This window comes from Scardinius erythrophthalmus (assembly GCF_964197995.2).
Source record: "Scardinius erythrophthalmus genome assembly, chromosome: 6".
Taxonomy (NCBI): Eukaryota; Metazoa; Chordata; class Actinopteri; order Cypriniformes; family Leuciscidae; genus Scardinius; species Scardinius erythrophthalmus.
Window position 1 is genome coordinate 37,645,608 of NC_138226.1, and position 71,556 is coordinate 37,717,163.

The 71,556-nt window shown below is 42.7% G+C and overlaps 3 protein-coding genes and 1 long non-coding RNA gene across 10 annotated transcripts; 1 reads left to right on the forward strand and 3 right to left on the reverse strand.

Moving 5' to 3' along the window:
- The first annotated feature begins 4,077 nt into the window (after positions 1-4,077).
- Positions 4,078-7,292, forward strand: LOC308691929. Of its 2 annotated transcripts, none has more exons than XR_014030280.1 (6): positions 4,078-4,211; positions 4,393-4,457; positions 4,729-4,784; positions 5,137-5,217; positions 5,654-5,764; positions 6,312-7,292. It is a non-coding gene; the product is annotated as an uncharacterized lncRNA (long non-coding RNA). The 2 variants fall into 2 exon arrangements; XR_014030281.1 differs by having other exon boundaries at positions 5,177-5,217.
- Positions 7,293-26,817: 19,525 nt separating this feature from the next.
- LOC308692380 (uncharacterized protein) lies at positions 26,818-29,924 on the reverse strand. Of its 3 annotated transcripts, none has more exons than XM_081368330.1 (4): positions 29,446-29,924; positions 28,511-28,642; positions 28,102-28,239; positions 26,818-27,845 (listed from the first exon to the last, which is right to left on the reverse strand). In XM_081368330.1, the coding sequence occupies exons 1-4, from the start codon at positions 29,528-29,530 to the stop codon at positions 26,914-26,916; spliced, it is 1,287 nt and encodes a 428-aa protein (XP_081224456.1). In that variant the 5' UTR covers positions 29,531-29,924; the 3' UTR covers positions 26,818-26,913. The 3 variants fall into 3 exon arrangements, with proteins under 3 accessions (XP_081224456.1, XP_081224458.1, XP_081224457.1); XM_081368332.1 differs by having other exon boundaries at positions 26,818-27,755; positions 29,446-29,771; XM_081368331.1 differs by having other exon boundaries at positions 26,818-27,812; positions 29,446-29,771.
- Positions 29,925-40,312: 10,388 nt separating this feature from the next.
- Positions 40,313-50,927, reverse strand: LOC308692270 (uncharacterized protein). Its single transcript, XM_081368111.1, has 4 exons — positions 50,616-50,927; positions 41,946-42,077; positions 41,542-41,679; positions 40,313-41,285 (listed from the first exon to the last, which is right to left on the reverse strand). Exons 1-4 carry the CDS (start codon positions 50,698-50,700, stop codon positions 40,408-40,410), a joined length of 1,233 nt encoding a protein of 410 aa, XP_081224237.1. The 5' UTR covers positions 50,701-50,927; the 3' UTR covers positions 40,313-40,407.
- A 12,332-nt stretch (positions 50,928-63,259) lies between these two features.
- On the reverse strand, positions 63,260-66,481 carry LOC308692087 (uncharacterized protein). 4 transcript variants are annotated; one of them, XM_081367821.1, is made up of 4 exons: positions 66,108-66,481; positions 65,173-65,304; positions 64,766-64,903; positions 63,260-64,509 (listed from the first exon to the last, which is right to left on the reverse strand). In XM_081367821.1, the coding sequence occupies exons 1-4, from the start codon at positions 66,190-66,192 to the stop codon at positions 63,389-63,391; spliced, it is 1,476 nt and encodes a 491-aa protein (XP_081223947.1). In that variant the 5' UTR covers positions 66,193-66,481; the 3' UTR covers positions 63,260-63,388. The 4 variants fall into 4 exon arrangements, with proteins under 4 accessions (XP_081223947.1, XP_081223949.1, XP_081223948.1 ...); XM_081367823.1 differs by having other exon boundaries at positions 63,291-64,443; positions 66,108-66,433; XM_081367822.1 differs by having other exon boundaries at positions 63,291-64,476; positions 66,108-66,433.
- Positions 66,482-71,556: the final 5,075 nt, after the last annotated feature.

A 71,556-nucleotide genomic window follows, 5' to 3' on the forward strand; every position in this document is an offset into this window, starting at 1 on the left:
AGTGACATCATCACTTTGCGGAATGATATCTATATCGGTTGGATCGGTTACATGTGATATAATTAAATCGAGTGTATGATTAAAACGATGAGTTGGTCCGGTAACGTTTTGCTTAACCCCAAAGGAGTTTAATAAGTCTATAAACGCAGCCCCTAACGTATCATTTTGATTATCTACGTGTATGTTAAAATCTCCAACAATTAATACTTTATCGACATTGACCAATAGATCTGAGAGAAAATTTGCAAATTCTTTTAGGAAATCAGCGTAAGGCCCTGGTGGTCTATATACGGTAGCCAAGGCTAAAGATAATAGGGATGTTTTTCTATCATCTAAGAGCGTAACATTTAGTACAAGTACTTCAAATGAAATAAACTTATAACCCGTTTTCTGAGTAACATTGAGAATATCTCTATAGATAGTTGCAATACCGCCGCCACGACCAATCAGACGGGGCTCGTGCTTATAGGAGTATCCTGATGGAGTAGACTCATTTAGACCGAAATAATCATTTGGTTTAAGCCAAGTTTCAGTAAGGCAAAGTACATCGATGCTATTATCTGTAACTATTTCATTTACAATAACTGCCTTAGGTGTGTGATCTAATATTTAAAAGACCTAGCTTTAGAAATTGTTTTTGTTTACTAATAGCAACATTTTCTGTTTTAATAACAATTAGATTTTTCCTAGATCCTGCAGTAGATTTATTATTTGATCGCACTAAACGAGGAATAGACACAGTTTCTATGCAATGTTCTACACTAGTATTTATATCAGTTAATTTGGTGCAGCAGAGACTATGATTTGGACTTCTGGTTACTAGTCAAAAGGTATTTAACATTTTGGAGATGTTATCTGACAGAAGATCCGATCCGAATCTGTTTGGGTGTAAGCCATCAGCACGGAAAAGCCTAGGACGCTCCCAAAACAGATTCCAATTATTTACAAAGAGCAGTTTCTGCTCATTACACCATGACATTAACCATTCATTTAGCGCGAATAATCTACTAAACTTGTCATGCCCTGTGCACCTTATTTTTACCTGATGTAGCATGGATGTGCCGAACAATGGAATCGCCGATGATCACAGCATCGCGTTCTATTTCGCGAAGAGGGGAGAAGCGGTTTTGTGTGGATAACTCGAAAACCGGGAGGGTCGGAGAGGGTCTTGGTCTAGACCTGACTCGCGTCTTCCGCTGCGGAAATATCCAGGCTTCGTGGTGGCGTGTTGGAGCCGGAGTGAACGAGACCATGGCTGATCGCGACCTTGGCGCTTGGGACCGATGCCGAGTAACGCACGGAGTAGACGAGGTCGGAGTCAGCGGGTTAGTAACATTAATCTCTGATTTGTGAGCATCGGCGCGTGATGTTTCAAGAGCCAAACGCCGGTCTCTCAGCTCGGCCTGTCTCACTAAAAGGTCGTGGATCTGTTTCTCAACAGCTTCCAGCTCAGACTGCACAGCGTGCAGCTCAAATGTGTCCTCACCTGCACCAAAAGGTAGACTACATACATCTGATATATTCGCCATTTTAACAGATGGACAGTAAGTTAGCAACGAAACTATCAGTGATGCTATCAATTAATACTAATTTCTGACAAACGTCTTAGATATAATCCGTCTTTTTAGTGGTACGGGTGTAGAGTAGACGCACGATAGGTAAAAATGTTTGTAAGTGAGTGTTGAGAAGACGCGTTCAGCCGTGATCCCCGGGAGTAACCTATAAGAGTATCCAGCGTTGGATCACTAACAGGCTTGAGACACGTCTGCTCAACAGTCCGTGTTGTAACTATGAGGTTTGAGCAGTAGTGCTTCTCAGTGAGGAAAAGTAGAAAATGTTTGTTGTAAGTAAGTTTAAAGAGTAAAATCAAGAATTATAAATCAAATCGATGGAGCTCCAAAGACAACAACGCGTTCAGACGCGACGCATGCGCATGCTAGTGGTAGTTTGTTCATTTAAATGTTTTTTTTTTTTTTTGTCTGTTTGGCAATCATTATACTCCAATATTCAGCCTATGGGCATTGTGCAATATCTCCTTTGGGGATAGTGTCTATTTTGCAATGTTCACTAGTGTGAAGTGTGAAATGCTGTGTTAGTGTATGTCCTGTAACTCATTTACTATGAGACTTCTTCGCTGTGATTTATTTATTTTAGAATTTTTCACTGTTACCTATAGTGTTGTTTTTGGCAGCCTGTTTTAATTTTAGTTTTAGTCTAGTCTTTGTGTCAAGCTGTCGTTTTAGTTTATTAGTTTTAGTCACGTTCATACTCTTTTTAGTCTAGTCAAGTTTTAGTCAACGAAAACTGATGACATTTTAGTCTAGTTTTAGTCAATGAAAATTGTATTTTAGTCTCTTTTTAGTAATGCAATTCTATTTAACCCAGTCAATATAGAATTTCAAAACAAGGTTATCTTATTATAGCCTATTTAGTATATTTAGGGCAGTGACGGTGGCAGTTTTTTTTACTACCGGCGGTGGTTGGGGGGTTATTTAAAAAAATAAAAACTCGTTTTATATTTCCACACAAAGACGCCTGATATAGCAGAATAGCCAACCACTCTGAGCTCTGAGGGACACGAGCAGAAAAGAGACCATCGATCTCTTTATGATATCTAATCTTCGTGTTTTCTACTTGATGTAAATTGGTCTGAATAGCGAATTTTATCCTCCACATGGGCAAAATATTTAGGCTATGTTTGAGATTGCGCTGCCAGAGAAAGTGAAACTAAAAATCACCCGCGCGTGTGAAATGCGCTTTACAACTAAACTTGACGCGCCCTATGTCTAATATAGGAAACACAAACTGTGTTAAAAAGAATTTGACATGCAAGTACAAATGTATGCTATACAGCAAACACAGAACGTTCCCCTAACGTTCCCGTTTGGTTCCCATTTGGTTATTTTTTTGGGAACCAAACAAGAACGTTCTGGGAACGTTCCCTGTAGGTTATTTTTAGGATCTTTGTTTATAACATTAAGGGAACGTTCCCAGAACGTTCCCTGTAGGTTATTTTTAGGTTTAAATTTATAACCTAAAGAGAACGTTCTGGGAACATTCCCTGTAGGTTATTTTTTGGATATATTTTTATAACTTTAAGGGAACGTTCCCAGAACGTTCCCTGTAGGTTATTTTTAGGTTTAAATTTATAACCTAAAGAGAACGTTCTGGGAACATTCCCTGTAGGTTATTTTTTGGATATATTTTTATAACTTTAAGGGAACGTTCCCAGAACGTTCCCTGTAGGTTATTTTTAGGTTTAAATTTATAACCTAAAGAGAACGTTCTGGGAACGTTCCCTGCAGGTTGTTATTTAATAACCTAAAGAGAACCTTCCCAGAACGTTCCCTGCAGGTTATTTTTAGGTTTAATTTTTATAACCTAAAGAGAACCTTCCCAGAACGTTTCCTTGCAGGTTTTAGGTTTTATTTGTATAACCTAAAGAGAACGTTCTGGGAACGTTCTCTGCAGGTTATTATTTTAATATCACTTAGCCTACTATTAACAGGCAGATTACCAACTGACAACGTCGTCAGTACGGTCCCCTAAGGTTATAAGATAACCAACAACGTTCAGATCTATTCGCAATAACTTTTTATTAATGATATTTTAAATTATGTTATATTTTAATTCTATATGTTTATTTAAATGCTGCATGACTTTGAAGTGTTTTAATGCGCATGCGCGTGATCAAACACTGGAGCACGTGCGCTGCTCGAGAGCAGATGGAAACGTCATCGACAACTGACAAACAACAAAACTCCCGTCTCTCGCTGTTGGTTTCACTGCTTTCAGGTAAGTTTAGACAACAAAATCTCACAAATAATACACACAAACGCCCCTGACACATTTCTTACGTGTAATTGACACGCTTCTGTTAAATATTTATTTTAAAGAAATGATTTTATGTCTTTGAAAAAGTCCGTTAGCATCTACGCTAGCTAACCGGTTTCAAAAGACAACGTTAGGCCTAAGTTACGTTAAGTTGAGGTCTTATTTATGAAAGTTTGGGTTTTTAAACACATATTTAGTGTAGATAACAGTTTTTGATAGTTTTGCTGGTAATTTGTCAATGGGAAGTAAGCTAATTTATTTAGGCTAACCAAAAAGAATGCACTGTATTGTTAACTTAATCAGTGACGTTACTTACCAATATTGCTAAAATGTGATTTCAGAATAGCGAGAGAAAAAATAAAACTCTACAACAAGGGGTGAGTTATTGTTTAATCATGATGATAATTCCATATGCATTTATTTCACAATATATTATCTTAAGATTTGTATATATTTATCTTTTCTGCATTTCACCTCTGTTCTAGCTTGGTTCCTTGTAATAAACCTATCACATGTAATATTTTTGGCTCTGTGACAAACAGCATGTTATGTTCCTAGATCATCATGCTGTGATGGCCTGCTGCACTCCCTGTCCAAGAAAATCTCTATGAACCATATGACTAGTAAGCAAAACCACCTCAAACATGCAGTGCACTGCTGTCCAAAGGTTTGGGGTCTGTAAGATTTATGCTTTTGAAATAAGTCTCACATTTTAAAATCATTAACCCCAAGTTTTTTCAGTGAGATTGTCCTTGAGAAGCCTGTAAGCTAAATAATCAGCTAAATAATAGGCGACTAATACAATATTATAATGGTCATAGTTATAATAATTCATTTAACTATTATGATAACATGATATCCTGATGATTACTATATTTTATTTTATTTCTTTAGGTCTGTTTTGAATTATGTTGGCCAATGAGACTGACAACATACTGTCCAACTCAAAGGTATTTATGTATTTTTTTATTTTTTTTTATTGATCAATACTGAAATTCTTTGTACTTTTAAATGCGGTTCAGGGGGTCGACAACTTTAGGCAGTTATTTTTCACAGATTTATTTATTTAATGTTTATTTGACAGGGACAAATGCATAGAACATTGCTTTATAAAAAATACAAAGTAGATGCCATGCATACAGGTTTATAGCCATGACTAATTTGCAACCCCTAGATATCTTGGGCAGCTGTGGCTCATACTCTTAGCCTTTAAAAATGTTTGAATTGATATCCCCAATGCAATATCAGGGGGTAAATATATCATTAGAGTTCTTAAAGTTATGGCTTTGCTCTTGTTACCAGATGAGATAAAATCCCTATTGTTTGGCCCTGTATTCTTCAGGACAAGACCTTGATGCCATCCACAGTCAGTAGATGAAGAAGGTGAGTTTAGCCGAATTCAGTTCTCTTTCACTTTTTTTTTTTAGCTTAAACAGACACGTGCACGCAAAATGAAGTCAAAATGGCGAGTTTCCTCTTGTCTTGTGTTTTAAACAGAAAGAAAACGGATGCGTGTCATTTATATTAGTTCTGCGCATTCGTCTTAAAGGGACAGCAGCCTAACGTACCCGCAGCTGCTTGTGTCGCCAATGGTGATCAAACATCAAAAGAGAGAATGACTTGTAGCTTTAGCAAAGATACATTAATTTTATAGTTATTTTATTTTTACACTGAAGACTTATTTTACATTTTGATAAATCAATTTCTGTACCTGATAAGTTAGATTTAACTGAAAAACATAATGCACTGCTTATTTCAACTGTGTTTTTCTTCTATTGTATTTATCTATGCTTGTTATCTATTGTAATTTTCTATGCAGGTTCACTCCTCTACAAAATCCCCCCAATAGAGGTTATGCGGAGCGCCCAGCGGTTGAACCGGAAAGAGGTCTAAGCATTTCCGCTTTTCACTTCCGTACACATCTGCAGCGGTAGGTGATCTCTGAGTTTACTGTTAATTTTTGCTTATTACACTAAAATTCTTACTTCTGTTTTAATTAAAATGTCACGAAGGCTAAAATATCAGAAAAGGGAACATCCGAACAGCAGTTTTTGTTGTGTGCCGGTCTGCTCTATGTCGGGGAAAATGAGTAGTACAAATAGGTTCTGTACTCATAAAGTGACGTCAACATCAGCAGTAGCATTCGCCGTCAGGCAAGTGTTATTTAAATAAACTCCTGATGTACTTACAAACTTTCCAATGCCTCGTTTAATGAGTACAGAACCTATTTGTACTACTGTAGTAGTTTGGTACCATTCTGGGCATTATTAGTGGGGTAATTTACCAGATACAAACCTGGAGCCGTTAGCGCATGCACTAAACCATACGGCTGATATCTCTAAATAAACTCTAAATTTTTCAATATTGTGCAGCACTAATATTGAGCATATCTTAAAGTGAACCTGGAATGATAATTTGTGATACCAGATGAGATGTATGTATGATAGATTTTGAACTGTACTATTTTTTTATTTCAGGTTTTCTGGGATCCCAGCGGAAGGCATCAAGGCATCAGATGTTGGCCTGGACAGATGCACCTGTAAACTACACCGACCTTTGCTTTTGCATGGATGGCTGATTATTACCATGTTCTGTGAGGGTTTCATTATAGCAAAACTGAGCACCTGTGACAGTGGAATTTGTAGGTGTAAAGTCACAGAGATTAAAAAAAAAAAATTGATAGCAGTTTCAAACTTTTTTTCACTTTCTTTCTCATAAACAACACAGCAGTTACAGGTTTTCAAATTCTTCATTGGAGGTGAGACTTATACATAAAAGGTAGAGCGAATTCGCAGGTCAGAGTTCACTAGACTTAAATATTATTTTCTCTGTTTTTTATTTGACTTCAGAGAGAGAGGCTTAATATGGGTATCCTTACCCCTATATAAAACATTCCTTTTTTGATTTGTAGTCTGAAATAATAAATAGTGCAATATAAATAAATGCAATGTATTGTTTTGAAATATATAAATTTTTCTATACACATTGATGCTGAAATATCTGAATAAATACATGATACCAGCAGCGCTCGTGCTCATATCTCCTACAGCTTGTGATCCCAATTGTGATCCACAATCCCACCTCACTCTTTTCATTTGCTCCAGATGAATATTAATGCCATTACAGGGCTTGAATTTTGGCATGGGATTGTGTGTCCATGTAACGCGTTGTCTTTTTATTTTCTTGTTAAATTTGCAGATGGTGTTGGGAGTTTAAATGTTTTGAGCGGAGTGAAGATTGGCACATTCATGTATATTGTATATAAATGAATACTTTTTCAACTTTATAGCCAAAGTTATAGGCTACAGTTTGCAAAAAGATCGTTTTAATTAAAATGTTTGTGCAGTTTTATTTGAAATATTTTCATGTTTGAAATATTAAATGTAAATTACTGTTCCTGAATACATTTTGCTAACGCTGTTTTTAATGACTTATTTTAGGTTGATAATTAAACAATGAATAAACAAAAACATGGATTGTGTGCTGATTTATTTATTTAATACAAACTGATTGATTTACTTATTAGTGATAGTTTCTGTAAATTCAATTTATTGTAATAATATATTCATAGGATTCTTAAGTGTTTGAACAATAAACAATGTAGAATATGTTGTTTGTAGACCTACAATTTGTGTACAGGCATATCAGGATGTGTAGACGTTAGGAGAACGTTCCGGGAACGTTCTGGGAACCTTTCGGCAACGTTCCGGGAACGTTCCCCTAACCTTCCGGGAACGTTACGAGAACCTTGCGGGAACCTTTCGGGAACGTTCTGGGAACCTTTCGGGAACGTTCCGGGAACGTTCCCCTAACCTATAGGGAACGTTCTATTAACGTAAAGAAAACTTTCCTGGCTAACCAATAGGGAACGTTCTTGGGAACGTTCTGGGAACGTTCTGGGAACCAAAAACTAACGTTCCCAGAACGTTCCCAGAACGTTAAATTGTTAGCTGGGACTTTACCACAGTAAAGAATACGAATATAATAGGCCTAATTAAAAGCGAACCAATGAAGAAACGTGTATAATCCCTTTAGAAAATGGGTGAGACGTGAGTGAAGATTTGGGAAAAGAAACAAGAGATTCCAGGGATGAGTCACGATTTTTGTATATTCGATTAGTTTATTTAATTATAGAATATCGATTTAATTAATTATTTTAATATAATTATCGATATATATCGATATTTAATTATTCTCTAAAATAAAATCTCCATGTTCTGGTGCTGATGCGATGACGCGTTCATGTAACCAGAGACGCTGCCATAATGCACATAACAGCTGTCACAAAGAACCGGCAAAAGTAATGATTATGAATGTGTCAAATATATCAATGATACATTTTAATAGAAAAACTAATGGAATAATATTGTTAAATTCGCTGATAATCTGGTGACCAGATCGCAAAACAGAATTTAAAGCCGACAAAGCTATGGGTTCACGCACAACTCTCTCATTCGTCGTGACGTTATAACATTTCGTCTCATCTCGTTTTGGTCAACGAAAATGAGGAGACATTTTAGCATAGTTTTTATTTTGTAAGCCACATTTAGTCTCGTTTTTATTCGTCAACGATAATGCATCATACATGTATTTTAGTCATCGTCACATGACCATGCATTTACGTCTCGTCTCGTCTCGTTTTCGTCAGGTGAAAACGGTTCGTTGACGACAATATTTCGTCATAATTTTCGTTGACGAAAGCAACACTAGTTACCTATGGGGAACATTTGTCTTCTCCGATTGCCAATCAGTATATTATTGTGTCTAGTGTTTAATAAAATTATATTGGAGTACATCAGTCCCATTTCTGTTCCTTCATTGGATACAACCTGCCTAAATAGTTTAAAGGGGAGCGCTGTTTGGGTTTTCTAGTTTAGATATTCAAATTGTGTGCGTTGGAGCACCCCCTAGGGGTCACTAATATCCAAGATTCTCAATAAAATATAATGCGGCGACTCTTGAGCTGCACAACGTGAAGGCTGTGAAGTTGTCGGGGGATGCCAAAGCCATTGCACCGACAGCCTGAATAGAATGGCCAAAATCACATCTGGGCCTTTTGAAACGATGCCCACTTCAGGCTTGAAAAGAGCCCAATTTCCATGTTAAAAAAAAAGCAGCTCATACAAAGATCCTGGATATCACAACCCCTGTCGCAATCAGACAAAGTGACAAGGAGCCACGTAGTCAGCAGGGTTCGAACCTGCACGGGGAGACCCCAATGGTTTTCAAGTCCATCGCCTTAACCTCTCGGTCACGACTACTCTTGAAAGTGAGTCAGTTATAGTGGTAGTGAATCACATGCTATTTTCCTTTCTGGAAGTGAGCAGCAGAGGACACCAGGGCCAATCATCAATGTGGATGTGAGCAGCAGAGGATGTACTCAGCTAACATATTATGTTGGCAAAAAGGAGTTCAACGATGTCTTCACCTACACAAAAACCTGCTCACGTCAGGCTTGAAAAGAGATGTGGGTTGCCCAGTTTTCCATGTTAGAGAAAAAAAAAATGCAGCTCGTACAAAGCTACTGGATGTCACAATTCCTGTTGCAAACAGACAAAGAGCTACGTAGTCGGCTGGGTTCAAACCTGCGCGGGGAGACCCCAATGGATTTCAAGTCCATCGCCTTAACCTGTCGGCCACGACTACTCCTGCGACTTCTTGCGTGGGTTTGGTTGTGAAACGCAGTTTGCAGACCAGACAGCTGTCAGCAATTCTTTCTTTTGTCAAGTCATGCAGTGTGAAACCTCCTGTCGTCGGTGCATCGTGTCGTCGGCTGCAGGCTTTCCTGGAGGTTCGGCTGCAGGCTTTCCGGGAGGCTTTGGTGGTTCGGCTGCAGGCTTTCCTGGATGGATCCAGATAGTCAACTTTAGTCAGTCTGTTTAGAGGCATTCAGTCTCAGATACAGCACAAAACCCAAATACCAAATTTTTTACTCCTCTTAATTATTAACCCTCTGAGGTCGGCAAACGCGCAGGCGCGTTTTGCTGGATTTTCTCCACATTGTAGCACTATAAACTTAAATTACTCCGTCATTTATGGTCATATAGAAAAAAGAAATATAAAAAAAGAATCTGTGATATTTCTCCTTTTGTATGTGTCCACTTAAAATCAAATCAAAACATTGTGCTTTTGTAAAATAAAGAAAATAAACAGGGTGTGCGCTCTGCCTCTCCGTCGCGGTGAACTTTTTTCTTGAGCACGTCTGTAAACTGAAACTAAACTCAGCGAATACTTGTCACACATTTATGAGCCATATACCTTTATAAACATTTAAGTGTGTACTTTTAAATGATCGGATTCAAAACAAAAATAAATATTCTCTGTTTAAGTAATTTGTATAAAACCAACAAGATGTTGGCCACGCCCACTCGTGCAAAAGATATTCACATGCAAATCTCCACATGGAACGCGACAACCTGGTTGAACGCGAACTCGCTCATTACCTCAACAAGAAAACACTTCACTTTTCGCCGAGTTTGAAAGACGTGCCTGAGCTTACATTGGATTTAGGCTACCTCAAAAGAAGAAGAACGCGATTTGAAGACAAGAAAGATGTAAGGTAAGAAATTCTTACATATTAGTTTGTTATTGTTGCATAAATGTCACGTTGCAGTTGAACTGTTGCTAGATATATGGGGAATATTATAATATTTAGACCCAGGGCTCTCAAGTTTTACCAGTAGCAACTCAATGCAGTACACAAGATCCGAGGGGAGGAGTCGGATCTTATATAAGGGGTGGAGATTGGTAGGTTTAGGGGTGGAGATGGGTAGGTTTAGGGGTGGGTTTAGGGATCAGGGGGTGGAGACGGGTAGGTTTAGGCATATGTAAGGTGGGAGGAGTTGGATTTTATCCAACTCCTCCCCCTGGATTTTATGCTCTGCATTGAGGACCATCTCAGTTTTACCAAAAGCTTGGAGTGAGATCACATGCGGTTAGGGGAGGAGCCCTAATGGAGCCCTGCCCCCATATTTCCCCGCCCCCCAATTTTACCCATTGTTCAGAATTAACCAGCCCAAATTGAAATTATAACAATTGGTAAATCTGATAAATGACAGAGCAATTCATCACATCAAATATACTCTTTAATGTTATATTTCAAAATTACAAATAAGTTATACAAAAATTACAAAAATATAACAAATTGATCCAAACAGTTTGTAAAAACAAATCTTTTTGCATTTTGAATGTGTCTAGTCAAAATGGTATAATTATTTATTGTGTAGTGCATGGGACATTGTGAACAAATGACATATTAGAGTATTTTTAAGGTGTGTGTGTGTGTGTGTACACAAGAGTACACACTCCAGCTTATGAAATGTGTTAATGTGTTTGAAAAATACAAATGCAATGGCAATGATTAATGTTTTGACAGGATATAAAATATTACCCAGAGCACTCTGCTTTAATACATGTAGGCCTTAATGTAACTAGAAAGACTATTAATACAGTATAATATAATTTAAAATAAAATAAACAAATTTAAATGTTTTTAAAATAAAATGAAGAAATACATCTTAATTCCTTCCCATATAGCCTACCCACTAATGCCTCGTTTCCACTGAGCGGTACGGTACGGTACGGTACGGAACGGTACGCGTTTATTTGCGTTTCCACTATCAAAAGTTGTGAATGGTACCAAAATGCCGAACCGTACCGTACCACTTTTTAGGTACCCTTCCATTGGGGTACCTAGCACAGTGGAACGGTACTAAAAGGTGGAGCTAGACTCACTGCAGGACGTTGATTGGTTGACAGAGAATCGTCACTTGCGCGTGCTACAAGAGGAATGACAACATAAGAAGCGCCATTTTTTAATATACAGTTTAATATAATACTACTGTTACTGTATCACGAAATGTAATTTTAAGAGTTTTTCAGGCGAGAATGTAGTTGTTTAAAGCTCAAATCTGTGGTTTATTTATAAAGATGATTTTTTTTTCCCCGGTTGTGAGATCCATGCGTTCAGCGGGCGCTCGGCGCTCATGTTTCCCGGCTGGATGAGCCTTGCCTCGGCGTTCGTCGCAGACTCCGACGGTAGTGGTTAAACATAAGATATAATTCGTTTTGTGTAGACCTAACGGGCGATCTTTGGTCTCGTGAGTATATAATGAGTTCCCTGTCAATCGTTTTGGCTGAGGGCTAAGTTTAGTTTTATATTAATGTTATTTGTGTTTAACTACTTGTAATGTTAGAGCGCTGCATTTGGATATTTGACTGAATTGTTTGCTTTATTTCTTATTGTATAGCTTCTTGTACTTTACTTAAACTTTTATATAGGCTATTATTGATAAAACTGAAATTTTACAAAAAGAAATATGGTTTCTTGTCATTTTTTATTACAAGATTATCACTGATGTTTATTGCAACATTTGTACAAATGCATATATTGCCTGGAATATGTTTATTTTATTTATTTTTTAAACGAAAAGAGGTAACGTTAGGGTTGTGTTTATATTTCGTTTCGTTATAACGTATAACGTGCAGTGAATAATCAATATGCGTTGCGCATGAACCACATTTGTGTCCCTATAATGTTTAATTTATTTAAATGAAAACGAAAAGAGGCAGAGTGGTGTTTTATAACATATTTCGTTTTATTGTTGCTTAAAATGTACAGACAGAGTAACCGAGATAACCGGTGTATCAGCGACGCTTTTAAGAACGCGCTGTACCATTTGCATGTAGGAGTCGCACATGGCAAGTACAAACTTTGCGTACTTGATATTGAGAAAAGCCTAATGTCGGCGCTTGTCTTCTTGTGACAAACATGTCGAGGAGCAAGAACAAGATCTGCTGCATGTCATCCATTGTAGTTTACTATGTTCTTCTTCGCGCGAAAATGACGTCGATCGAAACACCACGCCTATCAAGTAAGGGTACTGTTGGCAGTGGAAACGCTAGCCAGATCATGGTTAACAGACCCGAACCGTACCGTACTGTCCCGTACCGTACCGTACTGCTCAGTGGAAACGAGGCATAACATTCCCTTAGTTTAAGAAAACGTAAGCTAGCCAAACTGAGCCAAAGCTTCTGGCCTGGTTGCAAAGTAGTTGTAGAGTTTTTGACTGCATCAATAATAATGTATACGATGGGCTATATATTAAATGTTCTAGCCTAATAATGTTAGATGAGCTTTCTTCCAACTTACCTTCTCCATCACGAGTCACGACGTGTGTTCACGCGATGTTGTTGGTTACCTGGTAACGAGCGTACGGTGGCCGAGAATGTTCCGTCAACTTCCGTGTGTTCGCGCATCTGTGTTGCCTTGTAACGAACGCAATCTGGCCGAGATACGTGCTGGCGGCAGGAAACTTCACTTTGTGTGCCTGCGCCTCGTATACAACGTTAAATATAAAGCTCGCAGGACAACTTGGTTGGCATTGCCCAATGCGTGAGACTTGAGAGCCCTGTTTAGACCCGTGTTTACTGTTACTTTGTTTGTGGATATCTGCTCAAACGTAGATATGTATATGGTAACCATAATGTTTTATATTTGAGCGCAATTGCGTTTGAATGTATCATATTTTGGATAGCGATCGCATTTGAATGTATCATATTTTGCAGCGCGATCGCGTTTGAATGTAGGCTATCATATTTTGCAGCGCGATCGCGTTTGGATGTATCATTTTGGATGAAAGCAAAACGCAACAAACGGCTTCATGTTTTTATTATTATCTCATTTCATATCATCATAACGGATGGAAACATTTGAAGTAACATGATAATCAATACATTTTTCTCTAGCTTAGTTGTTACTGAAATCTTTTGGAAGATTTATACTGCTATAGGTTATTTATTGTTATTATTTTATCTGGCACTGCGCATATACCTTATGCCTACAAGGTACAACAAACCTGCTGTTCATTATATTATATATTGTTGGAAACATTTGTGTGTGTGTGTGTGTGTGTGTGTGTGTGTGTGTGTGTGTGTGTGTATTCTGTGAATTTTAAAAAGGAATATTAAAAAGCAATTTTAACCAGAAAAATCTAATATTTATTTCCAAAATTGTGCATGCCTTTCTCTTGATTTCAGTATGTTCACTTTTTTTTTCAGGGCCCAGATGCCACTGAGGACTTCAACATTCACATGAGTCTCTGTACGTGAACATGGTAAAGTGAAAATCTTGGAAATGAAAGGTATGTACAATGTTTTTATGAATGGCACAAAGGTCTCTGTCTTTGAAGTGCTTTTTTGGCATTTGTTGTGTATCTTTGGATTATGTTGTGTTGTAAATAAATCCAAACAATTTAAAAGCCATTCTTTTTTAAATCTCCTCATTTACAGTTTTGTGCAAGGTTGCTCAGAATGACAGGGCTATTAGGAGCTAGGATAGCTCCTAATAGGGCCGTTAGGGAGGTTCTTTGTCTTTCTCAGGTGAGAAAAACTTACATATTAATGAGGTGATCACACCTTCCGCATAAGGCTTTCTAACACAAAACACGTCGTAAAATTTTTAAATCAATATATTGTCTTCTCTGAATGAGCCGTCAGGGTGATTTTCACATAGTGTTGCAGCAAATATTCTAGGCTACGTCATACAATTTTCAAAAGTCTTGTGAAGAAATAATCAGTATGGGTTTCATGGCCTTATTTCACTGAGGATTTTTATTTTTTTTGTATTTTCACAAACCATGCATAAATGTCATTATCTCAAAACTACAAACTTTTACATACATGCTGCTGATATATTATTCTAGCAGAGTTTGTGCTGAATACAGTGTAATTATAGCCTGACTTCGTCATACTCATATTCTAGTCAGAATGTGAGTCTGATACCACTCCATAGAGATTTGATTATGGGGCGTTTCTCAACCGAACTAGGAAAAAAAAAACCTCTGCACTCAATTGGATAGACCTACAACCAAACAGAGCAACGGAGTAAATGACACATGTCCTTCATTCAGAATCAGAATCAGAATCAGAATCAGAATGAGCTTTATTCGCCAAGTGTGCACAAACACACAAGGAATTTTTTGTGGTTTTTACAGGAGCTCTTGGTACATACATACATATATGACATTAGAACAGGTATTTAAATGAGAACATAAATAAATAGAATAAACAATAATAATAGTTATAGTATACATCTGAAACAGTTATGTACAGATTTGTGCATTGTGTGTACAGCTCTATAAATAAAATTTGTATATGTATTTACACAAAAAAACCTCTTGCTTCTCTCTCAAGTACTGAATGAATTATACAGCAGGTGTTAATTGCTGTTTTAGCTGTTTAAGCTTGAGATAGCATGGGGGAAAAAACTGTTTTTGTGCCTAGATGTTCTAGTGCGCAGAGATCTGTAACGTCTGCCTGACGGCAGAAGTGCAAACAGGTTTTGGCCGGGGTGGGAGGGGTCTGTGATGATGTTCCCTGCCCGTTTCTTCACTCTGGCATTGTACAAGTCCTGAAGGTTGGGGAGGTGTACACCAATGATCCTTTCAGCTGTCCTAACAGTCCGTTGTAGTCTTCTTATATCTGATTTGCTGGCTGACCCAAACCAGACAGTTATAGAAGTGCACAGAACCGACTCAATAACAGCTGAGTAAAACTGAGTCATCTGCGCTTGTGGTAGGTTGAACTTTTTCAGTTGACGAAGGAAGTACAACCTCTGTTGGGCCTTTTTGACAATGGAGTCAATGTGATTGTCCCACTTCAGGTCCTGAGAGATGGTAGTGCCCAGGAACCTGAATGACTCCACTGCTGTCACAGTGCTGTCCATGATGGTGAGAGGGGGGAGTGCAGGGGGGTTTCTCCTAAAGTCCACTATCATCTCCACAGTTTTGAGCGTGTTCAGCTCCAGGTTGTTATGACTGCACCAGACAGCCAGCTGTTCAACCTCTTGTCTGTAAGCAGACTCGTCACCGTCCTGGATGAGGCCAATGACTGTGGTGTCGTCTGCAAACTTCAGGAGCTTGACGGAGGAGTCTTTGGAGGTACAGTCATTTGTGTAGAGGGAGAAAAGCAGTGGGGAGAGAACGCACCCTTGGGGGGCACCAGTGCTGATGGTAAGGGTCCGAGATGTGACTTTTCCCAGCCTCACTAGCTGCTGCCGGCCTGTCAGGAAGCTGATGATCCACTGACAGATGGAGGAGGGCACAGAGAGCTGGGTTAGTTTATTCAGGAGGGTATCCGGGACGATGGTGTTGAAAGCGGAGCTGAAGTCCACAAACAGGATCCTTGCATAAGTCCCTGGTTTGTCCAGATGTTGGAGGATGTAGTGCAGTCCCATGTTGACTGCATCATCCACAGACCTGTTTGCTCGATAAGCAAACTGCAGGGGGTCCAGCAAGGGTCCAGTGAGGTCCTTCAGGTAGGCCAGCACCAGTCTCTCAAATGACTTCATGACCACAGATGTCAAAGCAACAGGTCTGTAATCGTTAAGTCCAGAGATTTTAGGTTTCTTGGGTACCGGGATGATGGTGGAGTGTTTGAAGCAGGAGGGGACTTCACACAGCTCCAGTGATCTGTTGAAAATCAGTGTGAAGATGGATGACAGCTGGACAGCGCAGGCTTTGAGACAGGCTGGTGAGACACCGTCTGGGCCTTTGGCTTTCCTTATCTTCTGTTTCCTGAAGACTCTGCATACATCCTCCTCACTGATCTGAGGTGCAGGCTGAGAAGCAGTATGGGGGAGGGAGGGGGGTGTTGATGGTTGTGTGTAGAGACGGTCAGAGCGGGTGTGGGGTGTGAGAGCAGGCTTTTCAAATCTACTGTAAAATACATTGAGATCGTCGGCCAGTCGTTGATTCTCAACAGTGTTGGGGGATGGTGTTTTGTAGCTGGTGATGGCTTTCAGGCCTTTCCACACTGATGCAGGGTCGTTAGCTGAAAACTGGCTTTTCAGCTTTTCAGAGAAGCTCCTCTTAGCTTCTCTGATCTCCTTTGTCAGTGTGTATTTGGCCTGTTTGTACAAGGCTCTGTCCCCACTCCTGTAGGCATCCTCTTTGGCCTGACGAAGATGTTTTAGTTTTGCAGTGAACCATGGCTTATCGTTGTTATATGTTAAAAAAGTCCTAGTGGGGACACACATGTCCTCACAGAAGCTGATGTAAGATGTCACAGTGTCAGTGAGCTCATCCAGATCAGTGGCTGCAGCCTCAAAAACACTCCAATCAGTGCAGTCAAAACAACCTTGTAAGACCTGCTCTGTTTCGCTGGTCCATCTCTTTACAGTTCTTACAACTGCCTTAGCAGATTTAAGTTTCTGCTTGTAGGCTGGGAGAAGATGAACCAAACAATGATCAGAGAGTCCCAAAGCTGCTCTGGGGACAGAGTGGTATGCGTCCTTTAAAGCAGTGTAGCAATGGTCCAGTATGTTAGTGTCCCTGGTGGGGCAGGTGATGTGCTGTCTGAATTTAGGCAGTTCACGGGTGAGATTAGCTTTATTAAAATCGCCGAGAATGATAGTGAAAGAGTCCGGGTAACTTTGCTCCGTTTGTGTGATCTGATCAGCCAGCTGTTGCAATGCCGCGCTCACACACGCGTCAGGGGGGATGTACACACTCGCCAGAATAAATGAGGAAAACTCCCGCGGCGAATAAAAAGGCTTACAGTTAATGAAGAGAGCTTCCAAATTAGGGCAGCACATCTTCGTCAACACTGTCACATCTGAACACCAGCCTTCGTTGATATAAAAACATAATCCACCGCCTCTCGTTTTCCCAGTTAACTCGGCGACGCGATCCGCTCTGAACAGCTGGAAGCCCGTTAGATTTAGCGCACTGTCCGGTATGGAACCGTTCAGCCATGTTTCTGTGAAGCAAAGAGCAGCCGAGTTTGAAAAGTCCTTGTTTGTGCGGGTGAGAAGTAGTAGTTCGTCTGTTTTATTTGCTAGAGAACGGAGATTTGCCAAGTGAATGCTCGGCAGCGGAGTCCTGAATCCGCGCTGTCGAAACTTCACGAGCGCGCCCGCGCGTTTCCCTCGTTTGCGTCTTTTGAAGCGCTTGTACAGGATCGCAGCTCCGCCAACTAGGATGTCTAATAAAATGTCGGAATGCTCAAAAGTCGGCAAAATGTCGTTTGGTGTGTTGTTCCTGATGTCTAGGAGTTCGTTCCTAGTTAAACTGACGGGGAAAAGGTTACATAAAACAGGACAAACAAACAAAAACAGTAAAAGTACTGAGGAGCTCAAAACCGAAGCAGCCATCCGCGGCGCCATTTTGCATTGTATATTCAAATTCATATTTTCAACCAACAAAATGTCGCGGGCGCGGCTCTCTGTTCCTCTTTTAAAATGAATGCGCTGTCGATATCTTCAATAACAGACGCGATGGCGGAATCTACACATGATGTTTCATAAACAAAGTTCGGGAGCAGCACGTACAAATAATCAATCCAATATCAACTTGTCAAACAATACCGTGTCTAACGTTACCACGGAAGCATATTCACTCTGTCAACTTACCTAACACTCCTTGACAGTTTTTTAGCATCCCTCGGTCCCTCCACCACCCCGAATCTCACTCTTGTCTTGTTCTCTCACAACCAGGAACACGGGGGCAGTATGGCTACCGAGCCCACAGCCTTCTCGGACAGCACGCCATATACGCATTTATTCTATCTTACTTATTTGTGTGAACTCATGACATCTCATATAGCCTACGCATTTATTCTATCCGACTTATTTGTAAACGTGAACTCGTGAAATCTCAATTCTACAGCTGCAGTCGTCTTTGTTGTAAACTAATTCAAATCAAGCGCTCTTTGGTGACATCACCGCATACCATATGTCCATCATCGATTAAAGCCCCGCCCTGGCAATTTGATTGGCTCGGCCTTCTAGGAGCCGAGCATAATTACTCCTCAATGGATCGAGTCCAGACCGAACTTCCCGACCAAAAAATGTTGTGGGCGGGGTTCGGGCTGGCACCCAGGCTAGTGTAATTAGACTTTAGCCATGAAAATATCACAAGTAACAGAAATAACCAGAAATGTCAGAACACCTCCAGGGCCCAGAAAACAGCTCAGACCTCAGAGGGTTAATAATGATTGTATTAATTAATCGTATTAATTAATTTTGTAAAGCCATCCTGTGCTTTAAACCGTGCTATTGGCTGAATACTTTACATTGAGAAAGATAAATTATAAAACAAGACAAAATGAAATGAAGCTGACCCAAACACTAACAAATACCTGCAAATGGATTCATACACTGATGTCCTCATCCATTGCAGCAGCATTTCTCATTGTTCGGACAGTCACTGTCATAGGAACACAACTCTGCACACATTCCTGCTCCAAAATTTGTGCTTGGACACTCCCCTGGCTTTGCTGTTACAGAGACACATGACAGAGAAACCACATCACTGAATACTGAATGTCTCATACACTGTATGAAAAAGAGAAGAAAAAAAAAAAGACCGTAGGAGGATTTACCGGAATATTCAGTCCATTTACTTTATAGTTTCACGTTTAGTTCAATGTGTTACTTGCGGTTTCTTTGCAATTATTTGTGAAACTTACTAGCAATTCCTGAGTGAAACATTTTTTTCAGGGTTTTTTTCTGGAAGACGTATAGCATGCATCAATAATTAAAACTCACTGAAAACAGGCGGCACACACGCGGACCCACAGGGAAATTGACAGCATTTGTGTCCTCCTGAGCAGTCTCAATCAGAAGTGCATCCTGTCAGGAGGGCACGACCGTCAGCGTCGCCGGGCACTGACCAGACACTACAGGAGAGGATTCAAGAGGATCATTAGGGGAGACCAGGAAGTGCTGTAATGGTTTGCTTCAGCATTTGCAAGTCATGGGTTTTGCAATGAGTCTCCCTTTATAATATTCACACATTTATCTGCTTCAATTCAAGTAGCTTAGAAATCTACCATTTTTCACTAAACTGCATCAATCGGTTTCAAAGACTGAGAGTGCAGTTACAACCTACCCCACTAGTGATATTAACTGATGTCCATGCTTTCTATCAGTCTTTCTATGTTGTATACAAATTTACTGGTGTACATCTTCAAAAATGATGCCATCCCCATGACCACCCTCATTTTCCTTTTAAGCATTTTAATAAGCTACTCAACAGAAAATAAAACAAATATAGTTCTAAACCCACTATATATGTAAAATGCAGAGTTATCGGTTAGAATTAGCTCCCCACGTTATATTGTAGGCTTATGCATTTCTTAAAACAAAAAAACTTTAGGCAAAAGTTTCAACTCAGGATTGATACAGTCCGGTAACAATTTTGCAGCCATATTATAACACTAATGTTCGTGTTTAACAGTAAACAAAAAAGCCTATTAGTGATTATATGGGTTTTACTTGTACAATGAAAAATGCATAAACTTATGACAGTTTGCATATTTATACTTTGCTTATTATTAAAACTAAACCAACATACAAAGATGAACTTCCACTTGACATCTGTACTGTATTTTTGTAAGCAGATGTGCCTGAAATCCAATTTTGTAAGGCACTTTATTTATGCACTTCTTCAGGCTGCGTAATGAAGCTAAAATAACTTCTCACCTAGGACTCCAGCGTCTGTTGTGCTCAAATAAGCAGACAGACACAATAAAACAGCACTAAATGAGCAGTACACTTGAGCTGTCATCCTCTGGCCCTGCAATCATAAAATCAACTCTGCTGGAAGATGCACTGAATTACTGAGTCAGGAGGGGCAGACAGCAAGGACCACAAAACTACAAAGAAAAATCCCTGTTGCTGCATCAAAACATCAGCTGAGTCCCACAACAAACGCTATCAAAAGAGTTCAAAACACTTTTTGAAAATGTGTTTTTAAAGATCCAATTGGGGGCCTGGGTAATTCCAACCCTAATGAAAATCACTTGCCTGTAGTTTTCTAATATAGCCTAATTGTGAAGACCTTGATTAGCTTGTTCAGGTGTGTTTGATTAGGGTTGGATGTCATAATAATTACCGTAATTAGAAGATGATTGATTGTTTTTATGGCAACACTATCAACGGCAAATGAATCTGCAGTGGTCAGGTGGTACAGCGATCAAGTGGTACAAGTCGGAGTTCTACCATAAGTTACAAGTTGTAATTATGACTAAACTCCTACACCTAAACTCTCCAGGAAATGGATCTCTACTGGAGACTGGCATAAATCTGCATTGATCATCAAGAAACACAGGGGCATGTCTAGAATTTGAATCTGAATTTTTTAATTGCTGATTGATTTGCGATGTGAATCCATGCAAGTAATTATGAATGAAAACAATGTTTCCAGCCACTGTAGTGAATATAGGGGAATACACAGCCACGGTTATATCATAGCCAATTTAAAATTGGATGGTTTCATATGGATTGCATAATCAGATAATATCGTGACCGAGGCAAGTAGCCTATAGAGTTTTGGTTCATTTCTGTGACGAGACGGCAGAAAGCGCACCCTGTTTGTTTTCTTTATTTTACAAAAGCACAACATTTAATTGTTATTGTGAGTGTCCATAAATAAAAGTTTGTTCGCGTTTGTCGAACGCTAATTTAACATGCCCGAAATAAAATCAGATTTTAGAAGAATTTGTAGCGCCACTCCGACAGGTGTGCCAAAACACTTATTTATAAACTAACAATGTCTTCACCTACACAAAAACCTGCTCACTTCAGGCTTGAAAAGAGATGTGGGTTGCCCAATTTTCCGTGTTAGAGAAAAGAGCAGCTCGTACAAAGCTCCTGGATGTCACACTTCCTGTCGCAAATAGACAAAGTGACACGAAGGAGCCATGTAGGTGGCAGGATTCAAACCTGCGCGGAGAGACCCCAATGGATTTCGAGTCCATCGCCTTAACCTCTCAGCCATGACTACTCCCGCCAGTGAGTCACATGCTATTTTCATTATTGGATTTGAGCATCAGAGAACACCGGGGCCAACTATCAATGTGGATCAATGTGAGCAGCAGAGGATCAACCCGGCGAAAATATTGTGTTGGCAAAAAGGAGTTCAGCGACGTCTTCACCTACACGAAAAGACTGCCATGATCCGGATTTGGACTGGGGATGCTGCCCGCACAACGCAGAATACTAAATGCTACACAGAGAAAGCAATCTTTCCACTCACCCCGGGCCTGCACATACAGTGTCAACGGCAAGCTTCAGCTCAGTTCTCTCTAAAGTCCCCCTCCACTGCTTGCTTAGACAGTAGGGACTTTAAGCAATGGCCTCTGGTGGAACGGCAATGGCATTCTGTCGTTCTATTGCGCACGTGCGACATTAACTGCTACCTCGCGACGTTCTACTGTAACCGTCTACTACGAGAGAACAGCTGATTTACCGTAGTTGTTACTACGTGACAGATTAAGAAAGTTAATGTTATGTTTTAGGTTATGTGGCATTGTAATCGTTTCTGTATATCATTAAATGCCAAAAGCAACCCTTCTCTTGCTCAAATATCACCTCCTTTTTTGGTATTTTGTCTGATGATTAAATCACCCCAATTTAATTTTTGCGCTCTTTAGCTACGGCAGTTAACGCTTACTTATGGCTGCCTTTGCCGTTCCATCAGCAGCTGTTGCTTAAAGTCCCTAGTAACCAAGCATTACATCTTATCTCGGAGAGGAAGACCATCTCCCTCAAAGGCTGGGAAGAGCACAGCAAGAGATTAGGGGAGGTCTGCAACAAACCTTCACCTGAACAGGAACCCTGGACCCTCAGATTAAAAGTCTGATGCTCTACCATTTGAGCTAGCCAGCCAGGCCTTTGCCAGGGAACAGCCACCCAAGGGATATAACAGCACTTTCTCCTTAAAGTGTTCATGCTTTGTCAGCTTAAAGTTTGTGGCATTAAAGGATGAAGACCACAATTTACAAAGGGACGAGAGAGATAGGCTGCTCCTTCCAAAGCTAGGAACATGGAAGATTATGGATTATGTAATATGGAACAATTAGCATCAAGCTACATAACACAATTTAAAATGTTAATATTACACTTTTACTCAAAACTCACTTTAAACCACCATAGAGTATTTGTATTATCTTCCGATCGCGATCTAAAATGGAGTTTAGTCATATAATGATGTTGATTGAAATATGTTATATTTAGCATTTTGTATGCAGCTAATCGCTACACCTGCTTAGCATGTATACTGTAAACATTCTTTAGTCATATGAAAATACCCCAAATCGCACGAACATCACACACAAACCACATATATTCGAAATCGTGCATTTAATAGCTTCTTGTTTCAGGTGTAGAAAGGTTTCTTTAGCTTTTTCACAGGACGAGGAAGTGTACAGGACAGCTTGTACAGGGGAGTAATCCAGCTCTCGGATAGCGTACCATCCCTGAAGGCCGCCATTGGCTAACAAGCCATCACCTGCTGTTAGCATTCCATTGACTCACATTCATTTTGGCTTCACTTTGACAGCAAATAACTTTACATCTGAGGCATTTAAAGACTCTATTTGTCCATTGTTTATTTCTAAAGAAACACGACAATGTATAAAAGGCTCCATTGCCTTGTACCCCGTAGAAGCAGTTTTTGTATAAATAGGCTACCGATTGCGTCATAACCACCCGACTCTCTGGAAATTACCGTATAGTAGGGGTTGCACGACTACTGATTTCTGCTAGTCGATTTCTTATCAAAACAATACTCAAAGTTACTCGACTACTCGTCGTTCATGCTACTGTAAATGAAATAGCTAGATCTTATCAATAAACATTTACTAATTCATAGCCTAATGCAACAATTACATAAGTAAACTCTCAAAACATTATAATTATGACATTTCATTTATAAATTTTCATGTAACAGTCTAAAGCCAAATAAACAGCCGTTCTTGCCTTTCATTTCAGACGTCTGCTTCTAGGGGACTTCACATATCGCGTCTTTTCCGCGCTCAAGGTCGTTATTTCAAATGTAGGCGCGCGGTGAGCGCGCTCATAATGAAAGAAACATGGTGCGCTAGTTTTTCCAGGCGGGTTTTTCCTTCTCATCTCCCGAAATAGATCTAGTAGTAAAGCTAATGCAAGGGCTAGAAATAAATTAATCCTTTGCTGAATGATAACTTCTTCGTCGTCATCATGGAGAGTGCAGTTTGGTTGCATAGCGACGACAGATGCCACGGGAGTGCAAGCGCTTGTAGGAGACAGCGGCACGGCCGCGTGCTTTCCACGCGTTTTTAGACGCAATATGTGAACGGCCTCTTGCAGAGTTGGCCAATTACAATATTTTTGTCATCCTTGATGAAATACTTCCACACATCTGACGCGTGGTGTCTGTTGGTGACGTTCGCAATTTTTAATTCATTTATGGTTAATGGACGCTCGAGTAGTCGATTGTTTCCGACAGCGTCGACTAGTGGTTGAAGTAGTCGATCTATCTACTACTCGACTAGTCTATGCAAGCCCTACCGTATAGACAGGAGTAGAAGCTCGCAGTCAATCGGGGGGACGTGGAGGCATAAAGTCCGATAAAGTCAAGGCAGAAGCCCATAGAGAGTCATAAAGTTGCTCCTGCTCCTAGCTCATGGACACCCTCTACTCACTCTCTCTGTCTCTGCAAGATTTGTAAGGGAATGATTCATATTTCTCTTGGCACAGCTACTAGAAGACTTACAACTGTCAGACAGGTTGCTCACGTCACATCTACGTCAGCAAGCTCAGTTTGAGTCTGCTCAGTATGTCCCGTCCTGTCTCCCTGTTTCAGTGGAAATTACGTCAACACACTGAAAAATGCTGCGCGTTTCAAGGCACTTCAGTGGGTCTTTAAGTGCTCTTAAGCGGCCTTATATTGTATTAATATTAATTCATCTGTAAGTACAGTTTTTTTTAAATAGATACTTTTTAACATTTTAAATACACTACACAATACAATTAAGTGCACCTATTTCACAAGAGATTGTATGTTAATATGACTGTGAGAAACTTTTTTTTAATTTGATGATAAATCATTAGTTTATTACTGAAATAAAGGATGTTCTTTTGTTCAGTGTCCAAAGAAAATGTCAAAATCAAGAAAGGTGAGGATGTTCAAGAAATCAAGCACTTTACACTTCTATTCCAGACTCTTGGATTGTTTGTAATGAGCTAAATCTGGGTAATTAGCATCACTCATTTGAAGGGCTGTTTTACTGGATCAGTGCAGAGTTCACACTGAACAATTTTTCATTCGCCGACAGGTTTTGGGAGATCGCTAGCCTGGGAAAACCCAGACAACTTCCGGCAAATTTAGATTTGCTCTGCAAGTAGTCTGGCAAAGAGCTCATTCAAGCCCATTTCTAATCCGTCGAAATCGCGGCACCAATCAGAAACGTTGGGGCGGGCTCTACACAATGACGATCGCTCTGATTGGTTTTAGGTCTATCCAATTGCGCCCAGAGGCATTTGAGCGACGTCCGTTGGTGAAGCGCACCAACTTTTAAATGCATTATTATATTCAAATTGCAAGCACATGAGGACAGTCTCCACTGGCAGATGAACATGCTACTACATTTCTCTCCGGAACTGTAGGAAATTTAATTAGATTTAATAGAGGATTTTAACTGTGACAAGATGATTGATAGGGCAGTTTACGTGACAGGATGCACGCGACAGATCCGTCCGATAAAGATGACGAAGTAGTATGTCCCAAAGCTTGCCTACTTTTTTGCTACACATTCAAAAGTAAATACCTTTTCTTCACAAAAAGAGTACATACTTTTATGGCGTAGTGTAATTTACCAATTTATCCAATTGCGCCCAGAGGCATTTGAGCGACGTCCGTTGGTGACGCCCCTTTGGAAATGAGTTATTAATGAAGCTTTGACAGACCATAACTCAGTTACTACTGAGAATGGTCTGGTTTTAACCAGGCTAGGAGATCGCCAACAAATGCCCGAAATCATAGGCTAATCGGTGCTCGTTCACACGAGTGACATTCACGCAGTGTGAATTATCAACGACGCGATCTGAGAGAATCGCAGATGAGTCGGCGACGCCCGTGAGATGTTTGGCATGTTAAATATCTGGATCTGTCTGCGATTCAAAATCCTGCTGTGATAATGTGTTCTGACTGAAAACTACAGGACAGCGGGATGTTCGGGGAAGAGTTATAGACCAGAATATCAGTATTTTAACAGAAACAAAGCACAAACATTTGCTTGACCAGCAGCAACAGTAGCACATTGTAAAATGATTTATTTGCCCCCAACTCTCTTTGCACGTACAGACAATTTGGATTGCAAATCTTCTTGCAGGCTATCATTTTTAATAACTATTTAAGTCTCACGTGAGAACTCCAGTCTTACACACGCGTGATCTTGCGTTATTTCCATATCACTTCTCGCGTGGGTTTGGTTGTGAAACGCAGTTTGCAGACCAGTCAGCGATTCTTTCTTTTGTATAGTCATGCAGTGTGAAACTGTCGTCGGTGCATCGTGCACACAGCAGCAACTGAACGTTACCCCAGATAGTCATGCAGTGTGAAAAGAACAGTGACCCGACTACTTTGAAAATTGTGCAGTGTGAACTCAGCATTACAGGCATTCAGAACTCATTTGGTCACAGGTAACTAAAGGGATCATTTGTTAATAGGCTTGAAGTTGCAACTTCCTAAAATGACCACTAGAAGACACAATTTCACTAAAATGCTTCAGAATGCAGAAGACTATTGGTCAATAGCCAGTACTGGTTGAAACTTCACATCCTATAGCAATGAATAATAGAATTCTTCATCCAATCATGGCATTTGGATTCAGACGTTTCCATGTCAACACCGAAATTAATCTGAATCAGTCAGGTGGTACAACTAGAGCACTGCAAGTTGTTTACGTTCATTATCACTGTAATGTTATGCATTTTAGACATGAGTCAATTTAGTGCAGTCTTTCGTCTTGAGAGACTTTACAGACTCTGCTGTGTGTTCAAGCGTTTTGAAGGCGGCGTGGCTTTGTAGGGTGGGATTTCATGCATTGATTCCAGTGAGCCATTATGTGAGAGAACAGCCAAACTAACACTGGAATACAAAAATCTAATTCCTTGTTTTCCCACTTAAAAAAAAAAAAAAAAAAAAAGAGAGAGGAAAATGGTCTTACAAGTGTGAGATTTATTTGGTGATAAACAGGGAAAACACCATATATCCAATGGTTAAATCAGCACAGTTAACTGCATGCATAGCCACATTACTTATGGCCAGGACATTGGCCATAAGGGTAAGTTGACTTTGGCGGTTCGGCTGCAGGCTTCATTGGAGGCTTGGGCGGTTTGGCTGCAGGCTTCATTGGAGGCTTGGGCGGTTCGGCTGCAGGCTTCACAGGAGGCTTGCCCGCAGGCTTCACAGGAGGCTTCAGGGGTTCGGCTGCAGGCTTCACAGGAGGCTTCAGGGGTTCGGCTGCAGGCTTCACAGGAGGCTTCGGAGGTTCGGCTGCAGGCTTCACAGGAGGCTTCGGAGGTTCGGCTGCAGGCTTCACAGGAGGCTTCGGAGGTTCGGCTGCAGGTTTCACAGGAGGCTTCGGGGGTTCCACTGCAGGCGTCACTGGCAGTTCGTCTGAAGGCTCTGGCTCAGGAGGTTCGGTAGAAGGCTCCGGCTCAGGCAGTTCAGTAGAAGGCTCTGGCAGTTCGGTAGAAGGCTCCGGCTCTTCGGTAGAAGGCTCCGGCTCTTCGGTAGAAGGCTCCGGCTCTTCGGTAGAAGGCTCCGGCTCTTCGGTAGAAGGCTCCGGAGGTTCGGCTGCAGGCTTTCCTGGAGGCTTGGCTGCAGGCTTTCCTTGAGGTTTGGCTGCAGGCTTTCCTGGAGGCTTCGGTGGTTCGGCTGCAGGCTTTCCTGGAGGTTCGACTGCAGGCTTTCCTGGAGGCTTTGGTGGTTCGACTGCAGGCTTTCCTGGAGGTTCGGCTGCAGGCTTTCCTGGAGGCTTTGGTGGTTCGGCTGTAGGCTTTCCTGGAGGCTTTGGTGGTTCGGCTGCAGGCTTTCCTGGAGGTTCGACTGCAGGCTTTCCTGGAGGCTTTGGTGGTTGGACTGCAGGCTTTCCTGGAGGCTTTGGTGGTTCGACTGCAGGCTTTCCTGGAGGTTCGGCTGCAGGCTTTCCTGGAGGCTTTGGTGGTTCGGCTGCAGGCTTTCCTGGATGGATCCAGATAGTCAACTTTAGTCAGTCTGTTTAGAGGCATTCAGTCTCAGATACAGCACAAAACCCAAATACCAAGTTTTACTCCTCTTAATTATTAAATCATGATTGTATTAATTAATCGTATGAATTAATTTTGTAAAGCCATCTTGTGCTTTAAACCGTGCTATTGGCTGAATACTTTACATTGAGAACGATTAATTATAAAACAAGACAAAATGAAATGAAGCTGACCCAAACACTAACAAATACCTGCAAATGGATTCATACACTGATGTCCACATCCATTGCAGCAGCATTTCTCATTGTTCGGACAGTCACTGTCATAGGAACACAACTCTGCACACATTCCTGCTCCAAAATTTGTGCTTGGACACTCCCCTGGCTTTGCTGTTACAGAGACACATGACAGAGAAACCACATCACTGAATACTGAATGTCTCATATACTATGAAAAAGAGAGAGAAAAAAAAAAGATCGTAGGAGGGTTTACCGGAATATTCAGTCCATCTACTTCATAGTTTCACGTTTAGTTCAATGTGTTACTTGCGGTTTCTTTGCAATTATTTGTGAAACTGACTAGCAATTCCTGAGTGAAGACATTTTTTCAGGGGTTTTTTTTCTGGAAGACGTATAGCATGCATCAATAATTAAAACTCACTGAAAACAGGCGGCACACACGCCGACCCACAGGGAAATTGACAGCATTTGTGTCCTCCAGAGCAGTCTCTATCAGAAGTGCATCCTCGTCGGGAGGGCACGACCGTCAGCGTTGCCGGACACTGACCAGACACTACAGGAGAGGATTCAAGAGGATCATTAGGGGAGACCAGGAAGTGCTGTAATAGTTTGCTACAGCATTTGCAAGTCAGGGGTTTTGCAATGAGTCTCCCTTTATAATATTCACACATTTATCTGCTTCAATTCAAGTAGCTTAGAAATCTACCATTTTTCACTAAACTGCATCAATCGGTGTCAAAGACTGAGAGTGCAGTTACAACCTACCCCACTAGTGATATTAACTGATGTCCATGCTTTCTATCAGTCTTTCTATGTTGTATACAAATTTACTGGTGTACATCTTCAAAAATGCCATCCCCATGACCACCCTCATTTTCCTTTTAAGCATTTTAATAAGCTACTCAACAGAAAATAAAACAAATATAGTTCTAAACCCACTATATATGTAAAATGCAGAGTTATCGGTTAGAATTAGCTCCCCACGTTATATTGTAGGCTTATGCATTTCTTAAAACAAAAAAAACTTTAGGCAAAAGTTTCAAATCAGGATTGATACAGTCCGGTAACAATTTTGCAGCCATATTATAACACTAATGTTCGTGTTTAACAGTAAACAAAAAAGCCTATTAGTGATTATATGGGTTTTACTTGTACAATGAAAAATGCATAAACTTATGACAGTTGGCATATTTATACTTTGCTTATTATTAAAACTAAACCAACATACAAAGATGAACTTCCACTTGACATCTGTACTGTATTTTTGTAAGCAGATGTGTCTGAAATCCAATTTTGTAAGGCACTTTATTTATGCACTTCTTCGGGCTGCGTAATGAAGCTAAAAGAACTTCTCACCTAGGACTCCAGCGTCTGTTGTGCTCAAACAAGCAGACAGACACAATAAAACAGCACTAAACGAGCAGTACACTTGAGCTGTCATCCTCTTGCCCTGCAATCATAAAATCAACTCTGCTGGAAGATGCACTGAATTATTGAGTCAGGAGGGGCAGACAGCAAGGACCACAAAACTACAAAGAAAAATTCCTGTTGCTGCATCAAAACATCAGCTGAGTCCCACAACAAACACTATCAAAAGAGTTCAAAACACTTTTTGAAAATGCGTTTTTAAAGATCCAATTGGGGGCCTGGGTAATTCCAACCCTAATGAAAATCACTTGCCTGTAGTTTTCTAATATAGCCTAATCGTGAAGACCTTGATTAGCTTGTTCAGGTGTGTTTGATTAGGGTTGGATGTCGTAATAATTACCGTAATTAGGAGATGATTGATTGTTTTTATGGCAACACTATCAACGGCAAATGAATCTGCAGTGGTCAGGTGGTACAGCGATCAAGTGGTACAAGTCGGAGTTCTACCACAAGTTACAAGTTGTAATTATGACTAAACTCCTACACCTAAACTCTCCAGGAAATGGATCTCTACTGGAGACTGGCATAAATCTGCATTGATCATCAAGAAACACAGGGGCATGTCTAGAATTTGAATCTGAATTTTTTAATTGCTGATTGATTTGCGATGTGAATCCATGCAAGTAATTATGAATGAAAACAATGTTTCCAGCCACTGTGGTGAATATAGGGGAATACTACACAGCCACGGTTATATCATAGCCAATTTAATATTGGATGGTTTCATATGGATTGCTGTAGCAAATTAGCTCTATGAAATATTAATAATCAATAATAACTGGTTATAATTGATTATGAATATTTGGATTAGTTAATATAATTAATTAATCTGTCGTAAATTAATATTACAATCAATTAACCTATATGTCCCGTGAACACTCAGGATTAATTGTTTATTAACTCTAAGAAATGTACATTTCCGGGGCATGGGAAATGTCTTTCTTAATTTACAGTACTACTAAGAGCAGTAGCAAAAATCTAAATGATTAGTGACTCCAGTTATAAGCTTGAGACAAGGACAACTTTACGTGTGACATGAACAAGATTTTATTAACTAGTCTAAACACTTAAACTACTCTAACATACACACACATACATGCATACAGTTTACCAAGGGAAAGAGAGCTGAAGCAGAATACAGGAAAGCAAGAAATTATAGCATTGTTTGAAATCATTGTTTGTCAGCAGATCAACAGCCTTGAGCAAACCATCGGTTTAGTTCTAAAACGCCCTTCTTTAAAGGGGTAAGGATACTTAATGTATCAAATAATGAGACTAAGTTTGATACTTTCATGTCTCGCCCATTTGAATTAAAATGTCCTGATGCAATTTGTTGAGGCTCCAGTTGATCTTTGCTGATGTGGTCTTGATGAGAGAGAACCAGTGGTTTTCAGAGTATCTTTGGTGAATGGAAAGACAAGGCCGCAGCCTGGCACAAGCTTGGTGGGTCCTTAGAGGCTTCTTCTTCACGTCAGCATTTCAGAAAGGGACTAAGAGAGAGCTAAAAGCTGATCAGTGACTTTAAAGCGTGAAGATGGCACAACCTCTAGAGGTCCAAGACCCAATGAGAAAATTTCCCTTTGGAGGGAAATTTTACGACCCTTTGTGTTCTAGCAGGGCATTTGAATATGTACTTTCATTGGGTGTTTAAGAAAAGAATCTTTAACATTCTTATAATACTAATGCATCACAAAGTTAGCAACATGTAATGTAAATTAACAAATCGGAGACGAAGATTGGATTTTTTAGAGACCAAACATGACGCACATATATAATGTTGGTTAACCATAATATGCAAAGTCTGAAACATTAACCCAATTGAGTTTACAAGAATACAAACGCCACATAAAAGGGAAAATCATGAGATGAGAAAATAAGATACATGTTTACACATTTATCAAGTGGTTTTATATAGAATATATATAGGATTAACAGGGTTTTTATTTCTCTTCCTCTGCAAGAATTTAAATGAGAGTCACAGCTCTCAGGACATTCTTTTCGGTCGTAAAACTCAGTCTCAGTGTGTGTCCTGTAACAAGACACTGCGTCCTGCCAGTGTGTTAGCTTCATTTGGGGAACGTTTCACAGGCCTTATTTGGGAGAGTGAGTTTGCTGGATTATTCATTAAATAAATGAATAATTTGTGTGTGTCTGATTGGTCCAGACGCTACATTGCATAATCAGATAATATCGTGACCGAGGCAAGTAGCCTATAGAGTTTTGGTTCATTTCTGTGACGAGACGGCAGAAAGCGCACCCTGTTTGTTTTCTTTATTTTACAAAAGCACAACATTTAATTGTTATTGTGAGTGTACATAAATAAAAGTTTGTTCGCGTTTGTCGAACGCTAATTTAACATGCCCGAAATAAAATCAGATTTTAGAAGAATTTGTAGCGCCACTCGGACTGGTGTGCCAAAACACTTATTTATAAGCTAACAATGTCTTCACCTACACAAAAACCTGCTCACTTCAGGCTTGAAAAGAGATGTGGGTTGCCCAATTTTCCGTGTTAGAGAAAAGAGCAGCTCGTACAAAGCTCCTGGATGTCACAATTCCTGTCGCAAATAGACAAAGTGACACGAAGGAGCCACGTAGTCGGCAGGATTCGAACCTGCGCGGAGAGACCCCAATGGATTTCGAGTCCATCGCCTTAACCTCTCAGCCATGACTACTCCCACCAGTGAGTCACATGCTACTTTCATTTCTGGATTTGAGCATCAGAGAACACCGGGGCCAACTATCAATGTGGATTAATGTGAGCAGCAGAGGATCAACCCGGCGAAAATATTGTGTTGGCAAAAAGGAGTTCAGCGACGTCTTCACCTACACGAAAAGACTGCCATGATCCGGATTTGGACTGGGGATGCTGCCCGCACAACGCAGAATAATAAATGCTACACAGAGAAAGCAATCTTTCCACTCACCCCGGGCCTGCACATACAGTGTCAACGGCAAGCTTCAGCTCAGTTCTCTCAAAGTCCCCCACCACTGCTTGCTTAGACAGTAGGGACTTTAAGCAACGGCCTCTGGTGGAACGGCAATGGCATTCTGTCGTTCTATTGTGCACGTGCGACATTACCTGCTACCTCCCGACGTTCTACTGTAACCGTCTACTACGGGAGAACAGCTGATTTACCGTAGTCGTTACTAAGTGACAGATTAAGAAAGTTAATGTTATGTTTTAGGTTATGTGGCATTGTAATCGTTTCTGTATATCATTAATGCCAAAAGCAACCCTTTTCTTGCTCAAAAATCACCTCCTTTTTTGGTATTTTGTCTGATGATTAAATTACCCCAACGTTGTCCTCTTTACTGTTGCTTAGTGATTTTTGCGCTCTTTAGCTACGACAGTTAACGCTTACTTCCGGCTGCCTTTGCCGTTCCATCAGCAGCTGTTGCTTAAAGTCCCTAGTAACCAAGCATTACATCTTATCTCGGAGAGGAAGTGTCACGAACACACACGGGAATCAGGAAGATCCAATAGCAGTATGTTTATTTAAATGTAATCCAAAATCGTAGTCATCAGGCAGGGGTCAAAATCCAAATAAACAGTCCATAAACAAGAAACACAAACAAGAACAGGCAAGCAAGAGACTACAGAAGTGACGTGACATTTAACAAGGACTCCGTAACAAACACTGAAACAGACAGGGTATAAATACACACAGAACTAACAATCATGATGGGGAACAGCTGGGCACAATTAATAGTGATGAGTGCAGACAAGGAATTGTGGGGAATGCAGTTCAATATGTGGATGACACCGTGGGGAAGAGGACCTCTAGTGGAGACCAGGAATACACAAACCAGACACTGTGACATAACCCCCACTCTACGGAGCGGCTACCAGACGCTCCAAGACAAAAAAAAACAAAACAAGAGTCCAGGCGGGAGGTGGACCGGTGGAGGATCAGGGGGAGGGATGGGGGGCCAGGTCCATGGAGGGAAACGGGAACAGGGAGTGACAGTTCATCTGGCGGCCAGGGCGACGACGACAGTTCATCTGGCGGCCAGGGCGAAGACGACAGTTCATCTGGCGGCCAGGGCGAAGACGACAGTTCATCTGGCGGCCAGGGCGAAGACGACAGTTCATCTGGCGGCCAGGGCGAAGACGACAGTTCATCTGGCGGCCAGGGCGAAGACGACCGTCCATCGGGCGGCCAGGACAGAGCAGACAGTCCATCGGGCGGCCAGGGCGGAGACTCTCCCTCGGGCGGCCAGGGCACAGGAACAGACCCCACCGGCTCAGGCACTGGAACAGACCCCACCGGCTCAGGCACTGGAACAGACCCCACCGGCTCAGGCACTGGAACAGACCCCACCGGCTCAGGCACTGGAACAGACCCCACCGGCTCAGGCACTGGAACAGACCCCACCGGCTCAGGCACTGGAACAGACCCCACCGGCTCAGGCACTGGAACAGACCCCACCGGCTCAGGCACTGGAACAGACCCCACCGGCTCAGGCACTGGAACAGACCCCACCGGCTCAGGCACTGGAACAGACACCACCGGCTCAGGAACAGATACAGACACCGGCTCAGGAACAGATACAGACACCGGCTCAGGCTCAGACACCACCGGCTCAGGAACAGATACAGACACCGGCTCAGGAACAGATACAGACACCGGCTCAGGAACAGATACAGACACCGGCTCAGGAACAGATACAGACACCGGCTCAGGAACAGATACAGACACCGGCTCAGGAACAGATACAGACACCGGCTCAGGAACAGATACAGACACCGGCTCAGGAACAGATACAGACACCGGCTCAGGAACAGATACAGACACCGGCTCAGGAACAGATACAGACACCGGCTCAGGAACAGATACAGACACCGGCTCAGGAACAGATACAGACACCGGCTCAGGAACAGATACAGACACCGGCTCAGGAACAGACACCACCGGCTCAGACACCACCGGTTCAGACACCACCGGTTCAGACACCACCGGTTCAGACACCACCGGCTCAGGAACTGGAACTGGCACCACCGACTCAGGAACAGGAACTGGCACCACCGGAACTGGCACCACCGGAACTGGCACCACCGGAACTGGCACTGGAACTGGCACCACCGGAACTGGCACTGGAACTGGCACCACCGACTCAGGAACTGGAACTGGCACCACCGACTCAGGAACAGGAACTGGCACCACCGGAACTGGCACTACCGGAACTGGCACTACCGGAACTGGCACCACCGGAACTGGCACTGGAACTGGCACCACCGGCTCAGGGACTGGAACTGGCACCACCGGCTCAGGCACTGGAACTGGCACCACCGGCTCAGGCACTGGAACTGGCACCACCGGCTCAGGCACTGGAACTGGCACCACTGGAACTGGCACCACCGGCTCAGGCACTGGAATTACTGGAACTGGCACCACCGGCTCGGGCACTGGAACTGGCACCCCCGGCTCGGGCACTGGAACTGGCACCACCGGCTCGGGCACTGGAACTGGCACCACCGGCCTGGGCACTGGGACTGGCACCACCGGCTCAGGCACTGGAACTGGCACCACAGGCTCAGGTTCAGGAACAGACACAGACACAAACACAGACACAGACACAGACACAGGCTCAGGCTCAGGAACAGACACAGACACAGACACAGACACAGACACAGACACAGGCTCAGGAACAGACACAGACACAGACACAGGCTCAGGAACAGACACAGGCTCCGGCTCAGGAACAGACACAGGCTCCGGCTCAGGAACAGACACTGGCTCCGGCTCAGGAACAGACACTGGCTCCGGCTCAGGAACAGACACTGGCTCCGGCTCAGGAACAGACACTGGCTCCGGCTCAGGAACAGACACTGGCTCCGGCTCAGGAACAGACACTGGCTCCGGCTCAGGAACAGACACTGGCTCCGGCTCAGGAACAGACACTGGCTCCGGCTCAGGAACAGACACTGGCTCCGGCTCAGGAACTGACACCACCGGCTCAGGAACAGACACTACCGGCTCAGGCTCAGGAACAGACACCACCGGCTCAGGAACAGACGCCACCGGCTCAGGCTCAGAAACAGACGCCACCGGCTCAGGCTCAGGAACAGACACAGGCTCGACGGCGGCCATCTTGTCAGGGGACACAGGCTCGGCAGGCGTGACGTGAACAGGCTCGGCGGCGGCCTTCTTGTCCGAAGACACAGGCTCGGCAGGCGTGACGTGAACAGGCTCGTCGGCGGCCATCTTGTCCGAAGACACAGGCTCGGCAGGCGTGACGTGAACAGGCTCGGCGGCGGCCATCTTGTCCGAAGACATAGGCTCGTGAACAGTCTCTGGCTGGGCAGACGTGACGTGAGCTGTCTCTGGCTGGGCAGACGTGATGTGAACAGTCTCTGGCTGGGCCGACGTGATCTGAACAGGTTCGGCTGCGGCCATCTTGTCAGGGGACACAGGCTCTGCGGCGGCCATCTTGTCCGGAGACACAGGCTCGGCAGACGTGACGTGAACAGTCTCTGGATCGACAAACGTGTGTTTCTTCCCCCTTCTCCGTCCGTGACGGCGAGATGGTGGCTCAGATCTGCCTCTCACCTGCTCAGGATCGAAGGGGGGCCATGGTGAAGAGTGGTGTTGGACTTCCACTCGCCCACCTCCTCTGCGACCTCCCCGGGTCCCACGAAAGATGACTAGGCGGGTTCCTTCAAACATATCTCTCCTCTCCCGCTCGGGGGCTGGGGAGGAGAAGTTGGAACACATACCGCTGGATCTAGGTGTGACGGAGTCCTTCTGTCACGAACACACACGGGAATCAGGAAGATCCAATAGCAGTATGTTTATTTAAATGTAATCCAAAATCGTAGTCATCAGGCAGGGGTCAAAATCCAAATAAACAGTCCATAAACAAGAAACACAAACAAGAACAGGCAAGCAAGAGACTACAGAAGTGACGTGACATTTAACAAGGACTCCGTAACAAACACTGAAACAGACAGGGTATAAATACACACAGAACTAACAATCATGATGGGGAACAGCTGGGCACAATTAATAGTGATGAGTGCAGACAAGGAATTGTGGGGAATGCAGTTCAATATGTGGATGACACCGTGGGGAAGAGGACCTCTAGTGGAGACCAGGAATACACAAACCAGACACTGTGACAGGAAGACCATCTCCCTCAAAGGCTGGGAAGAGCACAGCAAGAGATTAGGGGAGGTCTGCAACAAACCTTCACCTGAACAGGAACCCTGGACCCTCAGATTAAAAGTCTGATGCTCTACCATTTGAGCTAGCCAGCCAGGCTTTTGCCAGGGAACAGCCACCCTAGGGATATAACAGCACTTTCTCCTTAAAGTGTTCATGCTTTGTCAGCTTAAAGTTTGTGGCATTAAAGGATGAAGACCACAATTTACAAAGGGACGAGAGAGATAGGCTGCTCCTTCCAAAGCTAGGAACATGGAAGATTATGGATTATGAAATATGGAACAATTAGCATCAAGCTACATAACACAATTTAAAATATTAATATTACACTTTTACTCAAAACTCACTTTAAACCACCATAGAGTATTTGTATTATCTTCCGATCACGATCTAAAATGGAGTTTAGTCATATAATGATGTTGGTTGAAATATGTTATATTTAGCATTTTTTATGCAGCTAATCGCTACACCAGCTTAGCATGTACACTGTAAACATTCTTTAGTCATATGAAATACCCCAAATCGCACGAACATCACACACAAACCACATATATTCGAAATCGAGCATTTAATAGCTTCTTGTTTCAGGTGTAGAAAGGTTTCTTTAGCTTTGATTTTCACGGAGCACAGGACGAGGAAGTGTACAGGACAGCTTCAGGGGAGTAATCCAGCTCTCGGATAGCGTACCATCCCTGAAGGCCGCCATTGGCTAACAAGCCATCACCTGCTGTTAGGATTCCATTGACTCACATTCATTTTGGCTTCACTTTGACAGCGAATAACTTTACATCTGAGGCGTTTAAAGACTCTATTTGTCCATTGTTTATTTCTAAAGAAACACGACAATGTATAAAAGGCTCCATTGCCTTGTATCTTACGTTATGGCCCCGTAGAAGCAGTTTTTGTATAAATAGGCTACCGATTGCGTCATAACCACCCGACTCTCTGGAAATTACCGTATAGACAGGAGTAGAAGCTCGCAGTCAATCGGGGGGACGTGGAGGCATAAAGTCCGATAAAGTCAAGGCAGAAGCCCATAGAGAGTCATAAAGTTGCTCCTGCTCCTAGCTCATGGACACCCTCTACTCACTCTCTCCGTCTCTGCAAGATTTGTAAGGGAATGATTCAGATTTCTCTTGGCACAGCTACTAGAAGACTTACAACTGTCAGACAGGTTGCTCACGTCACATCTACGTCAGCAAGCTCAGTTTGAGTCTGCTCAGTATGTCCCGTCCTGTCTCCCTGTTTCAGTGGAAATTACGTCAACACACTGAAAAATGCTGCGCGTTTCAAGGCACTTCAGTGGGTCTTTAAGTGCTCTTAAGCGGCCTTATATTGTATTAATATTAATTCATCTGTAAGTACAGTTTTTTTAAATAGATACTTTTTAACATTTTAAATACACTACACAATACAATTAAGTGCACCTATTTCACAAGAGATTGTATGTTAATATGACTGTGAGAAACTTTTTTTAATTTGATGATAAATCATTAGTTTATTACTGAAATAAAGGATGTTCTTTTGTTCAGTGTCCAAAGAAAATGTCAAAATCAAGAAAGGTGAGGATGTTCAAGAAATCAAGCACTTTACACTTCTATTCCAGACTCTTGGATTGTTTGTAATGAGCTAAATCTGGGTAATTAGCATCACTCATTTGAAGGGCTGTTTTACTGGATCAGTGCAGAGTTCACACTGAACAATTTTTCAATCGCCGACAGGTTTTGGGAGATCGCTAGCCTGGGAAAACCCAGACAACTTCTGGCAAATTTAGATTTGCTCTGCAAGTAGTCTGGCAAAGAGCTCATTCAAGCCCATTTCTAATCCGTCGAAATCGCGGCACCAATCAGAAACGTTGGGGCGGGCTCTACACAATGACGATCGCTCTGATTGGTTTTAGGTCTATCCAATTGCGCCCAGAGGCATTTGAGCGACGTCCGTTGGTGAAGCGCACCAACTTTTAAATGCATTATTATATTCAAATTGCAAGCACATGAGGACAGTCTCCACTGGCAGATGAACATGCTACTACATTTCTCTCCGGAACTGTAGGAAATTTAATTAGATTTAATAGAGGATTTTAACTGTGACAAGATGATTGATAGGGCAGTTTACGTGACAGGATGCACGCGACAGATCCGTCCGATAAAGATGACGAAGTAGTATGTCCCAAAGCTTGCCGACTTTTTTGCTACACATTCAAAAGTAAATACCTTTTCTTCACAAAAAGAGTACATACTTTTATGGCGTAGTGTAATTTACACGATGCCGATCGCTCTGATTGGTTTTAGGTCTATCCAATTGCGCCCAGAGGCATTTGAGCGACGTCCGTTGGTGACGCCCCTTTGGAAATGAGTTATTAATGAAGCTTTGACAGACCATAACTCAGTTACTACTGAGAATGGTCTGGTTTTAACCAGGCTAGGAGATCGCCAACAAATGCCCGAAATCATAGGCTAATCGGTGCTCGTTCACACGAGTGACATTCACGCAGTGTGAATTATCAACGACGCGATCTGAGAGAATCGCAGATGAGTCGGCGACGCCCGTGAGATGTTTGGCATGTTAAATATCTGGATCTGTCTGCGATTCAAAATCCTGCTGTGATAATGTGTTCTGACTGAAAACTACAGGACAGCGGGATGTTCGGGGAAGAGTTATAGACCAGAATATCAGTATTTTAACAGAAACAAAGCACAAACATTTGCTTGACCAGTAGCAACAGTAGCACATTGTAAAATGATTTATTTGCCCCCAACTCTCTTTGCACGTACAGACAATTTGGATTGCAAATCTTCTTGCAGGCTATCATTTTTAATAACTATTTAAGTCTCACGTGAGAACTCCAGTCTTACACACGCGTGATCTTGCGTTATTTCCATATCACTTCTCGCGTGGGTTTGGTTGTGAAACGCAGTTTGCAGACCAGTCAGCGATTCTTTCTTTTGTATAGTCATGCAGTGTGAAACTGTCGTCGGTGCATCGTGCACACAGCAGCAACTGAATGTTACCCCAGATAGTCATGCAGTGTGAAAAGAACAGTGACCCGACTACTTTGAAAATTGTGCAGTGTGAACTCAGCATTACAGGCATTCAGAAATCATTTGGTCACAGGTAACTAAAGGGATCATCTGTTAATAGGCTTGAAGTTGCAACTTCCTAAAATGACCACTAGAAGACAATTTCACTAAAATGCTTCAGAATGCAGAAGACTATTGGTCAATAGGCAGTACTGGTTGAAACTTCACATCCTATAGCAACGAATAATAGAATTCTTCATCCAATCATGGCATTTGGATTCAGACGTTTCCATGTCAACACCGAAATTAATCTGAATCAGTCAGGTGGTACAACTAGAGCACTGCAAGTTGTTTACGTTCATTATCACTGTAATGTTATGCATTTTAGACATGAGTCAATTTAGTGCAGTCTTTCGTCTTGAGACTTTACAGACTCTGCTGTGTGTTCAAGCGTTTTGAAGGCGGCGTGGCTTTGTAGGGTGGGATTTCATGCATTGATTCCAGTGAGCCATTATGTGAGAGAACAGCCAAACTAACACTGGAATACAAAAATCTAATTCCTTGTTTTCCCACTTAAAAAAAAAAAAAAAAAAAAAAGAGAGAGGAAAATGGTCTTACAAGTGTGAGATTTATTTGGTGATAAACAGGGAAAACACCATATATCCAATGGTTAAATCAGCACAGTTAACTGCATGCATAGCCACATTACTTATGGCCAGGACATTGGCCATAAGGGTAAGTTGACTTTGGCGGTTCGGCTGCAGGCTTCATTGGAGGCTTGGGCGGTTTGGCTGCAGGCTTCATTGGAGGCTTGGGCGGTTCGGCTGCAGGCTTCACAGGAGGCTTACCCGCAGGCTTCACAGGAGGCTTCAGGGGTTCGGCTGCAGGCTTCACAGGAGGCTTCAGGGGTTCGGCTGCAGGCTTCACAGGAGGCTTCAGGGGTTCGGCTGCAGGCTTCACAGGAGGCTTCAGGGGTTCGGCTGCAGGCTTCACAGGAGGCTTCGGAGGTTCGGCTGCAGGTTTCACAGGAGGCTTCGGGGGTTCCACTGCAGGCGTCACTGGCAGTTCGTCTGAAGGCTCTGGCTCAGGAGGTTCGGTAGAAGGCTCCGGCTCAGGCAGTTCAGTAGAAGGCTCTGGCAGTTCTGTAGAAGGCTCCGGCTCTTCGGTAGAAGGCTCCGGAGGTTCGGTAGAAGGCTCCAGAGGTTCGGTAGAAGGCTCCAGAGGTTCGGCTGCAGGCTTTCCTGGAGGCTTGGCTGCAGGCTTTTCTGGAGGTTCGGCTGCAGGCTTTCCTGGAGGCTTGGCTGCAGGCTTTCCTGGAGGCTTGGCTGCAGGCTTTCCTGGAGGCTTTGGTGGTTCGGCTGCAGGCTTACCTGGAGGTTCGACTGCAGGCTTTCCTGGAGGCTTTGGTGGTTCGACTGCAGGCTTTCCTGGAGGTTCGGCTGCAGGCTTTCCTGGAGGCTTTGGTGGTTCGGCTGCAGGCTTTCCTGGAGGCTTTGGTGGTTCGGCTGCAGGCTTTCCTGGAGGCTTTGGTGGTTCGGCTGCAGGCTTTCCTGGAGGCTTTGGTGGTTCGGCTGCAGGCTTTCCTGGATGGATCCAGAGAGTCAACTTTAGTCAGTCTGTTTAGAGGCATTCAGTCTCAGATACAGCACAAAACCCAAATACCAAGTTTTACTCCTCTTAATTATTAAATCATGATTGTATTAATTAATCGTATGAATTAATTTTGTAAAGCCATCTTGTGCTTTAAACCGTGCTATTGGCTGAATACTTTACATTGAGAACGATTAATTATAAAACAAGACAAAATGAAATGAAGCTGACCCAAACACTAACAAATACCTGCAAAAGGATTCATACACTGATGTCCACATCCATTGCAGCAGCATTTCTCATTGTTCGGACAGTCACTGTCATAGGAACACAACTCTGCACACATTCCTGCTCCAAAATTTGTGCTTGGACACTCCCCTGGCTTTGCTGTTACAGAGACACATGACAGAGAAACCACATCACTGAATACTGAATGTCTCATATACTATGAAAAAGAGAGAAAAAAGATCGTAGGAGGGTTTACCGGAATATTCAGTCCATCTACTTCATAGTTTCACGTTTAGTTCAATGTGTTACTTGCGGTTTCTTTGCAATTATTTGTGAAACTTACTAGCAATTCCCGAGTGAAGACATTTTTTCAGGGTTTTTTTTTTCTGGAAGACGTATAGCATGCATCAATAATTAAAACTCACTGAAAACAGGCGGCACACACGCCGACCCACAGGGAAATTGACAGCATTTGTGTCCTCCAGAGCAGTCTCTATCAGAAGTGCATCCTCGTCGGGAGGGCACGACCGTCAGCGTTGCCGGACACTGACCAGACACTACAGGAGAGGATTCAAGAGGATCATTAGGGGAGACCAGGAAGTGCTGTAATAGTTTGCTACAGCATTTGCAAGTCAGGGGTTTTGCAATGAGTCTCCCTTTATAATATTCACACATTTATCTGCTTCAATTCAAGTAGCTTAGAAATCTACCATTTTTCACTAAACTGCATCAATCGGTGTCAAAGACTGAGAGTGCAGTTACAACCTAACCCACTAGTGATATTAACTGATGTCCATGCTTTCTATCAGTCTTTCTATGTTGTATACAAATTTACTGGTGTACATCTTCAAAAATGCCATCCCCATGACCACCCTCATTTTCCTTTTAAGCATTTTAATCAGGGCCGTTTCAAGATATTTGGGGGCCCTAGGCAAAAGAGTGAAGTGAGGTCCCAAGTCCTCCCTCAGGAAAATTTTTAAAATTCAGATGGGATTTCTTGTATTCTGGTGCATTTTAAGAGTCATGAATTATCAATTGGCACAGACAGAAATTAGGAAATTTAGCACGTAATAAAGCAAAAAAAATAAAAAAAATTGGTGAATAGCCATACGTTTTTTCTGGATTTTGTCGTTCACTTGTACGGTGGCTCTGAATTGTCAAAAAAACCTCTCAAAATACTGGATGTGGATGCGAAAAACGCAGAAAGTCGAACCCGATCCGATTTTTTTTTATTACGGACGAAAGTTTCGTAGACAGTGTGCAAGCGTGATTAACATAACGTGAGGTCGATTTTTTTTTTAATGAGCGAAAATTTCGGATGCGAATTTCGGACTCAATGTGCAATGGCCTTAAGTGACAACACTTCTCTAGCTTTTGCCTTTATACATGGCAAAAAAATCTCATGCGATCGTAATCTGGGCTCGTGCATCAAGAGGATTTAGCTCAAAAGAAATTTTCGAACGCTGTAGCTACAACAGTGAAGGGTCGAGAAGTTGTCTAGTGTGTATTTTATGGTTAAATTCTGCAAACAGAACAAAGTTGTGTATGACTATTAGTTGAACTTTTTCACCCTCAACAACGCTCACATCTAACGTTGTGTTTGGTCACTGATGTCAAGGTTTATGTTCGCAGAGATGTGAAAATACGTCAGACAGTTGTATTTGGAGATAATATGGTTTACTTGCCGCTGTGTCTTTGGCGTTTTTCATCTTCTTCTTTCTTTCTCTGTCTTTTGGAAAATCCTGAAGGGTATGAACACTTCATGGTGACATTTTTAAATTGAAATGCCCGCGTAGCGCTGAGTGTTTCTCTTCCACTGACAGCTAGTGGGGGACCTGATGGGGGGTGCGCGACGGTGGATGTCACTTCAACATTACAGTGATTAGGGCACTCATAGTGTTTGTCGTTGCATATGGGGAATCCCTCTAGTTTGGGGGGCCCCTCTCACGGAGCAGTACTGGAAAGTGACAGCGCTGTCTCACTGTGGTGGTTTGTTGTGGTTGATACTGTTTGACGAGGGCAGATACACAACCTAAACGACCGTGCGGCCATCGGGGGCCCCCTTCAGCTGGGGGCCCTAGGCAGCTGCCTACCTTGCCTACCCCATTGCGACGGCTCTGATTTTAATAAGCTACTCAACAGAAAATAAAACAAATATAGTTCTAAACCCACTATATATGTAAAATGCAGAGTTATCGGTTAGAATTAGCTCCCCACGTTATATTGTAGGCTTATGCATTTCTTAAAACAAAAAAAACGTTTCGGTTACTCACGTAACCTCTGTTCTCTCTAGAAGAGGGAACGAGTATTGCGTAGTTGCTTACGCTACGGGAAAGCCTTTCTTTCTCGAGATACTGAAGCCAAAAATTATCCTTAATTTTTATAATCTTGTCAACGCAGTGCGGCAGCCTGCAGACCTAGGGCAAGCTTACTAGCGTGCCCATTGGCTGCCCTGCGGCAACTGCAGCAGCCTACCGCTGAGCCCTTGGCGTGACGTCACGACCAATGAGCGCGCTTGGCGCGCTTAATGCGTCACAGCCCGCGAAAAGGGGTGTGGCTTAGCGTATATAAACAGGGCTCGGAGACTGCTTCTCTGGTTTCTGTCGCATGAAGCGAAATGAGCTCGTGGTGCGAGCACGGCGGGCTACGCAATACTCGTTCCCTCTTCTAGAGAGAACAGAGGTTACGTGAGTAACCGAAACGTTCTCTTACGAGAGGTTCTCTCGTATTGCGTAGTTGCTTACGCTACGGGAACGCCCTTGTCAACGCCGTGCGCACCCAGCATCCACTGAATGAGTCCCAGGGAGAGCCCGGGGAACGTGATAGCAGAGAGCCGGGCGGCCCGAAGAGGGCTAGCGCCGTACATAAGCACACACTAGGGGGTTAGGAGCGGCACGGCCGGTCCGAACTGACAATTCCCTGCATAGTGCAGCTCAACCAGTAGAGCTAAATCACACAACGTAGCCCGCGCACAGATAGTGGGCTGGCATACGCGAGACTTAGACTGATAACACTTTCGCCTGCAAGGCTGGAACATCCAGGTTGTAAAACCTAACAAATGTGGAGGGGGAGGCCCAGCCTGCCGCTGCACAAATGTCATGAATGGGAATCCCGCTGGACCACGCCCACGACGAGGCCATGCCTCTGGTGGAGTGAGCTTGAATGCCCAATGGGCACTGCAGGTCTTTAGACGCATAAGCAGCAGCAATAGCGTCCACTATCCATCTGGACAGGCTGTGTTTCGAGGCGGCGAGACCCTTGGTGCGCCCGCCAAACGAAACAAAGAGCTGTTCCACCACTCGTTTGACTGAAGACAGTGCTATCAGAAAAACGGTTTTGAGCGTGAGGTATTTCATATCCACAGTTTCCAAGGGTTCGAAGGGATGCGCTTTCAGGGCCTCCAAGACCAGTGAAAGATCCCACATAGGAACCGAGGGGGGTCGCGGGGGGTTCATCCTCCTGGCTCCTCTAAGGAAGCGGATGACGAACTCGTTCCTTCCTAATGCGCGGCCCAGCTCTGAACAGAGAGCGCTGAAATGGCCGTGACATAGACTTTGAGCGTGGAGGGGGACCTGCCCGCGTCCAGTAACTCTTGAAGGAAACACAGTACTCGCGATACCCCCACATGTCTGTGGATCGAGCCCCTTAGCAGTGCACCATCTGTTAAACACTGACCATTTCGACATGTAGAGCCACCTCGTAGAGGGGGCTCTAGATTGTATGATCGTGTTCATGACCCCGTCTGGCAGATCAGCGTGTAATCGTTGAGGCTCCACGCATGCAGAGACAGCGCTCTGGATGGGGATGCCATATCGAGCCGCGGGCTTGAGAGAAAAGGTCTCTCTTCACCGGTATCGGCCAGGGGGCTGAGTCTGCCAGCTGTATTAGATCCGGGAACCAAGCTTGGTTCTCCCAGTATGGGGCTAAGAGGAGCACTGTGTGGCGCGCTTCCCTGATTCTCTTGATGACCTGAGGCAGCAGAGAGACCGGGGGAAAAGCATACAGCGGGCCGCTGGGCCGGGTCTGGGCCAGCGCGTCCTCGTTCTTCGAGAAGAACTCTGGGCAATGAGCGTTGTCTTTTGACGCAACAAGGTCGACTTTCGCTTTGCCGAAACGGCGCCACAGTGACTGGACTGTTTGGGGGTGTTGAGACCACTCCCCAGGGGGAACGCTGTCCCTGGACAGTCTGTCGGGGCCCTCGTTCAGGTGGCCAGGCACATGCGCGGCTCTCTCAGCGAGCGCAGAGAGTGCTGAGCCCACACGAGGAGGCGTTCCGCCAGGGTGCAGAGCGTCTGATCTGACACCGCCCTGGCGATTCACATAGGCCACTACCGATGTATTGTCCGTGCGGACTAGAACATGGTGACCGTGGAGGAATGGGAGGAAGTGTTTGAGAGCTTTCTCGACCGCGAGCATCTCTAGACAGTTTATGTGTAGGAGATTCTCCTGGTCTGACCAGCGGCCATAGACCGGTCTGCCTTCGAAGAGCGCTCCCCAATCTAGGTTGGAAGCGTCTGTCGAGACAACTTTCCGGTGTGAAATCACTCCCATAGTCACTCCTGTGTGATACCATTCGGCTGCCAGCCAGGGCTGCAGGGCTGAAAAACAGCTCTGATTCACTCTGACTCGCAAGCCGCCGGCCGCCCAGGCTCGGTGGGGCACGCGCGCTTTCAGCCAGCGTTGAAGCGGGCGCATGCGCAGTAAGCCCAGCTGGAGCGCTGCTGCAGCTGAGGCAATATGCCCCAGGATACGCTGGAATGTCCCCAGCGGAACCCGGCTGCCTATTTGGAGGGATGCGGCGAGGAGGCGGATGCGGCGCGCGCGCTGCTCCGACAGTCTGGCCGTCATAGCCACCGAGTCCAGTTCTATTCCAAGAAGGAAATTGACTGACGGGGCGATAGCGAGCTCTTGGTCCAGTGACCGAGAGACCCAGATCCTCCAGATGGCTGAGAAGCGCTGTTCCGTGAGACACAAGTTCCGTCTCTGACAGCGCTAGAATAAGCCAATCGTCCAGATAATTCAGTATTCGCATTCCCTGTTTTCTCAGGGGAGCGAGAGCCGTGTCCATGCATTTCGTAAAGTACGGGGTGCCAAAGACAGGCCGAAGGGCAGGATTGTGTACTGATATACTCGACCGTTGAAGGCGAATCTCAAGAATGGCCTGTGACGGGGAGTTATCTGGATCTGAAAATATGCGTCTTTTAGATCGAGAGAGATAAACCAGTCTCCTGGGCAAATCTGCGCGAGGATTTTTCTGGTTGTGATCATTTTGAACGGCCGTCTCATGAGGGCTTTGTTCAGATGTCTCAGATCTAAAATAGGTCTTAACGCTCCGTCCTTCTTGGGTACGAGGAAGTAGCGGCTGTAAAGGCTCGACTCGCTTAGAGAAGGATGAACCTGTTCTATAGCCCTTTTGCGCAGTAGCTTCGCCATTTCGGCTTGAAGCAGGTGCGCAGCTTCTGAACTCACCTTCGTCTCCGTCTGTGCTAGAAAGCGCGGAGGGCGACGAGCGAATTGAAGCGAATAGCCGTGTTTTATAGTACTCAGCACCCATTCTGACGCGCCCTGAATAGCTTCCCATGCTTCCGCATGCATAGCTAGGGGTCGAATGGTCTCTGGGTTCAGATCGCCGCGCTGCGCGGGATTGGGGAACCTGTATCAGAGAGGATGGAGCGGCGTGCGCGCCGCTGGTGCTCGAACACGGGGGCTGGTAAACAGTATTGGCCGGCTGTACAGCGTTCGGTAGCTCGGTCCCAGAGGATGGAGCGCGATTTGCTGACAAACACCCCTGGCGCGAAAGCGGCGTGGGGATTGTAATGTCTAAAAGTGAGTGCGCGTGCACCTGAGCGGGCGCAGAGTTTACACTTATGACACGGCCAGAGTTTGGGAGCTTAGAGGGTGTGCGACCCGAGGTAACTGAATGGCAGAGCGAGCAGCGGGTAGGTGTGAGCACAAAGTTGTGGGCACATTTACTACACTTAGTACTCGAGCGGCTTGTGTCCGCTTTATGAGAGAGCGCTCTATGCGCGTTACCATGGGGACCATGTTTGTGTGAAGCAGTGAGCACATGGGAGTGGGCACATTTTCTACACTTATAACACCCTCGGCTTGAGCCGCTGTTGCCCGGGGTAACCGAGTGGCAGAGCGAGTTACAGGTAGATGTGAGCACAGAGTTGTGGGCACATTTACTACACTTATTACTCGAGCGGCGTGTGACCGCTTTATGAGAGAGCGCTCTGAACGCGTTACCATGGGGACCGTGTTTGTGTGTAGCAGTGAGCACATGGGAGTGGGCACATTTTCTACACTTGTAACACCATCGGCGTTATAGAGCAAATGCTTTGATGGCTCATATGTTTAGACGCTCATAAATACTCAAGCACCATCCTGTGAGATGCAGGTTAGCTTTCTGTATGTAAGAAAGCTGGCCGCGAGCTCGGAGAAGACAGCAGAAAAAAAATATTTTCTGCCGCCATAGCCGGATTTGAACACGGTTCTCCAGTGCAGAAGCGTAAAATTCTGCCACTGAGCCACAGGGGCACACATGAGCTTCCAGTTGGTGCGAGCATATGACCGAGCGTCGTGTTTCGGCGTTTGTTTGCAGGCGCGCGTGTATTAAAACAGGCCCGTTTACTGCAGCATTAGTATTTCCAGCCGCCTAACTTAGAGGGGACTGAGAAATATGTATCCCGTGAGATGCGGGTTTGCTTTCTGTATGTAAGAAAGCTGGCCGCGAGCTCGGAGAAGCAAGCAGAAAAAAGTTTTTTTTTTTTTTTTTTTTTTTTCTGCTGCCAGAGCCGGATTCGAACACGGGTCTCTGGTGCGGAAACCTAATGTTCTGCCACTGAGCCACAGGGGCACACATGAGCTTCTGGTCAGTGCGAGCATATGACCGAGCGTCGTGTTTCGTTTCGGCGTTTGTTTGCAGGCGCGCGTGTATTAAAACAGGCCCGTTTACTGCAGTATTAGTATTTCCAGCCGCCTGAACTTAGAGGGGACTGAGAAATATGTATCCCGTGAGATGCGGGTTTGCTTTCTGTATGTAAGAAAGCTGGCCGCGAGCTCGAGAGAAGCAAGCAGAAAAAAGTTTTTCTGCTGCCAGAGCCGGATTCGAACACGGGTCTCTGGTGCGGAAGTCTAATGTTCTGCCACTGAGCCACAGGGGCACACATGAGCTTCCAGTCAGTGCGAGCATATGACCGAGCGTTTGTTTGCAGGCGCGCGTGTATTACAACAGGCTCGTTTACTGCAATAATAGTATTTCCAGCCGCCTGAGCTTAGAGGGGACTGAGAAATATGCGAGGATTGGAGGAAGTCCGGCCTAAGCGGGACGAAAACACTCTCTCTTCCTCCTTTCGCCGGTGCTCGTGACGTCCGCTCTGATATCCCTTGAGAACGGCGCAGTTGCGCGGCTCGAACAAAGGGAGAGAGAGCGGGAAGATGTCATTATGTGCTGTGACATCGTTTGTTTGCAGGCGTGCGTGTATAACAGGCTCGTTTACTGCAATATAGATATTTCTAGTCGCCTGAGTTAGGAGGGGACTGAGAAATGTGTGAGAAACGGAGGTGGCCGGAGAGTGACGCGCGCGACCGAGACGCGGGGTAGCTTTCTTATAACGTAAAGGAAGCCAGCCCGTGACCGTCTACTTCTAACATCCCTTGTGAGCGGCGCCTTGCGCGGCTCGAACAGAGGGGGAGAGGGCGTGCGTCATCCGGGGGGGGGTAGCTTCCTTGTAACGTAAAGGAAGCTATAGCCCGTGACCGTCCGTTCTGACATCCCTTGTGAGCGGCGCCGTTTGCGCGGCTTGACAGAGGGGAGTAACCAGCTGGTCTGCTTCATCCCCTGAGGCGACGGCAGTGCGGGCAGAGGCCGGCCGCTGCGCGTCGGTGAAGGGCGGGGGAGAAGGAGAGAGCGAGGCTCGCGGGAGGGGCTCCGGCGAGCGCTCAGCTATAACCACCGGCTCGGAAGGCCTTTGAGAGCGGCGTTTTTTCTTACGCGGCCCGGAAGAGGCAGCCGGAGAAGGTGGAGGATCGTGAAACATGGCGAGTCGAGCCCGCAGGGTCGACATCGGCAAGTCCTCACACTGTTCGCAGCCGCCCGTGAAGGGCGCGGGCTGCGTGGTCGAAACCCAGGCAGAGAGCGCAGATCACGTGGCGGTCTCCGTCGCTGAGCGCGGCTCTGCACGAGCCACAGGATGAGCGAGGCATTTGCAACAACGCCTCGCGCTCTTTTAGATGCAAAGTGTGTCGCGGGGCGAACACACAAACACATACAACACAGAGCAGTAAAAGGATATATTCGCCGGATAGCGAAGCAGGCAGGGAAAGCTGAAGGCGGCGAAGGCGGCCGGCGTCCTCAGGCTGAGATCCTCGGCGTGCTGGTCGCTTGATTCGACGGCGGCTTCCTCAGAGAGCAGCGATGCGTAGAGCTTCGCTGAAAAGACAGAAATCAGAGAAGCAGTCTCCGAGCCCTGTTTATATACGCTAAGCCACACCCCTTTTCGCGGGCTGTGACGCATTAAGCGCGCCAAGCGCGCTCATTGGTCGTGACGTCACGCCAAGGGCTCAGCGGTAGGCTGCTGCAGTTGCCGCAGGGCAGCCAATGGGCACGCTAGTAAGCTTGCCCTAGGTCTGCAGGCTGCCGCACTGCGTTGACAAGATTATAAAAATTAAGGATAATTTTTGGCTTCAGTATCTCGAGAAAGAAAGGCTTTCCCGTAGCGTAAGCAACTACGCAATACGAGAGAACCTCTCGTAAGAGAACTTTAGGCAAAAGTTTCAAATCAGGATAGATACAGTCCGGTAACAATTTTGCAGCCATATTATAACACTAATGTTCGTGTTTAACAGTAAACAAAAAAGCCTATTAGTGATTATATGGGTTTTACTTGTACAATGAAAAATGCATAAACTTATGACAGTTGGCATATTTATACTTTGCTTATTATTAAAACTAAACCAACATACAAAGATGAACTTCCACTTGACATCTGTACTGTATTTTTGTAAGCAGATGTGTCTGAAATCCAATTTTGTAAGGCACTTTATTTATGCACTTCTTCGGGCTGCGTAATGAAGCTAAAAGAACTTCTCACCTAGGACTCCAGCGTCTGTTGTGCTCAAACAAGCAGACAGACACAATAAAACAGCACTAAACGAGCAGTACACTTGAGCTGTCATCCTCTTGCCCTGCAATCATAAAATCAACTCTGCTGGAAGATGCACTGAATTATTGAGTCAGGAGGGGCAGACAGCAAGGACCACAAAACTACAAAGAAAAATTCCTGTTGCTGCATCAAAACATCAGCTGAGTCCCACAACAAACACTATCAAAAGAGTTCAAAACACTTTTTGAAAATGCGTTTTTAAAGATCCAATTGGGGGCCTGGGTAATTCCAACCCTAATGAAAATCACTTGCCTGTAGTTTTCTAATATAGCCTAATCGTGAAGACCTTGATTAGCTTGTTCAGGTGTGTTTGATTAGGGTTGGATGTCGTAATAATTACCGTAATTAGGAGATGATTGATTGTTTTTATGGCAACACTATCAACGGCAAATGAATCTGCAGTGGTCAGGTGGTACAGCGATCAAGTGGTACAAGTCGGAGTTCTACCACAAGTTACAAGTTGTAATTATGACTAAACTCCTACACCTAAACTCTCCAGGAAATGGATCTCTACTGGAGACTGGCATAAATCTGCATTGATCATCAAGAAACACAGGGGCATGTCTAGAATTTGAATCTGAATTTTTTAATTGCTGATTGATTTGCGATGTGAATCCATGCAAGTAATTATGAATGAAAACAATGTTTCCAGCCACTGTAGTGAATATAGGGGAATACTACACAGCCACGGTTATATCATAGCCAATTTAATATTGGATGGTTTCATATGGATTGCTGTAGCAAATTAGCTCTATGAAATATTAATAATCAATAATAACTGGTTATAATTGATTATGAATATTTGGATTAGTTAATATAATTAATTAATCTGTCGTAAATTAATATTACAATCAATTAACCTATTTGTCCCGTGAACACTCAGGATTAATTGTTTATTAACTCTAAGAAATATACATTTCCGGGGCATGGGAAATGTCTTTCTTAATTTACAGTACTACTAAGAGCAGTAGCAAAAATCTAAATGATTAGTGACTCCAGTTATAAGCTTGAGACAAGGACAACTTTACGTGTGACATGAACAAGATTTTATTAACTAGTCTAAACACATGCATACAGTTTACCAAGGGAAAGAGAGCTGAAGCAGAATACAGGAAAGCAAGAAATTATAGCATTGTTTGAAATCATTGTTTGTCAGCAGATCAACAGCCTTGAGCAAACCATCGGTTTAGTTCTAAAACGCCCTTCTTTAAAGGGGTAAGGATACTTAATGTATCAAATAATGAGACTAAGTTTGATACTTTCATGTCCCGCCCATTTGAATTAAAATGTCCTGATGCAATTTGTTGAGGATCTTTGCTGATGTGGTCTTGATGAGAGAGAACCAGTGGTTTTCAGAGTATCTTTGGTGAATGGAAAGACAAGGCCGCAGCCTGGCACAAGCTTGGTGGGTCCTTAGAGGCTTCTTCTTCACGTCAGCATTTCAGAAAGGGACTAAGAGAGAGCTAAAAGCTGATCAGTGACTTTAAAGCGTGAAGATGGCACAACCTCTAGAGGTCCAAGACCCAATGAGAAAATTTCCCTTTGGAGGGAAATTTTACGACCCTTTGTGTTCTAGCAGGGCATTTGAATATGTACTTTCATTGGGTGTTTAAGAAAAGAATCTTTAACATTCTTATAATACTAATGCATCACAAAGTTAGCAACATGTAATGTAAATTAACAAATCGGAGACGAAGATTGGATTTTTTAGAGACCAAACATGACGCACATATATAATGTTGGTTAACCATAATATGCAAAGTCTGAAACATTAACCCAATTGAGTTTACAAGAATACAAACGCCACATAAAAGGGAAAATCATGAGATGAGAAAATTAGATACATGTTTACACATTTATCAAGTGGTTTTATATAGAATATATATAGGATTAACAGGGTTTTTATTTCTCTTCCTCTGCAAGAATTTAAATGAGAGTCACAGCTCTCAGGACATTCTTTTCGGTCGTAAAACTCAGTCTCAGTGTGTGTCCTGTAACAAGACACTGCGTCCTGCCAGTGTGTTAGCTTCATTTGGGGAACGTTTCACAGGCCTTATTTGGGAGAGTGAGTTTGCTGGATTATTCATTAAATAAATGAATAATTTGTGTGTGTCTGATTGGTCCAGACGCTACATTGCATAATCAGATAATATCGTGACCGAGGCAAGTAGCCTATAGAGTTTTGGTTCATTTCTGTGACGAGACGGCAGAAAGCGCACCCTGTTTGTTTTCTTTATTTTACAAAAGCACAACATTTAATTGTTATTGTGAGTGTACATAAATAAAAGTTTGTTCGCGTTTGTCGAACGCTAATTTAACATGCCCGAAATAAAATCAGATTTTAGAAGAATTTGTAGCGCCACTCGGACAGGTGTGCCAAAACACTTATTTATAAGCTAACAATGTCTTCACCTACACAAAAACCTGCTCACTTCAGGCTTGAAAAGAGATGTGGGTTGCCCAATTTTCCGTGTTAGAGAAAAGAGCAGCTTGTACAAAGCTCCTGGATGTCACAATTCCTGTCGCAAATAGACAAAGTGACACGAAGGAGCCACGTAGTCGGCAGGATTCGAACCTGCGCGGAGAGACCCCAATGGATTGCGAGTCCATCGCCTTAACCTCTCAGCCATGACTACTCCAATACCTGCAAAAGGATTCATACACTGATGTCCACATCCATTGCAGCAGCCAGTGAGTCACATGCTACTTTCATTTCTGGATTTGAGCATCAGAGAACACCGGGGCCAACTATCAATGTGGATCAATGTGAGCAGCAGAGGATCAACCCGGCGAAAATATTGTGTTGGCAAAAAGGAGTTCAGCGACGTCTTCACCTACACGAAAAGACTGCCATGATCCGGATTTGGACTGGGGATGCTGCCCGCACAACGCAGAGTAATAAATGCTACACAGAGAAAGCAATCTTTCCACTCACCCCGGGCCTGCACATACAGTGTCAACGGCAAGCTTCAGCTCAGTTCTCTCAAAGTCCCCCACCACTGCTTGCTTAGACAGTAGGGACTTTAAGCAACGGCCTCTGGTGGAACGGCAATGGCATTCTGTCGTTCTATTGTGCACGTGCGACATTACCTGCTACCTCGCGACGTTCTACTGTAACCGTCTACTACGGGAGAACAGCTGATTTACCGTAGTCGTTACTAAGTGACAGATTAAGAAAGTTAATGTTATGTTTTAGGTTATGTGGCATTGTAATCGTTTCTGTATATCATTAAAAGCCAAAAGCAACCCTTCTCTTGCTCAAAAATCACCTCCTTTTTTGGTATTTTGTCTGATGATTAAATTACCCCAACGTTGTCCTCTTTACTGTTGCTTAGTGATTTTTGCGCTCTTTAGCTACGACAGTTAACGCTTACTTCCGGCTGCCTTTGCCGTTCCATCAGCAGCTGTTGCTTAAAGTCCCTAGTAACCAAGCATTACATCTTATCTCGGAGAGGAAGACCATCTCCCTCAAAGGCTGGGAAGAGCACAGCAAGAGATTAGGGGAGGTCTGCAACAAACCTTCACCTGAACAGGAACCCTGGACCCTCAGATTAAAAGTCTGATGCTCTACCATTTGAGCTAGCCAGCCAGGCTTTTGCCAGGGAACAGCCACCCTAGGGATATAACAGCACTTTCTCCTTAAAGTGTTCATGCTTTGTCAGCTTAAAGTTTGTGGCATTAAAGGATGAAGACCACAATTTACAAAGGGACGAGAGAGATAGGCTGCTCCTTCCAAAGCTAGGAACATGGAAGGTTATGGATTATGAAATATGGAACAATTAGCATCAAGCTACATAACACAATTTAAAATATTAATATTACACTTTTACTCAAAACTCACTTTAAACCACCATAGAGTACAGATGGTGGACAACCAGAATGCCTATTACCGCCGCGGCGGAAATTACCGCGGCGAAAATAAACCAGCCGCATTTCAAAGTCGTTCCCGAAATGACCGCCAGGTGGCGCAAAGGGACATTGTGCAAAACAGCAGCAATTGCCGTATTTTAAAATGTAACGTGGGTTAAATATAAAACCCTAAGCTTTTTCATATAGGCCTATTAGGCTACAACAGAATAGAACCAAAGATAGAATCAATTTTACAGCTGAAAAAATAGAATCAAAAGTTAAAAATAGAGACGATATTAGGAGCAATGACGCTGAATATTTTTACTATTCTATTGAGGAATTAGATAAACGAAGAGCTCCCGTGAGCGACAAAATTGCACAGTAATTTATAGTGATTTCAAAACCAGTCCTTAAAAAATAATAATAATAAAAAAAAAATACATGAAGTTGTGTGGCATAATTTTTGAGAGATTACGCGGAACACGTTTTAGTTAAGATCCTGGTTTCAATGCCCTTAATGTAAATAGGCTAGGCTACTGCTTTAAAAAAAATGTCACAACGCGTTTTGAGATTGTTTTGAGTTAAACATTGAAGTTTAAATTGTAGTGTTTTGGCACACCAGGCCGAGTGGCTTTACGCATTGTTCAAAAATCAGGTTTTATTCTGGCATGTTGTATTGGCGTTAGAATTTTTTTTTTTTAATTTATTAGATTTAGATTTTAGGTTTCGTTAGATTTATTTTTCTCATAACAGCTAAAATAACTTAATATATGCCTTGTCTTAATATGACCTAGGCTACTTAATATAGGCAATAGGCATATAATAGCCTATATAATAAATTAGCAAAACTTGGCCACTAAATATTTAATTTTAAATTATTTTAATTATCACAATTAAAGTTTTAATTTTATTAAATTGAACAAGCGCAACAATCAGCATTTAATCAAATATTCTAAAAGATGTATTATTAATAATAATGTTATTTCAACATAATATTTCGTGCAACAAGCAAGATGTGTAGGCCTATGTGTAAATCCGGTGATGCGTGCATTGATTTTTATCAATAACCTAGTGTTTTCTGACAGTGTCGACTGCAAAGATGAAGTTGACGATCGCCATATTTGTAGTGAACGCACCTAGAGAGAAATGCACATAAAAACATAATCAGAGTAGCCTTTTTTCTTTTCGTTTTGAATTATTTCGTTTGAAGACATTTCAAGCTTTGTGTATTTGATGTATTTATCATGTCTGTGTGAGGCATACGCTGAGTTTCGTTAAATTAGGAGGATGAGATGCGCTCCAGCTGACGTGCAATGCAAGTGACCGCGCGGGCGCCTCCATGATTAGTGTCTGTTATATTTGCTTCTCTTTCTTATTGAATCCAGACAATTGGGTGATGAAAAATTGATTAAAAATAAGATACAATTTATAGAAAACGAAATTCACTTAAAAAAAGGTTTTCTACTAAACAAAACTTAATGAAGGGGTCAAAATCATGTCTGACCCGCTCCATATCCATCTCTCGATATAATGCATCCTATATCTTACTCGTGCTGTTCACTTTTCATATTCAACATAGATGGAAAAAAAACAACATTATAATATTTTAACAAATATGATACTAAATGAGATTATTTAATGTCTACAACAGTATAGTAGGCCTATAGACTGTATTTGTACAAATTGCTGCACATTAATTTTTAATTAAATGAAACCTTGTAACGAATTCACACTGTACAGTTGAGACACCTCAAATAACTTGCGTTCGCAGCAAGCACAAGTTGTGATTTTTGCTGTGCACTTGCATATTAGTGTCAGCTGGGAAGGAAATATAGAGACCAGACCTCTTGGAACTTTAATTTAATTGGAACTTTACATAGCGTTGGTAAAGCATACTGAAATTACATCCCTACAAATTTATTAGGCCCTACTGAAAATAAATGTATCGAATTTAAGCAAAGTAGCCTAAATATTAAGACTGTAAGCCCTTTGCTTTTTTACGTAGCCTAAAGGACTCTTATAGCCGACTTTGTGTTAATTTAATTTGTAGAGGATTTTTTAAACTCAAACATTAACACTGAAATAAATTAAACTAAATTATTGTAATTTTTTGGCACACCACGACGAGTGGCGCTATGCATTGTTGTAAAGCCAGGTTTTATTCTGGCATGTTGAATTAGTGTTCGACAAACGCTTTCATTTGAATGAAGAGCGCCTCTCGCTCGTGTGAGCGAACACACACTGGAACGTTAGGCCTTGTAGCAACGAGTGATTCGTGGCCGCGTGGTTGAACTTACGTTACGATCATTTAGATGACACGGGTTCGAATCCCAAACTAACTTGGACTACTGTTATTTTTATATTAGCCTATTAATGCATGTTATAGTCTGTTGTTGATGCAGAGAGATTTGTCTTTTAAAACATAGTTTTTTGCTTAGTTTTTAGCCTATTTACAAAATAAAATCGCCATGCATTTCCATTTTACACTAAGGAACAAATATTATACAATGACTTTACTTCTGTAGCCTATAATAATTCATATATAGGCTATATATATATATATATATATATATAGGCCTATATGACGTTTAAACGACAAACAATAAAATCAGAACCAGTATTCTGTTGCGTTCATGGTTCCAGTGGCAGTAATGCATCACGGCTTTTCAAAATGTCACAAAGCGTTTTGAGATTGTTTTGAATGAAATATTGAAGTTTATAATTAAGTGTTTTGGCACACCACGACGAGTGGCAAACTCTTTGTTTTGTTTTGCAAACTCAGCTAGCCTGTGGGGGGTTTGGAGAAGGCAATAGTTGCTTTATCGTGGGGGTGCAGGACAGAGGTGTTAATGTTCCTTCTTTCATATGGAGAGTGTCGGAGCCAGCCTGAGGCAAAGGCAACATTCTTTTAAGGATTAATCTCAAAATCTCCAAAAGTCCATAGCCTATGTACATTAGGCCCTATATCTTATTAAATTATATATTGTAGTTTTATTGATTGTATTTAAAGGTTTTCCACAAACAATTTCAATTAAGCAGATACATTGCTCTTACGACCCAACCCGTTTTATTGTAAGGTGAATTCAGCAAGGCATGTTGTATCTTTGAAGGAACAAAAGCTATTTGTTACAGTTTTTTCTTTCGTGATTTGTGTGGATGACACACAGCGACATATACAGTGTTATCAGCTGTATGGTGTTTGAAATGCTTAATTTCGAGAAAGACCCGCCGCGCGCAGTGAGGGAGACCAAACTTACTAAAAAAATATCCAGCGCGAGAGAGGCAAAGAAAAACGCCTGTTCTTAATTTATGTTGCTTTGAACTTTTTTCGTTTTGTACCGTTTTTTAATTTTTTAATTTAGCTGCAATTTCTTTGACAATAGAAATTTAAAATGTTGCAAGAATAGGCCTAAGATTCTGTGTCTGTGTCTTATTTTGCATCACAAAGGGAATAAACTCTATCGATGCAACCCTGTTTAAATAAATAAACTGTCCTGACACTTTATTCATATCTTAAAATGTGCGATGGGTTTTCAAACTTAATTAATTTTCTTTTTCTTTTACATTTTCATTGTTTATTTTTTTTTAAATTGAAAGCAATACTGTATTGAAAGTATTTTTCTGATTTGTTCGATCTGTTTTGAATCTGTCTTCCGTTGCTATGGCCGGGTATCACTGTCAGTCATCTCAATCTAGTGAATGATTCACACACACAAAAAAAATAATTTAGCAGATTAAAGACGAGCTTCATCATCTTCATTTTCTGGTGCGATCGACTGAGAGTCTTCCTTCATCAGGTGTGTCGTCTTTGCAGCGGGAATGTAGCAAATTTATGTAATGTACAATTGATAATTAAACAAGATGATTGACTTTAATAAACAGATACATATTTAAGCATCAAGAACGGAAAAACATAAACACTGTCGACTACACTGAGATTCGATCTCAGATCGTTTGAAGCTCCGAGAGGATATTGTTAATGCTTTGACCACAGAGCTACCGTCTGAATAGCAAACGTAGGGGAGACCGGGGACAGTTGCAACACTTTTTGCATTTCTCTCAATTACTCAGAGACTATTTGGACTAGACCAACCAAATTTGTATATATTAAACTTGCATCTGTCTGCTAATTACCCATACCATTTAAAGATGATTATATATGACATATCGTTCACAGTATTTATTTGAATGGAAGAAGTCAGATGTTGCAACTGACCCCGACCCAGGGGACGGTTGCAACACAACCCAGGGACGGTTGCAACATGATTAAAAATACTTTAAATTTCATTAATTAACTTAAGCTTTTTGTCTCAGTGAGCATATAATTCTGAAAATATTAACTGTTTTAGGCCTACTATAATATTATAGTATTATTTATTTCAATAATATTATTGTAGCCTATTATTTATTTATTTAGTCATATTTATCAAATAACGGTTATTGAGTTTTGTTTGTTCATGTGTAGAACATAGGCCTACATAGATTCAGTGTGCAGGAATTACAGATTCTATTTAATCCCTCCATATTTCAGTGTCAGACAGGAAGAATTGAACAATTTTCAATGCAACAAACTTTTATTAAACATGCAATTTATAATTTGTTGCAACCGTCCCCGACCCTATCAGCCATGACAGAACATCATACGCCTGCTAGACGCACTGACTTTGACACATGCTAACCATGTCACTTAGAAGTCAACAAAACAATAATTCAAACTAAGTAAGTTTTGATTAATTCATACAAAATTTCAGGACAGTATGACAAAAATATATCTAATGAAAAAATTTACTTTCATACCTCCAAAACAAGTTTTGTTCAATAAATGCAGAAGCAGATGTTGAATATGTCTACCGTTTTCTTGGTGGGGGGAGGGTCTAACTGTGCATGTTCAGTATGAGTGTCATCACTCTAGCTTGTTTCTGATTGGAGAAAAATGACATGTTGCAACCATCCCCTGTTACAACTGTCCCCGGTCTCCCCTATACTATTTTCTCTGTTTTAAAAGTGTGTAACATGTTAGGCTATTTAGTTCTGAATATAACAAAGAATGCTTAAACCGACTAACATCGGTTAGTAACTGCAAGTCCTGAAAATGTTTACATTTTACGGTAAATTATTTTAATTTATTTCACTGTTATGTTTCAGTTAATAAATCTACAAACACATTAAAATAACACGAAGTAAATGACAAGTAACCTACATAGCCTTTCTAAATTATAGAAAAACTGGGCACACAATGTTAACGTGTGTCTACTTTGTTTAAATTTAATGAATTTGAATTCGTTTAACCACAATATTTATCTTGAATTTATCTGTGACCTCAGCTCAGTTTACTGCCGCGGCAGATTACGTCATAAAGAGAATAAACTGACACTTTTCAAAGTCTGTGATTACAGCGCCACTCAGCGGTAAAAGGCAGCAAATACACATCCCAATTTTGCCGCCGCGGGAACGGCGGCGGTAAAAGTCTCATTCTGGTTGTCCACCATCTGTATTTGTATTATCTTCCGATCACGATCTAAAATGGAGTTTAGTCATATAATGATGTTGGTTGAAATATGTTATATTTAGCATTTTTTATGCAGCTAATCGCTACACCAGCTTAGCATGTACACTGTAAACATTCTTTAGTCATATGAAATACCCCAAATCGCACGAACATCACACACAAACCACATATATTCGAAATCGAGCATTTAATAGCTTCTTGTTTCAGGTGTAGAAAGGTTTCTTTAGCTTTGATTTTCACGGAGCACAGGACGAGGAAGTGTACAGGACAGCTTCAGGGGAGTAATCCAGCTCTCGGATAGCGTACCATCCCTGAAGGCCGCCATTGGCTAACAAGCCATCACCTGCTGTTAGCATTCCATTGACTCACATTCATTTTGGCTTCACTTTGACAGCGAATAACTTTACATCTGAGGCGTTTAAAGACTCTATTTGTCCATTGTTTATTTCTAAAGAAACACGACAATGTATAAAAGGCTCCATTGCCTTGTATCTTACGTTATGGCCCCGTAGAAGCAGTTTTTGTATAAATAGGCTACCGATTGCGTCATAACCACCCGACTCTCTGGAAATTACCGTATAGACAGGAGTAGAAGCTCGCAGTCAATCGGGGGGACGTGGAGGCATAAAGTCCGATAAAGTCAAGGCAGAAGCCCATAGAGAGTCATAAAGTTGCTCCTGCTCCTAGCTCATGGACACCCTCTACTCACTCTCTCCGTCTCTGCAAGATTTGTAAGGGAATGATTCAGATTTCTCTTGGCACAGCTACTAGAAGACTTACAACTGTCAGACAGGTTGCTCACGTCACATCTACGTCAGCAAGCTCAGTTTGAGTCTGCTCAGTATGTCCCGTCCTGTCTCCCTGTTTCAGTGGAAATTACGTCAACACACTGAAAAATGCTGCGCGTTTCAAGGCACTTCAGTGGGTCTTTAAGTGCTCTTAAGCGGCCTTATATTGTATTAATATTAATTCATCTGTAAGTGCAGTTTTTTTAAATAGATACTTTTTAACATTTTAAATACACTACACAATACAATTAAGTGCACCTATTTCACAAGAGATTGTATGTTAATATGACTGTGAGAAACTTTTTTTAATTTGATGATAAATCATTAGTTTATTACTGAAATAAAGGATGTTCTTTTGTTCAGTGTCCAAAGAAAATGTCAAAATCAAGAAAGCTGAGGATGTTCAAGAAATCAAGCACTTTACACTTCTATTCCAGACTCTTGGATTGTTTGTAATGAGCTAAATCTGGGTAATTAGCATCACTCATTTGAAGGGCTGTTTTACTGGATCAGTGCAGAGTTCACACTGAACAATTTTTCAATCGCCGACAGGTTTTGGGAGATCGCTAGCCTGGGAAAACCCAGACAACTTCCGGCAAATTTAGATTTGCTCTGCAAGTAGTCTGGCAAAGAGCTCATTCAAGCCCATTTCTAATCCGTCGAAATCGCGGCACCAATCAGAAACGTTGGGGCGGGCTCTAAACAATGACGATCGCTCTGATTGGTTTTAGGTCTATCCAATTGCGCCCAGAGGCATTTGAGCGACGTCCGTTGGTGAAGCGCACCAACTTTTAAATGCATTATTATATTCAAATTGCAAGCACATGAGGACAGTCTCCACTGGCAGATGAACATGCTACTACATTTCTTTCCGGAACTGTAGGAAATTTAATTAGATTTAATAGAGGATTTTAACTGTGACAAGATGATTGATAGGGCAGTTTACGTGACAGGATGCACGCGACAGATCCGTCCGATAAAGATGACGAAGTAGTATGTCCCAAAGCTTGCCTACTTTTTTGCTACACATTCAAAAGTAAATACCTTTTCTTCACAAAAAGAGTACATACTTTTATGGCGTAGTGTAATTTACACGATGCCGATCGCTCTGATTGGTTTTAGGTCTATCCAATTGCGCCCAGAGGCATTTGAGCGACGTCCGTTGGTGACGCCCCTTTGGAAATGAGTTATTAATGAAGCTTTGACAGACCATAACTCAGTTACTACTGAGAATGGTCTGGTTTTAACCAGGCTAGGAGATCGCCAACAAATGCCCGAAATCATAGGCTAATCGGTGCTCGTTCACACGAGTGACATTCACGCAGTGTGAATTATCAACGACGCGATCTGAGAGAATCGCAGATGAGTCGGCGACGCCCGTGAGATGTTTGGCATGTTAAATATCTGGATCTGTCTGCGATTCAAAATCCTGCTGTGATAATGTGTTCTGACTGAAAACTACAGGACAGCGGGATGTTCGGGGAAGAGTTATAGACCAGAATATCAGTATTTTAACAGAAACAAAGCACAAACATTTGCTTGACCAGTAGCAACAGTAGCACATTGTAAAATGATTTATTTGCCCCCAACTCTCTTTGCACGTACAGACAATTTGGATTGCAAATCTTCTTGCAGGCTATCATTTTTAATAACTATTTAAGTCTCACGTGAGAACTCCAGTCTTACACACGCGTGATCTTGCGTTATTTCCATATCACTTCTCGCGTGGGTTTGGTTGTGAAACGCAGTTTGCAGACCAGTCAGCGATTCTTTCTTTTGTATAGTCATGCAGTGTGAAACTGTCGTCGGTGCATCGTGCACACAGCAGCAACTGAATGTTACCCCAGATAGTCATGCAGTGTGAAAAGAACAGTGACCCGACTACTTTGAAAATTGTGCAGTGTGAACTCAGCATTACAGGCATTCAGAACTCATTTGGTCACAGGTAACTAAAGGGATCATCTGTTAATAGGCTTGAAGTTGCAACTTCCTAAAATGACCACTAGAAGACAATTTCACTAAAATGCTTCAGAATGCAGAAGACTATTGGTCAATAGGCAGTACTGGTTGAAACTTCACATCCTATAGCAACGAATAATAGAATTCTTCATCCAATCATGGCATTTGGATTCAGACGTTTCCATGTCAACACCGAAATTAATCTGAATCAGTCAGGTGGTACAACTAGAGCACTGCAAGTTGTTTACGTTCATTATCACTGTAATGTTATGCATTTTAGACATGAGTCAATTTAGTGCAGTCTTTCGTCTTGAGACTTTACAGACTCTGCTGTGTGTTCAAGCGTTTTGAAGGCGGCGTGGCTTTGTAGGGTGGGATTTCATGCATTGATTCCAGTGAGCCATTATGTGAGAGAACAGCCAAACTAACACTGGAATACAAAAATCTAATTCCTTGTTTTCCCACTTAAAAAAAAAAAAAAAAAAAAAGAGAGAGGAAAATGGTCTTACAAGTGTGAGATTTATTTGGTGATAAACAGGGAAAACACCATATATCCAATGGTTAAATCAGCACAGTTAACTGCATGCATAGCCACATTACTTATGGCCAGGACATTGGCCATAAGGGTAAGTTGACTTTGGCGGTTCGGCTGCAGGCTTCATTGGAGGCTTGGGCGGTTTGGCTGCAGGCTTCATTGGAGGCTTGGGCGGTTCGGCTGCAGGCTTCACAGGAGGCTTACCCGCAGGCTTCACAGGAGGCTTCAGGGGTTCGGCTGCAGGCTTCACAGGAGGCTTCAGGGGTTCGGCTGCAGGCTTCACAGGAGGCTTCAGGGGTTCGGCTGCAGGCTTCACAGGAGGCTTCGGAGGTTCGGCTGCAGGCTTCACAGGAGGCTTCGGAGGTTCGGCTGCAGGCTTCACAGGAGGCTTCGGGGGTTCCACTGCAGGCGTCACTGGCAGTTCGTCTGAAGGCTCTGGCTCAGGAGGTTCGGTAGAAGGCTCCGGCTCAGGCAGTTCAGTAGAAGGCTCTGGCAGTTCGGTAGAAGGCTCCGGAGGTTCGGTAGAAGGCTCCGGAGGTTCGGTAGAAGGCTCCGGAGGTTCGGTAGAAGGCTCCGGAGGTTCGGTAGAAGGCTCCGGAGGTTCGGTAGAAGGCTCCGGAGGTTCGGCTGCAGGCTTTGGCGGTTCGGCTGCAGGCTTTCCTGGAGGCTTGGCTGCAGGCTTTCCTGGAGGTTCGGCTGCAGGCTTTCCTGGAGGCTTGGCTGCAGGCATTCCTGGAGGCTTGGCTGCAGGCTTTCCTGGAGGCTTGGCTGCAGGCTTTCCTGGAGGCTTTGGTGGTTCGGCTGCAGGCTTTCCTGGAGGTTCGACTGCAGGCTTTCCTGGAGGCTTTGGTGGTTCGACTGCAGGCTTTCCTGGAGGCTTTGGTGGTTCGACTGCAGGCTTTCCTGGAGGCTTTGGTGGTTCGACTGCAGGCTTTCCTGGAGGTTCGGCTGCAGGCTTTCCTGGAGGTTCGGCTGCAGGCTTTCCTGGAGGCTTTGGTGGTTCGGCTGCAGGCTTTCCTGGAGGCTTTGGTGGTTCGGCTGCAGGCTTTCCTGGAGGCTTTGGTGGTTCGGCTGCAGGCTTTCCTGGAGGCTTTGGTGGTTCGGCTGCAGGCTTTCCTGGAGGCTTTGGTGGTTCGGCTTCAGGCTTTCCTGGAGGCTTTGGTGGTTCGGCTGCAGGCTTTCCTGGATGGATCCAGAGAGTCAACATTAGTCAGTCTGTTTAGAGGCATTCAGTCTCAGATACAGCACAAAACCCAAATACCAAGTTTTACTCCTCTTAATTATTAAATCATGATTGTATTAATTAATCGTATGAATTAATTTTGTAAAGCCATCTTGTGCTTTAAACCGTGCTATTGGCTGAATACTTTACATTGAGAACGATTAATTATAAAACAAGACAAAATGAAATGAAGCTGACCCAAACACTAACAAATACCTGCAAAAGGATTCATACACTGATGTCCACATCCATTGCAGCAGCATTTCTCATTGTTCGGACAGTCACTGTCATAGGAACACAACTCTGCACACATTCCTGCTCCAAAATTTGTGCTTGGACACTCCCCTGGCTTTGCTGTTACAGAGACACATGACAGAGAAACCACATCACTGAATACTGAATGTCTCATATACTATGAAAAAGAGAGAAAAAAAAAAGATCGTAGGAGGGTTTACCGGAATATTCAGTCCATCTACTTCATAGTTTCACGTTTAGTTCAATGTGTTACTTGCGGTTTCTTTGCAATTATTTGTCAAACTTACTAGCAATTCCTGAGTGAAGACATTTTTTCAGGGGTTTTTTTTCTGGAAGACGTATAGCATGCATCAATAATTAAAACTCACTGAAAACAGGCGGCACACACGCCGACCCACAGGGAAATTGACAGCATTTGTGTCCTCCAGAGCAGTCTCTATCAGAAGTGCATCCTCGTCGGGAGGGCACGACCGTCAGCGTTGCCGGACACTGACCAGACACTACAGGAGAGGATTCAAGAGGATCATTAGGAGAGACCAGGAAGTGCTGTAATAGTTTGCTACAGCATTTGCAAGTCAGGGGTTTTGCAATGAGTCTCCCTTTATAATATTCACACATTTATCTGCTTCAATTCAAGTAGCTTAGAAATCTACCATTTTTCACTAAACTGCATCAATCGGTGTCAAAGACTGAGAGTGCAGTTACAACCTACCCCACTAGTGATATTAACTGATGTCCATGCTTTCTATCAGTCTTTCTATGTTGTATACAAATTTACTGGTGTACATCTTCAAAAATGCCATCCCCATGACCACCCTCATTTTCCTTTTAAGCATTTTAATAAGCTACTCAACAGAAAATAAAACAAATATAGTTCTAAACCCACTATATATGTAAAATGCAGAGTTATCGGTTAGAATTAGCTCCCCACGTTATATTGTAGGCTTATGCATTTCTTAAAACAAAAAAAACTTTAGGCAAAAGTTTCAAATCAGGATTGATACAGTCCGGTAACAATTTTGCAGCCATATTATAACACTAATGTTCGTGTTTAACAGTAAACAAAAAAGCCTATTAGTGATTATATGGGTTTTACTTGTACAATGAAAAATGCATAAACTTATGACAGTTGGCATATTTATACTTTGCTTATTATTAAAACTAAACCAACATACAAAGATGAACTTCCACTTGACATCTGTACTGTATTTTTGTAAGCAGATGTGTCTGAAATCCAATTTTGTAAGGCACTTTATTTATGCACTTCTTCGGGCTGCGTAATGAAGCTAAAAGAACTTCTCACCTAGGACTCCAGCGTCTGTTGTGCTCAAACAAGCAGACAGACACAATAAAACAGCACTAAACGAGCAGTACACTTGAGCTGTCATCCTCTTGCCCTGCAATCATAAAATCAACTCTGCTGGAAGATGCACTGAATTATTGAGTCAGGAGGGGCAGACAGCAAGGACCACAAAACTACAAAGAAAAATTCCTGTTGCTGCATCAAAACATCAGCTGAGTCCCACAACAAACACTATCAAAAGAGTTCAAAACACTTTTTGAAAATGCGTTTTTAAAGATCCAATTGGGGGCCTGGGTAATTCCAACCCTAATGAAAATCACTTGCCTGTAGTTTTCTAATATAGCCTAATCGTGAAGACCTTGATTAGCTTGTTCAGGTGTGTTTGATTAGGGTTGGATGTCGTAATAATTACCGTAATTAGGAGATGATTGATTGTTTTTATGGCAACACTATCAACGGCAAATGAATCTGCAGTGGTCAGGTGGTACAGCGATCAAGTGGTACAAGTCGGAGTTCTACCACAAGTTACAAGTTGTAATTATGACTAAACTCCTACACCTAAACTCTCCAGGAAATGGATCTCTACTGGAGACTGGCATAAATCTGCATTGATCATCAAGAAACACAGGGGCATGTCTAGAATTTGAATCTGAATTTTTTAATTGCTGATTGATTTGCGATGTGAATCCATGCAAGTAATTATGAATGAAAACAATGTTTCCAGCCACTGTAGTGAATATAGGGGAATACTACACAGCCACGGTTATATCATAGCCAATTTAATATTGGATGGTTTCATATGGATTGCTGTAGCAAATTAGCTCTATGAAATATTAATAATCAATAATAACTGGTTATAATTGATTATGAATATTTGGATTAGTTAATATAATTAATTAATCTGTCGTAAATTAATATTACAATCAATTAACCTATTTGTCCCGTGAACACTCAGGATTAATTGTTTATTAACTCTAAGAAATGTACATTTCCGGGGCATGGGAAATGTCTTTCTTAATTTACAGTACTACTAAGAGCAGTAGCAAAAATCTAAATGATTAGTGACTCCAGTTATAAGCTTGAGACAAGGACAACTTTACGTGTGACATGAACAAGATTTTATTAACTAGTCTAAACACTTAAACTACTCTAACATACACACACATACATGCATACAGTTTACCAAGGGAAAGAGAGCTGAAGCAGAATACAGGAAAGCAAGAAATTATAGCATTGTTTGAAATCATTGTTTGTCAGCAGATCAACAGCCTTGAGCAAACCATCGGTTTAGTTCTAAAACGCCCTTCTTTAAAGGGGTAAGGATACTTAATGTATCAAATAATGAGACTAAGTTTGATACTTTCATGTCTCGCCCATTTGAATTAAAATGTCCTGATGCAATTTGTTGAGGCTCCAGTTGATCTTTGCTGATGTGGTCTTGATGAGAAAGAACCAGTGGTTTTCAGAGTATCTTTGGTGAATGGAAAGACAAGGCCGCAGCCTGGCACAAGCTTGGTGGGTCCTTAGAGGCTTCTTCTTCACGTCAGCATTTCAGAAAGGGACTAAGAGAGAGCTAAAAGCTGATCAGTGACTTTAAAGCGTGAAGATGGCACAACCTCTAGAGGTCCAAGACCCAATGAGAAGATTTCCCTTTGGAGGGAAATTTTACGACCCTTTGTGTTCTAGCAGGGCATTTGAATATGTACTTTCATTGGGTGTTTAAGAAAAGAATCTTTAACATTCTTATAATACTAATGCATCACAAAGTTAGCAACATGTAATGTAAATTAACAAATCGGAGACGAAGATTGGATTTTTTAGAGACCAAACATGACGCACATATATAATGTTGGTTAACCATAATATGCAAAGTCTGAAACGTTAACCCAATTGAGTTTACAAGAATACAAACGCCACATAAAAGGGAAAATCATGAGATGAGAAAATTAGATACATGTTTACACATTTATCAAGTGGTTATATATAGAATATATATAGGATTAACAGGGTTTTTATTTCTCTTCCTCTGCAAGAATTTAAATGAGAGTCACAGCTCTCAGGACATTCTTTTCGGTCGTAAAACTCAGTCTCAGTGTGTGTCCTGTAACAAGACACTGCGTCCTGCCAGTGTGTTAGCTTCATTTGGGGAACGTTTCACAGGCCTTATTTGGGAGAGTGAGTTTGCTGGATTATTCATTAAATAAATTAATAATGTGTGTGTGTCTGATTGGTCCAGAAGCTACATTGCATAATCAGATAATATCGTGACCGAGGCAAGTAGCCTATAGAGTTTTGGTTCATTTCTGTGACGAGACGGCAGAAAGCGCACCCTGTTTGTTTTCTTTACTTTACAAAAGCACAACATTTAATTGTTATTGTGAGTGTACATAAATAAAAGTTTGTTCGCGTTTGTCGAACGCTAATTTAACATGCCCGAAATAAAATCAGATTTTAGAAGAATTTGTAGCGCCACTCGGACAGGCGTGCCAAAACTTATTTATAAACTAACAATGTCTTCACCTACACAAAAACCTGCTCACTTCAGGCTTGAAAAGAGATGTGGGTTGCCCAATTTTCCGTGTTAGAGAAAAGAGCAGCTCGTACAAAGCTCCTGGATGTCACAATTCCTGTCGCAAATAGAACAAAGTGACACGAAGGAGCCACGTAGTCGGCAGGATTCGAACCTGCGCGGAGAGACCCCAATGGATTTCGAGTCCATCGCCTTAACCTCTCAGCCATGACTACTCCCGCCAGTGAGTCACATGCTATTTTCATTTCTGGATTTGAGCATCAGAGAACACCGGGGCCAACTATCAATGTGGATCAATGTGAGCAGCAGAGGATCAACCCGGCGAAAATATTGTGTTGGCAAAAAGGAGTTCAGCGACGTCTTCACCTACCCGAAAAGACTGCCATGATCCGGATTTGGACTGGGGATGCTGCCCGCACAACGCAGAGTAATAAATGCTACACAGAGAAAGCAATCTTTCCACTCACCCCGGGCCTGCTCATACAGTGTCAACGGCAAGCTTCAGCTCAGTTCTCTCAAAGTCCCCCACCACTGCTTGCTTAGACAGTAGGGACTTTAAGCAACGGCCTCTGGTGGAACGGCAATTGCATTCTGTCGTTCTATTGTGCACGCGCGACATTACCTGCTACCTCGCGACGTTCTACTGTAACCGTCTACTACGGGGGAACAGCTGATTTACCGTAGTCGTTAATACGTGACAGATTAAGAAAGTTAATGTTATGTTTTAGGTTATGTGGCATTGTAATCGTTTCTGTATATCATTAAATGCCAAAAGCAACCCTTCTCTTGCTCAAAAATCACCTCCTTTTTTGGTATTTTGTCTGATGATTAAATTTCCCCAACGTTGTCCTCTTTACTGTTGCTTAGTGATTTTTGCGCTCTTTAGCTACGACAGTTAACGCTTACTTCCGGCTGCCTTTGCCGTTCCATCAGCAGCTGTTGCTTAAAGTCCCTAGTAACCAAGCATTACATCTTATCTCGGAGAGGAAGACCATCTCCCTCAAAGGCTGGGAAGAGCACAGCAAGAGATTAGGGGAGGTCTGCAACAAACCTTCACCCGAACAGGAACCCTGGACCCTCAGATTAAAAGTCTGATGCTTTACCATTTGAGCTAGCCAGCCAGGCTTTTGCCAGGGAACAGCCACCCTAGGGATATAACAGCACTTTCTCCTTAAAGTGTTCATGCTTTGTCAGCTTAAAGTTTGTGGCATTAAAGGATGAAGACCACAATTTATAAAGGGACGAGAGAGATAGGCTGCTCCTTCCAAAGCTAGGAACACTGACATTGAAAGAGTGGAGGTTTTTTTTCATGGCATGTTGCTATCTCTAAGGTGGTTTAGACAAACGAGCAATTGGGACATTATGAGTAGGTTCCCTTTCGAAAGCTACAATTGATGCTGCGCTGCTCAGCGCATTGGGAACATATTTTATCATGACCAGCTGTGAATATTGTGTATAACACGTCAATGAAATTGACCCAGAGGTAATATAGCCTCGGTCGGTGACGTCATCGCCGCGCCCCCGCGACACGAGGCTATAAGTAGATGACCATTACTGTGCATGTGTGAACGTCAAAACTCTCTCTCTACCTTTTATCTGCTACAGATATTTGCTAGGAGTTAGTTTATTCAGGCAGTGTGCAGAAAATTTCTCATTTCTCAAGCCTTTTTCTCTCTCGCACATCAAAGAGTTTAAAAAGTAAGAGAAATGAGAAATGAGGAGAAATGAGCCAACAAAACAATAAGTGTTGTGTTCCTCCATGCTCCCATCCCATGTCAGAACTGGATACACACACTTACTGCTTGCTCTGTTTGGGAAAGAACATGCTGCCCTTGCATTTGAGCATGGTGATTGCGAGCACTGTGGAATGTTCACAGTTAAAGTGCTTCGCGTTCGCTTTGCTTATTTCAAAGGGGTAGCGCCCATAATGATTGTGGGGCTCGCGTGCGATCTGACTGAGAAGCGAGAGACGGTGGTTCCCTATCGCTCACTCTCTCTCCAGATCGCGATGTCCTTTTGCCTGACTACCGAAGCGTGCCTCGGCGCTTCTTCGGCTCGGGCAGAGGACATTGAATCTCGTGGGTTTGTCGCCTCCGAGCGTTTCTCCCGTGATGATAAAAGGAGATCGCTCGTGGCGATCGCTTGTGCAGTGACCAGATTGATCTGATCACAACAAAAAGAGTCACATAAAACACAGTCTATAAATAAATAAAGATTGTAAATATTTATGTCTTGTGTCCTCGACATCGAGCCATTCTACTATCGCGGTTGCGAGGGCACGCGATTATATGATATTGCCTCAGTTTGGAGAGACGCTCGCGGGCTATCTCTCCCCTGGGATCACATTATCAGATGCATTTTCAGCGGTTAGGCTGGTACTGCGTTGTACACCATGGCCGTGTTAAAGGCATACCAAGTTGATCTTATGAAAGATTTAAACACAGCCTCTCATCCAGACCGTGTTTGCTTGTCTGATTGGGATGTGTTTATTGCTGAGGAACTGATATTTATATTTATATATATAATATTTATATAATATAATTATATATATATATGTATGTATTATATACAATATAATATTGTCTGGCTGTTTTCCGGACACATTTAATTCTGAGGTATTAAAGCTGCCTCCGAACACATCTCTCGTTATGTTAAAACGTTTGAGAGCTTCTCGTGGTGGTGACTTGTGTGATGGTCGGATTACAGCTAGACTGCCCTCCTTGAGGATCTCCATGACGTTAACTCGGTCATGGGAAAACCCTATTCTTCGTGCATCTTTGTGCCCTTGACGTATTAAGACTATCATGGGTGCAGGGGTGTGTGGTTATACGATGATGGGCCAGTCTGAAGAGACATTTTCTTCTCTTCTTTTTGCTCATTTTCATTTTACGAGGGTTCAAAAGCAGAGTGTAATGAGTT

Coding starts and splice junctions, on each gene's coding strand:
- LOC308692087 (XM_081367821.1), bottom strand. CDS start 66,192: ATGACAGCTCAAGTGTACTGCTCGTTTAGTGCTGTTTTATTGTGTCTG. Junction 65,305..66,107: donor AACAGACGCTGGAGTCCTAG/GTGAGAAGTTCT, acceptor CCTCTCCTGTAG/TGTCTGGTCAGTGTCCGGCA. Junction 64,904..65,172: donor GTGTGTGCCGCCTGTTTTCA/GTGAGTTTTAAT, acceptor TCTCTGTAACAG/CAAAGCCAGGGGAGTGTCCA.
- LOC308692270 (XM_081368111.1), bottom strand. CDS start 50,700: ATGACAGCTCAAGTGTACTGCTCGTTTAGTGCTGTTTTATTGTGTCTG. Junction 42,078..50,615: donor AACAGACGCTGGAGTCCTAG/GTGAGAAGTTCT, acceptor CCTCTCCTGTAG/TGTCTGGTCAGTGTCCGGCA. Junction 41,680..41,945: donor GTGTGTGCCGCCTGTTTTCA/GTGAGTTTTAAT, acceptor TCTCTGTAACAG/CAAAGCCAGGGGAGTGTCCA.
- LOC308692380 (XM_081368330.1), bottom strand. CDS start 29,530: ATGACAGCTCAAGTGTACTGCTCGTTTAGTGCTGTTTTATTGTGTCTG. Junction 28,643..29,445: donor AACAGACGCTGGAGTCCTAG/GTGAGAAGTTCT, acceptor CCTCTCCTGTAG/TGTCTGGTCAGTGTCCGGCA. Junction 27,846..28,101: donor GTGTATGAATCCATTTGCAG/GTATTTGTTAGT, acceptor GGATCCATCCAG/GAAAGCCTGCAGCCGAACCA.